This window comes from Puma concolor, chromosome B3 (genome assembly GCF_028749965.1).
Source record: "Puma concolor isolate L17-30 chromosome B3, mPumCon1.1.hap2, whole genome shotgun sequence".
Taxonomy (NCBI): Eukaryota; Metazoa; Chordata; class Mammalia; order Carnivora; family Felidae; genus Puma; species Puma concolor.
In genome coordinates this window covers 28,925,770-28,994,298 of record NC_141672.1, presented here as the reverse complement: position 1 = coordinate 28,994,298, position 68,529 = coordinate 28,925,770, and the positions used below count along the sequence as shown (strand labels likewise).

General features: G+C 48.4%; 1 protein-coding gene and 1 long non-coding RNA gene across 4 annotated transcripts in view; both read right to left on the bottom strand.

Annotated features, from left to right (window-relative positions):
* Positions 1-16,103: 16,103 nt before the first annotated feature.
* SYNDIG1L (synapse differentiation inducing 1 like) lies at positions 16,104-35,284 on the bottom strand. 3 transcript variants are annotated; one of them, XM_086709274.1, is made up of 6 exons: positions 34,593-35,284; positions 29,764-29,861; positions 20,051-20,224; positions 19,384-19,862; positions 18,050-18,190; positions 16,104-17,891 (listed from the first exon to the last, which is right to left on the bottom strand). In XM_086709274.1, the coding sequence occupies exons 4-6, from the start codon at positions 19,801-19,803 to the stop codon at positions 17,733-17,735; spliced, it is 720 nt and encodes a 239-aa protein (XP_086565400.1). In that variant the 5' UTR covers positions 19,804-19,862; positions 20,051-20,224; positions 29,764-29,861; positions 34,593-35,284; the 3' UTR covers positions 16,104-17,732. The 3 variants fall into 3 exon arrangements, with proteins under 3 accessions (XP_086565400.1, XP_086565401.1, XP_086565402.1); XM_086709275.1 differs by lacking the exon at positions 34,593-35,284 and adding an exon at positions 31,113-31,628; XM_086709276.1 differs by lacking the exon at positions 29,764-29,861.
* An 11,797-nt stretch (positions 35,285-47,081) lies between these two features.
* Positions 47,082-68,529, bottom strand: part of LOC147579837 (uncharacterized) — a 24,361-nt gene continuing 2,913 nt past the window's right edge. Inside the window, exons 2-3 of the long non-coding RNA XR_015252195.1 lie at positions 68,494-68,529; positions 47,082-48,655 (exon numbers count right to left, since the gene is read on the bottom strand). The exon at positions 68,494-68,529 is cut by the window's right edge and continues 117 nt beyond it. This is a non-coding gene — a long non-coding RNA (uncharacterized LOC147579837). The remainder of the gene's footprint in view (positions 48,656-68,493) is intronic.

The window sequence follows — 68,529 nt, the reverse complement described above, 5'->3', positions numbered from 1 at the left end:
TCCTCAATGCCCATCACCCACTTTCCCCTCTCCCTCACCCCGCCCCCCCCCCCATAAGCATCCGATTCTTGATCTCGGCTCAGGTTATGATCTCACAATTGGTGGGTTTGAGCTCTGTGCCATGGGGGCTCTTGGCTGACAGCATGGAGCCTGCTTGTGATTCTGTCTCTCCCTCTCTCTCCTGGCCCCTCCTCTGCTCGCATGTGCTCACGTGCATGCACACTTGCTCTCTCTCTCTCTCTAAATAAAAAAAAATGAGCATTTGAATAGACACTTCTCCGAAGAAGAGCTAAAAATGGCCAATAAGCACATGAAGACATGCTCACCCTCATTGGTCATTAAGGAAATGCAGATCAGAGTCACAATGAGATATCATTTACATTCACTAGGATGCCTATCATAAAAAGAAAACGCACAGAAAATAATGTGTTTTTGAGGATGCGAAGAAATCGGAACCCTTGTACGTTGCTGGTAGGAATGTAAAGTGGTGCAGCCACTGTGGAAAACAGTTTGGTGCTTCCTCAAAAAGTGAACATAGAATCGCCATATCTTAGTTTAAGCTGCTGTCACAATTTACTATAGATTGGCTGGCTTAACAAACACTTATGTCTCATAGTTCTGGGGGCTGGGAATTCTGAGATCAGGGTGCCAAAATGGTTGGGTTCTGGTGAGAACCGTTTTTTCCGGTTTGTAGACGGCTGCCTTTGTGCTGTTTGCTGATGTGGCAGAGAGAGGAGAGGGCACCCTTGTGTTCTTATGGGGCCACTAATCCCATCATGAGGGCTCTGCTCCCAAGACCTACTATTCCCAAATGTCCCACGTCCAAACACCATCACAGTGGGGGTAAGGACTTGAACATAAGAATTTTGGGAGACGCAATTCGGTCCATAGCACCATAAGACTCAGAAAATCCACTCCTAGGTATATATTTCCAAACACTTGGAAAACACACTCAAACAGATACTTGTATTCAAGTGTTCAGAGCAGTATTATTCCCAGTAGCCAAAAGGTGGAAAAGACCCAAATGTGTACCAACAACAGATGGATGGATAAACAAAATGTATATTCCACACAGTGGAATATTTCTCACCCATAAAAAAGAATGAAGTTCTGATACTTGCTACAGCATGGATAAACCTTGAAAACATATGGCTCTAGATCTAACTACAGCCTCTAAAACCCCTTCCCTTGATCCTCAGGGGCTCAGAGGGGCTCTTCCTTAATTCAGTGATATTTGAGTTCATTCATTTATCAGGTACCTGCTATGGATCAGATTGGGTCCTGGCCCTCAGGTTGCACAAAACCCACATGGGTGAGGAGATGGGAACAGATCTGATACACAAACAATAATGATATGCAACACTTGCCCGGGATGTCTGTGCAAAGTGAAAGATATAATTAAGTGTGCCTGGGGAGAGAGGCAGCCTCTGAATGGCGAGGAGGAGGAGGAAGACTTCCTGAGAAGGAGAGGGTATCCTGGGGTCAGGAACTCCTGGAGCAAAGGGCTGCTGCCTGTGGCTCTGGGAAATGGGGGTGAGGTGGGCAGAGGTTAAGGCCAGAGCAGTTGGTGGAGACAGATTGTGCGTGGCAGGTGAGGAATCTGGGCCACACCTTGGAGGCCACAGTGGGTTATGTTGCAGCAGGTTTTGTGATCTGGGGTAGCTTTCAGGGGCCCTGGGCGTGTCTTGAAGCTGTGTGTAAAATTGTGTGTGCACATGTGCGTTTTTCTGGGCAGGGTCCTCAGCCGTCATCACATTCTCAAAGGGGACTGTCCCCAAAGAGGCTAAGAAGTTGATTGTTAGCCAGGCTGATTATTGTTGCTCTTCCCTAGCACCCTTGGTTCCAGCCAGGCTGGGCTCCTCTCCACTCCCCAGCAAGGTGCTGGTGCCAGGCCCAGGTTTACTGCCTGAACCACCTGTCTCTGCTAGCCTCTTGTCACGCCCTCCCCACTCACAGAACAGTCCCCAGCAGCCCTTACCCCCTGAGCCACCTCTGAGTCACCACCGTTTGGCTCCCCTGTTCGAGTCTGTCTGTCTTCTCTGCCTAGAGGGCCACACCTACTTGCCTCCCCCCAAACCTGCTACAGTCTGGTTCCAGCCCTGTCCTCTCCTGACACAGCTCTCAAATGTCACGGATGAGTGATGAGCCATGTCCCAGCTGCCAAATCTGAAGTCACCTCAGGGTACTGCCTCTTCTTCCACCTCCTCCTCCTCCTCTTCTGGAAAGCTCCCCTCTTTTGACCTTCTCGACATTGCACCTGCATGTTTGGAATCTCTTCCTGCCCCTGAGATCGTTGCTTTTCTGTTTTTCTTTCCGACTTTTCTGTGTTTTTCTTTACCTTTAAAATTGTGCGTTAAAAAAAGAAAGAAAGGGGGCGCCTGGGTGGCGCAGTCGGTTAAGCGTCCGACTTCAGCCAGGTCACGATCTCGCGGTCCGTGAGTTCGAGCCCCACATCGGGCTCTGGGCTGATGGCTCAGAGCCTGGAGCCTGTTTCCGATTCTGTGTCTCCCTCTCTCTCTGCCCCTCCCCCGTTCATGCTCTGTCTCTCTCTGTCCCAAAAATAAATAAACGTTGAAAAAAAAATTAAAAAAAAAAAAAAAAAGAAAGAAAGGTAATGCATGCATATGGGGAAAAAGTCAAACAGAACAAAAGAACATATAGTGAAAGTTACTTCCTCCTTCCGTGATCTTAAATTCCTCAAAATCTCTTCCTGGGGGCAACTGTTATTACAACCCTTTGATGTCCCATATGATAGCCACTAGCTATTTGTGATTATTGAGCACTTAAAATGTGGCTAATTTGAATTGAAATATATTTTAAATGTAAGACACAGGCCAGATTTCAGGATTTAGTATAAAAAGAAAGGAAAATATAATACCTCATTAATGATTTTAAAATACACAATTGTAACTCAATAAAGCTGGGGAAAATAATTTAAAAATATTGACTGAATGTTAAAATGGTACCATTTTGAATACATACTGGGTTGACTAAAATAGGTTAAAATGAATTTCACCTGTTTCTTTGTATCTTTGAACGGGATGTTGAGAACATTTAAAGTACCTACGTTGCTTACATTTGTGGCTGACGTAATTTATCAGGCTGTAATGTTCTAGAGCTAGGCTTTGCACTTGTAAGCATGTGTGCATTTCTTTAAAGACACAATACACAAATAGCAGAGCACATAGACTGCTGTAAATTTCTTTTTGCACTCAACCACCTTTCTCAGAGACTATATATTAGTTTGTCTCAGCCTGCAACATTTTTATAATGTCTGCATAGCATTCCATTAGATGACTGTACCAGTGTTTATGTCGTCAGCTCTCTATTAATGGGCATTCAGGCTGTTATCTTTGAATGCTACCATAGCATAGTGAGTCTGTGAGTATCTGTGAACTTACATCTTTGGGCATGTGGGCAAGGATACCCGTAGCATGAATTGTTAAAAATCGATTCGCCGGAAGTGGGTATTCTTGGAGTACTGTGGATGGCTAATCTCTTTGAGTCCTGCAGGCCCCAGGCCAGTCCACTGTGGATTATTTGTTGAACAGAAATCTCAGACGTGGAGTTCTGAGCTGGAAGAGGCCTCAGAGTTCCCTATTTATTCGTTAATTTTTTTTTTAATTTTTTTTTTCAACGTTTTTTATTTATTTTTGGGACAGAGAGAGACAGAGCATGAACGGGGGAGGGGCAGAGAGAGAGGGAGACACAGAATCGGAAACAGGCTCCAGGCTCCGAGCCATCAGCCCAGAGCCCAACGCGGGGCTCGAACTCACAGACCGCGAGATGGTGACCTGGCTGAAGTCGGACGCTTAACCGACTGCGCCACCCAGGCGCCCCTATTCGTTAATTTTACCAACACTTTCTGAGTTCCTTTGGGGGCAATGGTGAGCCCACAGACAAGCAGATGGGGTCTCTACCTTGAGGAGCTCATAGTAGAATAAGGAGACGGATGCGTGCAAACACGTGATTAAAGTCAGGTGCTTTAATGAGGGTGCGTGTGAAATGCAGTGGGAGTATTTGATAGATGGTGAAACTGAAGCCCATATACCAAAGTGAATTTGCCAGGGTCACTGGAATGGATGTCTTCTTTTCCCCTTTAGAGTATAAGCTTTTGGGAATCAAGATCTGAGGTGTTTTGCATCTGTTGTGAGCATGAGCTCTCCTTCCTCTGAGTCAATATATGTTAGTCATTATGAATCTAATCGGCACCAAGATGTGCATTTTCATACCTGATCTCATCTAAATATCCCAACAGCCCATGAGGTAGGCTGTTGCTACCTGACATCAGCGTCCCCTCCACCTCTCCACACACACACTGAGGCCTCCTGCCTCCCCTCAGAGCCCATGTCCGCTCCACTCGTCTAGCCCCTGGCTGGAGGTACCTCTTGGTGAGGTGTGGCTGAGAAGCCAGTCTGAGTGCCCCAGGCAGCCAGCATGCCAGGTGCTTAAGGTTCATCCTTTGGATCCAGAATCCAGGCGCAGATGCCAACTCCACCGCTCTTGCCTGCATGCCCTTGAGCAGCATATTTTGTGTCCGTTGCCTCTCCCGAATGCATCATTGCATTCGGATGATAGTCTGCTTCAGAAAGCTTGAGGGTGGGGAGTGAAAAGTTAAAGTGCACACCTTGCCTAGACTAGGGGCTGGCCTGCTGTAAGCGCCCAGAGATGGCGGCTGTGTCTGTGGGGCTGGCTACAAAATCGCAGAACCAGGCCCTGGAAACCGCATTTTTGTTATAGTGTCCGTGTTTTATAAGCTTTCGTCTACCGAACATATTTCAGTCAGTTGGCATGGTCTTACCACAGATTTGGAAAAGTTTTTTTTTTTTTTTTAAGTGTATTTATTTATTTTGAGAGAGAGGGAGAGAGGGAGGGAGAGAATGAGTGGGGCAGGGGGAGAGAGACAGAGACAGAGAGAGAGAATCCCAAACAGGCTCCACACTCAGCGCAGAGCCTGATGCAGGGCTCGAACTCACAAGCCATGAGAGCGTGACATGAGCCAACATCAAGAATCAGAGGCTTAACCAACTGAACCACCCAGGTGCCCTGCAAATTGTTGACTTTAAAACAGTTAATTTCATGTTATGAGAATTTCATCTCAATGAAAAGAAAAGAAAAGAGAAAAGAAAAGAAAAGAAAAGAAAAGAAAAAAGAAAAGAAAAGAAAAAAAAAAGCTTATGGGCCTATGGGCCGTCCTTCCCCATTCTCTCTTTGATGACCCTTAGGGATTCCAGTTAAGACTCGATTGGAAACCACAAATCCTTTAACATTATTAAGGGGAGCCTTGGGAAATGGAGGGGAGAGGCTCTCTTGGGGACAGAGAGCGGTCCCAGCGAGAATACTGAGAACCAGTCCCTGTGCTAAGCACTGAGGATTCAGCCAGCCATGAGTAAGACCCATGAGTCCTTTCTCATGGAGTTTGCATGCCGGTAGAAGGCTGACAAACACAGGGAATCAAATGTCACGCAGGGATAGAGCTGTGAAGAACAACAAAGCAGGTAAATGGTTAGGGATGAGGTGGCTGGGGAGGGCCTCCAAGAGGAGGTGACATTTGAGCAAGCAATGCAGAGCAGATATCAGGAGAAGGGTGTTTCTGGTGGAAGGACCAGGACCAGCAAGTGCAAAGGCAAAGCGAGGCAGGAACACACTTGGTGTGTTAAAGGACCGGTAGGAAGGCCATCTCAATCTGCCATTTCTGAAGAAAAGGGACTCATTCTGTCCCGGAGAACATAGTAGGCTGCTCCGCGCTTAATATATGCTGAGTCAATATTTAACCGGAAGGAGGTTGGGAGGCTGAACAGCGTCTGGGGTGGGGGTTGGAGCTACCCGGGCTTCCTGGCGCAGCTCCCAGCTCCCCAGCCTGCTCCCTGGCCCCTGAGTGGGGAGCTTCTGGCAAGCAGCCCCCTGAGGCTTCCTGGGCAGACTGCTAGGGTGGGGGGTGCTTTAAGCAGTACTGAGTCCAGCAGCGCCACCCCGATGCTTGTCTTTAATTGGCTTCTCTGAGTATGGAATCCTCCATATGCCACCCCAGGGAGACGGTGCAGCTGGAAAAAGCCGCTCATCACTTCTCCACCTGTATGCTGGGGGTGGGCGGGGGGAGGACGGTGGGGAAAGAGGAGGTCTGGAGCTGGTAGGGGGTGCTGGGCAGAGGCGGTGAGATCTGAGATGTTTCTCTGCTCAAATAACCAGATGCAGTTCCTGCCCCGATTTGGGTAAAGAAGAAAATGGAGAATTGTTTCAGGCAAGGGTGGAAGCTGATTTCTGCTCCTGAATATTTATTTCACTTTCCTACTCACCCTTGCTGGGTTGATGGGATTTTAGGCACAGAGGGTTAAAGACTGAAGACTCAGCGATTAATTGTAAGGCTCCCCAACTTCCCGGCTGGTTGTGTGATTTGCCTTATCTCTCCGAGACTTACTTTTCCTGTCTATAAAATATGGATTAATACAAAAGGGAATGAGCCCAGTAGTTGGCATATGGTGGCACTCAATAATCCAAATCTAAAACCCGAGGTTGCCTTTGCTTTCTTGTCCATGGTTGAGAAGATTCCCTACTTCCTCCTTCCTGAGCAGACAGCTCTTCATGGGGACCTCTGAGTCAAGCACCATTTCTCCCAGCTTTCCTTGGTAGCACACAGGACTGCTGCATGGGCAGGGTAGCAGCTGACCTGTCTGTCCCCTGGGCATGGGACAGCATTTTGGGAAATGGAATGGAAACAAGGATCTGCCACTACCACCCCTGTCCATGACCCCCACCCCACCCCCACGTCCTGGTGGTTTTGTTGCCCAAGATTCCTGATCCCTTTCTAGAAATCTCTTCCGGATCCTACCTAAATGGGCTGCAGGCTCCTATGGCTCTGTCTTCCTTGCCTCTCATTGACCATTCAGAAAGGGCCAGAGGCTGTTCTTGGTTTTCACCATCCACCAGGCGGCTTGACAGGTGCTGGGCAGGCTTATTGGCCTTCTGGAGTTACAGAGAGTAAATATTCCTTAAAATGCATTGTGGGTAAAACATGTGGTTCTCTCTCTGCTACCCTAAGCCCTGCCTAGCATCATTTAGGGAGAGGAAAAAGGAAAGAAGCAATGGGAGAATGGAGGGGGGCAGAAAAGTGCTTAAGATAAGGCTTGGCACAGAGTAAGTACTTAATATCTTTTTTTTTTTTTTTTAAGTAGGCTTCATGCCCAGCGTGGAGCCCACATGGAGCTTGAACTCAAGACCCTGAGATCAAGACCTGAGCCGAGATCAAGAGTCAGACGCTTAACGGACAGAGCCACTCAGGCACCCCCTTAATATCTTTTTATTATTATGTTTTAATTTTTGTAGTTAATTTTATATATCTTTGACCAGGAATTTGTTTTTGTTTGCTTAAATTGTTATCTATCTGGGCACTGGAATTACAATGAGGGGAGACAGACATTAATCCCATACTCAGAGAATTAAATGGAAAGTTGCAACTGGGATCTGGGCTTTGGAAAGGGGCACACGGGGCTCTCAGAGAATGCTCAATGGTGACAATGGATCCAGCCAGGCTGGTGACGGAGGGCTTCCCGGAGGAAGTAACTTTAGGACAAAGATATGAAGGGTGACAAGGAATTAATTAGTCCAAGAAAGGAAGGAAAAGTATTTCAGGCAGAGGGAATAGCATATGCAAAGACCTTACAAGTGTGAAGGGCAGGCCCACATGATGGGGTGCATAGAGTGTGAGGGAGTGTGTTGTGAGATGTAGCTGGAGGCAGGCAGGGCATGTAAGCAGGTGTAGGAGTTTGGTTGTTATCTAAGAGATAGATCCTTTGAAGGCTTTAATCAGGGAAGTTTATTTGACTAGATTTGCTCTTAGAAAAGTTCACTTTAATTGAGGGGAGGTCAGGGAGGAGGCAGAACGGCCATTTTGGGGGCCTACATTTTTTTTGTTTTGATCATTAATCTTTGGGCATTAAAGAGGGCACTTGTTGGGATGAACACTGGATGTTGTATGTACGTGATGAATCACTAAATTCTACTCCTGAAACCAATATTATACTATACGTTAACTAACCTGAATCTAAATGTAAAAAAAAAAAAGAATTTTTTTTTCCAGTTTTGGTAGGAATTTACCTATTTCTATGAAGACTTCAAATTTGTTGGCATAAAGTATGCCCTTTTTTAATTTTAGTAATAATCTTATTTGTGAATATAGCTACATGAAAAGACAAAATCTTCAGATATTTGGCTGTCTTTATCTTTTAAATTTTTTTTTAGTGTTTATTTATTTTTGAGAGACAAAGACAGAGCATGAGTGGGGAAGGGGCAGAGAGAGAGAGGGAGGCACCGACTCTAAACCGGACCCAGGCTCTGAGCTGTCAGCAGAGAGCCCGATGCGGGCCTGGAACTCAGAAACGGTGAGATCATGACCTGAGGTGAAGTCGGTGATTTAACCGACTGAGCCGCCCAGATGCCCTGGCTATCTTTATCTTTTAAACCTCTGTTTTAACTATAGTCACATTATCCTTTTCATTTACGATGTTACATATTGTTTCTTTTCCTTGGCCAGTCTTTTCTAAGATGCATCTAATTTGTCTATTCAGAGAATCAACTCTTGGCTTTGTTGGTCTCCATTGCATTTTTTTTTTTTTTTTTTATTTTGTTGATTCCATTTGGTTTCTTATCATCTCCTTCCTTGGATTGTTTTGGGGTTTATTGTATTTTTAAAAAATATTTGTTTTGGGAGAAAGAGAGAGTGCGTGCACGCACATGTGAGTAGGGGAAGGGTAGAGAGAGAGGGAGAGAAGAATCCCAAGCAGGTTCCACGCTGTCAGCACAGAGCCCCATGCAAGGCTCGATCTCGCAACTGTGAGATCATGACCTGAGCCGAAATCAAGATGCTCAACCGACTGAGCCAGCCAGGCGCCCCAGGGTTTACTGTACTTTCAAAAAATTTCTTAGATTGGATGCTTAGGTCATCAATCTGTTCTTGAGGGTATTTGCCTCGTAGCTGAACTCAGCTGAACCACAACTGGTTTTGAGGGAACTGTGGGATGGGGACCCTCCACATGAAGCAGGACTCTAAAGGCCTAACCTTGGTGCAATTTTGCTTTCTCCCCAAACTATAGTAGAATGATTAGAAAAGAAAAAAGAAAAAAACCATAAAGAGAAGAACCATATAGAAGAATCATTAGCCACAGCGTTTTGAAAGTTGGAAAGTAGATGGATTTAACAGGCCCGAGAAAAACCAAATCGCAAACTTGAAAAAGAAGCTGACTTACGCCACAAAACCATTAAGAGGCCCTGGAACCAGGCATGCCAGTTATATTGGAGCTGGGCACTTGGGTTAGTGGGGGTGGGGGGGGAGACAAAGGAAAGCTCCTACAAGTTTGCAGAGAAAAAGTAGATTTTATGCAAAGGATTATGGCTCAAAATGGCTTTGGATTTTTCAAATAGCCTCAGCGGAAACCACAACACGATGGAGTAGTGATATGTTCGACATTTTGAAAGAAAGAGTTTGTGGTTAAATTGGTGATAAATATTAGCAAACTAAATCAATGAGAAGAACACGTTAATTATTAATTCCAGGGAAAACAAAATGTTATACGGGAAAAAAAGAATAAAAAAGATAGTATCCTATATAGCTCGTTTGACAATAGATTCGTAGTCATAATGAGGCAAATAATGAATATTGATCGAATCAGAATTATAAATAACTGTATTGGGAGGCTGATGATGGAGGCAGGGAGAGGTATGTACACATTTTGTGGGATGTGTGTGTAAGGGCAGGGGGTTGGAGAGCGACCAAATCGTCCCTTTCCATGATGAGAAATCTTTACATAATGCCAACACCTGAAAACTCAAGAAGTAGCAAATAAACTTGTTCTTTAAAAAAAATATAGTAAATACCAAAAGGACTGAAAACAGCATCTCTGGGACTGAGAAAGGGAGGGGGCAGGTCGGCAGGGGGGCAGGTAGGGTCGGGGAGGGGCTTCAGGGAATTGCTAATTTTCATAATAAACCCTGTAGAATTTTTCAACTTAAATAATAATCTTCGGGGCGCCTGGGTGGCTCAGTCGGTTAAGGGTCCTACTTCGGCTCGCCATTCCTGAGTTCGAGCCCCACATCAGGCTCTGCGCTGACAGCTCAGAGCCTGGAGTCTGCTTCAGATTCTGTGTCTCCCTCTCTCTCTCTGCCCTTCCCCTGCGCATGCGCTGGCTCTCACTCTCTCTCAAAAATAAATAAACATTAAAAAATTAAAAAAAGCAATAATAATCTTTGAAAAGAGACAGAACAGGTTTATAATAGTATTCAAGTATTCCTTTACAATAGTAATTATTACTTGCCCCAGTCTTTTAAAAAACTATGGTACAAAACACGTAATTTAAATCTATCATTTTGTCCATTTTCAAGCATACAGTTCGTTAGCGTTCAGTCTGTTCACAACGTTGTGCAACTGATCTCCAGAACTTTTTCATCTTGCGCAACCGAAACTCCCTACCCATTCGAGGACAACTCCCCATTTCCCTCTCCCTGCAGCCCTTGGCAAACAAATTCTACTTTCTGTCTCTGTGAATTTGACTACACTAGGTGCCTCGTACAAGTGGTATCCTACAGTGTTTGTCTTTTTTGTGACTGGCTGATCGCACTGAGCACAAGGCCCTCAGGTTTCATTCCTGTTGTAGCACGTGTCACAACATCCAGGAGGCTTTTGTAGGAGCCTGAGTGGGAGCCGATGGGGGCTTGGACTGGGGCTTGGCAACACAGATGGGGAGAAGTAGACAAATCAGGGAGGTTTGGGGGAGGTGGTGAGACGGGGTGAAGCAGTGCTCCTGTTTTCAGCCTTGACCTTCAGAGGGGGCAGTGGACAGGTCAGTGGCACTCTGACTTGTGGGCTCCTTTGGAGGATGTGGGTGGAGGCGAGCCAGGGGCTGAGTTAGGAGCAAAGGAAGTTGAGAAAGAACCTCTTCTTTTGAGGAGACCAGAAGGCACAAAGGGCAAGCAGCCACTCTGGCATCCTTACCCCTTTGGTTATGTCTTCCTACAGAGTACGGACCTCACTTCCGTATTTCCGGGCATCCCAGACCAAAGGCAGGGGGAGGTGTGTGAGAGTCCTGTCCTCTGTCCCTATTCACATACCACCAGACTGGACACCCCAGGGGTCTCCTCTGTTGCCTCGGGTCTGTTTTATCTCCCCACCCCCCCACACACCCCCACTCCTATCTCCTCCAAGAAGTTGTGGGTTCTCCCCTCTGAGAGAGAAATTGCAGAGGAGAGAGTCCTGACCCAGACCCCCTCCAGCTGTGTGGCATCTGCTGGGAGCAGGCCCCGCAGCACACCTAGGGATGCTGGGATCAGACGCGAGCCCACCCTTGGAGGAGCAAACAGCACCTCGATGTGGCGATTTGAATGGATGCAATGGTGGCTCATGAAAGGGGCCGTTAGCTCTATTTGGTTTGTGGGTGGGGGTGTGTCTGTGGGAGGGAGTTGTCAAAAAAAAAGGGCTACAGAGAAGGTGGGATTTTCTGGACCTGCGTCTGGGAGGATTTTTATCAGTTTGGAGGAAAAGGTCAGGGAGTCGAGGCCAATAAGGGAATTACAGGCAGAGGGAACACAAGAAACAGGTCCCGGTCTTCAGCTTGCTACCAGCTGGGATCTGCTGAGAGGTCCACAAGGTCGAGGTATACCAGGACTTTGGCATTAATCTCTCTGGCTGGGTAGGGGTGGGGGCGGGGTGGGTGGGTGAGGAACTTACCGCAGGGAAGCCGTTTAGGGTGGTGATAACTAAACGCATTTCCCGCTTTTGGACACTTACTAGGACGCTTACTTGGACACTTAGTAGGTGTCCAAGGCCGTTGTGGGAGCCATACAAGTATTCATGTGTGTAAGAGTCCCAGCAGCCTTAGGCACTATTCGCCTTGAGGGTTCCCAGTTTTCCAAATGGGAGGACACCCAAGGTTGCACAGAAAAGCAAGGTAGGATTTGACCTGGGCAGTCTGGCTCCAGATCAACCACCGTCACCTGCTGTTTCCCAGGGCTGGAGGGGATTAGGAAGGAAACCCATCCAGGAGTCGGCCTCAGGAGTTGGGATGTGGAAGAAGGGGAGGGGCTGGGGGTTGACGAGGGTGAGGGTGGAGACACAAGTCTCCCAGAGGTCCTGGTACCATTCACTGAGCTGTGGAACCAGGACAAAAGAGGGCTTTCCTGGCCTCAGTTCCTCTGTATGTAAAATGGGAACAGAAACACTATGGCCGCGAGCATTGAGGGTGCTCTGCCAACGTAGCCTGCCCGTTGCCACTTCATCTGGGCCCTGCCCGCCGTTACACACATGTCTGCTGTCCCCTCTGTCCCCTTCCTGGCCGCCTCTCTGGCACCTTGTGCACTGGGAATTTCTTTCTTGTTTCCTCACGGAGCTAGAAGTGGCTTTGAAGCCTGGCTCTTTAGAGGGAGAGAGGTTCAAGGGATGTAGGTTGGAAATGCAGATGGGTGGCAGGAGCACCTTTTATTTTGGTTCAGAACATCTGAGTGTCTCTGTGGGGCACTCCCCACCCCTGAGAGTGCGGCCTCCCCTTGTTGCAGAGAGGATGTGAAAGCACGGGGTGGGGGGGTGGGGTGTCTGCTGTGAGCCTGGGGCAGGCAGGGCTGGACAAGACTGTCATCTTCCCGCCCTACCCCTGCCATTCCACCAAAATAGAAGGACCGAGGTGTCAGCCCTAGGGAGGGAAGCCTTTGAAGCAGGAAACAGCCTGGGAGGGAAGGCTGAAGGAAGCAAGTGTGTTAATATTCACAGGGCAGCAGCGGTCATCCCTGGGTTTTCTGTGTTTCCACGGCAAGCAGACAATCACCGGCCTCGCTCAGCGATCTCAGGGCCTGGGAGGCAAGGCCTGGGCTCGGCTTACAAATTGCTGGGTGACTGGGCAACTCACCTCCCTCTCTAGGCCTCAGTTGTCTCATTGGTAGCCTGAGGGACTGTGACTAGGTCCTTTCCTGTTGTGACATTTGTATCCTTGACAACTTGGTGGCCCATCCCTGCCTCAGCATACCCCCTCCTATCACCTGGGTGGCCCGGAGACTCTGGAAAGCAGCAGGGACATAAGTGTTAACGCTGAGGGTTGGTGGGTTTGCCTAGAGCCCCCTCCCTGGGAGCTGGGCAGGGGCAAGAGGGGCGCAGGGGCACATTGAGAGACATTTAACAGTCAGGGGAGCCCAGGCATGGACCAATGCATTTGGGGGAGGGGGCTGCTGTGTCAGCTGTTAACCCTTTATTCCTGGGGAACCAGCTGCGGGGTCCTGGGGGAGGGCTCAGGGAGTCAGAAAAGGGAACCATGTGGGGGGCTTGGGGCAGGGCATATGTATCAACCGGCATGGAAACGGTTCAGCATTTTCCATGGGTTCACATTTTCAGCCACCGTGTGACTGCACGAGAGACCTGCTCTCTGTCAGCCCTGTGTGTGGAGGGAGGGACGGGAAAGGCTGCTGGGGCCCAGGAGCGGCTTTCTGGCCATTTCCGCCGTCAGAAAAATTCCTTTCACTCAGAGTGGGTGGCAGGTCACTGTTTCCACTTGGCCCAGCCTCCCAAGGCCCGTGGTCACAAGGAAGGGAGGCTTCCTCTCCTCCGCGCCACCCCCCACCCCTCCCCGCTCTTTCCACACAGCACTGTGGCTCCATAGCCAGGCAGCGCTGGGTCCTCTGTGGCTGCCTTCCTCAGCCCTCTTCGCTCCCCCCGTGGCCCCCATCCTCACCCATACCCCCCCATCCCCCAGACAGGGACCTTTCCCCTTGGTTTTGCCTGTCTGGCAGAGGAGAAAGTTGAGGTGGAGTTGCAGGGTGGGGGCGGCAGGAGCAGGTGCAGCTGAAGGGCAGCTGGTGGGGAGGGAGACCCCGGATTCTTGGTGCAGGGCCCCTTCTCTGCCGGCTGCCCCGACTTCCCCGTGCGGCAATTTCGCTTTCTATTTTGAACAGTTTGGGTTGGCTGCTTCCCTGCCTTCCTGCTGGGTGTTTATAGTGAGGAAAGTAATTGGTAATATTTGCACAGATGTGCTAGCGCGGCAGCTCATCACGGGCACCTTTACCCGGGGGACCCTCCCTGCCCCCAGCCTCTCTCTGCCAGCCTGAGGAGCCAGCCTGCAGGGGGTAACGGCAACAGCAAGCTCCCCCCCTCTCCCAGGAGCCTCAGGCGCTGAGGCTCAGGCCGAGAAAGCGCCCTAGGCGCACCCAGAGGCAGGCCTCAGCTTGACCTGGGAGGAGTTCCTGCCCCTGCTGCAGGGACTGATCAGAAAGAGCCCAGGCTCCACAGGATGTGCCCTTTCTAAGGGACTGTGTGGGAGGGGAGCCCCTGGGGGCTCCGTTTCTGATTCCATTTTCTCCTGCAGAGTCTGAATTTGCTTCTGGGGTAAGGGAGGGGGTAAAAAGGAGGAGGAGCAGGTGATCATAAGATATCTGGCTTCTTCTCCCCTGTCTCAAGGCCTGAAGGCAGCATTCTGGGGGTCTAGGAAGGAGGTGGGGATCATCTGGGCTGTGAGACAGGGGCCTGGACTGCCCGTGTGTGCTGCCCACTGCCCATTCTGGGGCCTGGCCAGGCTGGCGACGGGGTGAGACTGCACAGCGGGCAGGGCCAGATGAGACTCCTTGGCCGCCACGTCTCCTTTACCCCTTACCTGTGTGTGTGCACCTGTGAGTGTGGGCCTGCATATTTGTGCACGTGTGGGCTGTACCTGTGTGTGTGTGTGTGTGTGTGTGTGTGCATGGTTGCACGCCTGTGCCTACCTGTATGTGTGTGCACATACGTGCATGTGCCTGCCTGTGCACAGGTGTGCTACATGTATGTCCCACACACACGCATACATGTGCTTTGGTTTGTGTCCCCCCCCATAAGCCGACCCAGACACAAGGATTCAATTGCACGTAGATGGCCGCAGATAGCAAAGCAGGGGAGTGAGGAAGAAGGTGGGGGGAGGAAGGCGGCCAGTGAGGGCTGTGGTCTCCAGCGAAATGCTGCCGTGGGCAAGTGTAGGACATGGCTTGGTTTCTCCCAGCCAGAGGGCAGAGAGTCGGGGTTATCTGTCCACCAGCTCCCATCATCACTGATTGAAGCCTCCTGACAGGGCTGTTGGCTCTGGCACTTTGGCCCGTCCTTGGCCTGGAGCTGCAGAGTTCTCAGGGAGCAGCCTTCAATGTGTGGAGGTAAATGCTGAGTGGTGCTAGGTGACACCGCCGGGTCTGTTGCCGTGTGGTGGGTGTGGCCGGTGTGGCGGGGGCCGCTGCAGAGGTGGGGGGAGCTGCAGGAAGGACAGGCTTGGTCCTCTAGCCATTGGAGGTGCGTGGCAAACAGCCTCAGGCCAAGCCGCCGTGGGGGGCTTCCCCAGCTGGAGAAAGCCTCCTCACCCTAGGCCTCTCTCCTTTTTTGGATGGCCCACACCCAATGACTGTTTGCTGTGGGGGGGGGGGGGGGGGGGTATAAAAGCCTGGCCCTTTGTCCCAACTTGGGTCAACTCTGAAGGGTATCCTGGCTCCAGACCCCACCGCGTTCAGGCCTGCCTCACAGTCTCACCTCCCCCTGCCCAGATCTGCTTCCTCCTCCCTTCCTCAAATGATATCCCAAGAGCAGCCCCTAATATACATCTGGTGCTAATCTCTGTCTCCGGGGCATCCAGCCCACGCAGCATGTGTGTGTGCAAGAGAGCAGAGCTGTGTCTTGCCGGGAGGGCATACAGGTGTGGGTGCGCCTGTCCCACCTCCCCCAGGGCCCTCCATGCAAGGTGATCTAGACGCCAGGCTGGTCCCTTTGCTGGCCCAGGCAGGCTCCTGGGGGTCTCGGGCGGGGGCAATAACTACAGGCAGCTCAGTGGAGCCTCAGTCACCTGCAAGCTCTTGACCTAGAAGGGATTTTTCTTCAGGCACGGACCTTGTCTTGTCCTGCTTGGAGTCAAGTGCACGCCATCACCCTACATCCAGGCTACCCTGAGCAGAGCAGTGGTGGGGTGGGTGGGTACTCTGGCCACCCCTCCTCCCGAGACCTTCTTGAGAAGACTGCTGAGAGCCCAGGGCAGCACACACGCAGCTGGAGGTCAGTCTTGGAGGACGGTGGGCTGCAGGCAAAGATGGAGGCAGGCAAGGACACGAAGAGGCCCAGAGGGCACCAGTGTTACAGAAATGTTTATTACAAGGATAAATATATACAATAGGGGGATATTAAAACCACTGATCCTGGGCCTGTGGGACTTCAGGGGATGCGGGGAGTGGAGGGTGAGGCAATGCCTGGTTGGGGAGGGTGATGGGACAAGGTGGGTCAGTGGTCGATCCACAGCCCTGGGCTCTGGATGCAGCCTGGGAATGACCAAGTCCCCAGATCCTGCACAGTTGGGTCCTTTGCTTGAGCCTGGACAGGCCTGCCCTCCCAATATACTGCCCCCCCCCCAGCTGCCTGGCTGCCTCTAAAATTCTGGATGTTCCCTAGTGGCTGGAGGTGTTGAGAGCAGCCCTGGTTAGGGACGTCAGTGAAGACGGCTGACCCCCTGCATTCAGAGGTGGGAAAACATCACTGGTCTTTGAGAGACATGTTGCCTAACCTTCTTCTCCGAGGTGGTGGGGTCCTCAAAAATGGCTGTAGTTTGGCTCCAGCCCAGATGCTCTAGGCATAATCCAAATAGTTTGGGAGACTCCTGCCATGTCCCTGTTCATGAATACGAAGGGTTATGGGGAAACAAATCTAGATAAATTCTCCTCATCCCTCTAGACCTTGCTCAAGGAACACCTCCTCCAGGAAGCCTTCTGAACACTGCTGGGCTGCCCAGCAGCCATGCCAGTCCTCTATCCTGCCCCTCATTTACACTCATGACTCCCCAGGGTCTCTCCTTGCTGCTTTCCCACAGGGCTGGATCTAGGGCCCTGTGCTCAGTGACTGGTGTGCTAAGGACACTCTCTGGGATAGTATTAGCTCAAGACCTCCCAGGAGGAGCCCAGAAAAGGGTGATGGAGGTGAGGACCTGGCGTGGAGCAGGGAGGCCTAAGTAGTCTGGCAATATTGCAGGACCTCTGTCATTACATCTGTCTTTTGTTCCTGCGCAAGGAAGCTCTAAGACCCTGCCTTGGGTGCAGAGCTTACGTGCCTGAGACTCTTCTTCTCTATCTAGACTCTATGGTGTCTTACAAGCCCGCAGGAGAGAGCCGGAAAGAGCAAGGGGTCCCTGTGTCTCTATGTATTTCGCTCCGGGTTGGCTGGGGGTCTTGGCCTCGTGGGGCCAGAGAGTGGAGCTGGGGAAGCTCAGGTTGTCCCCAGTGTGGAGACTCCAATTAGCCAAAAGAACTGGGTCAGGTCCCCTATCCCCAGGTGTCCTTTTATCACCCAGTAACCTCCTGCTTTTTCTCTGTGGAGAGGCTGGCAGAGTTGGGGAGTGGGATTCTGGCAGGGCAGGTAACCCTTTGTCTCGGGGGTGGGGGGCGGGGGGCAGAATAGGCTGAGCTCCCAGCCGGCCTCAAGCCAGAGGTAGGTCCTGCCTAGATGGCTTGACGGGCAGCCCTATTCTCTCTTGCTTCCTGACATAGCCTGGGCTAGAGGGTGGTGTCCCAGACTCTGCTCTGGGGCTGGGGGCTGTGGACAAGAAGAAGTGACAGTGAAGCCCTGCAGGCTGCAGCCTGGGAGGCCTCCCCACAACAAGCCAGGATCGTGGGTTGTCTTCAGGGGCCGGGGCTCTCCAGAGAGTCTGCAACCCCAAGCCTCACTGCCTCCTCAGGCGGAGCAGGGGAGCCAGGATGCCAGGCCCTGCTGGCTACTAGCCATGGCCATTCTGGGACATGTAAGCTGCCAGAGCCACCACCACGGCCACATAGAGACCGGCGCCCACGGCGATGGAGAGTGTGGCCAAGAAGAGGGCCCTGCGGGAGGTGGTGCTGGCCAGGCGGAAGTCTCCCTTGGAGATGGCCTTGCTGGTCTAGGGAGAGAGAGGTGCTGGTGAAAGGGGGTGTCCCCACGGTTGGGAACCCAGCCCCAGCCTGCGGGGGCTCTGACCCGGTCCTGCGCACGGAGGGTCAAGCCCTCCAGTGGAGGGAGGGAGCAGGAGCAGAAGCCCTGGGCCCCTCGTGCTCTTACCCCCTGGGAGAAGTAGAAGGCAGCGATGCCCAGGGGCCAGAAACAGCAGAGCATGGAGAAGATAGTAAGGCCCAGGTGATCCCTGGGCGGCAGCGCCACGAAGTTGTCTTCACTTTCACTGTCTGTCGACGTCACATCACTCTGCAAAACATGGGTGGGCTTTTGCCACCGGGCCCAGGATCACCAGTGGCAACGATGGGGGGCCACAGGTAGTGTCATCTGCTGCGGGGGGGAGTGTAGGTTGGGCTCGGCCCGCTCTACCCAAAGCCTGAACTGTGGCCCACTGATTCCCTCCTTTGGAATTAGCACAAGCATACAAAGAAAGAATACAAGTGTCAGTGTGCAGGCTTGTGTATCATCGGACAGTAATTGGGAAAGAGGAGAAAGTCTCAACGCCCAGTGGCCAGGAGATTGAGTTAATAAGTGGAGGAAGAACATACAATGGGATACCAGGAAACCCTTAAAAATCACCTCGTAGACAAATATTAAATTACGTGCAGCTATACTGAGATATGGTGCTTGGAGGGGAAAATCTGGTTATAAAACCATGTGCAGCAAGATCTTTCTGGGGGGAGTAGGGTGGGAGAAAAAGATTGAACAAAAAAAGACTAGAACATCATCGACTAAAATAATGTTCTCTTCCAGCGGTTTTCTGTATTTTTAAATTACTTATGTAATTAAGAAAACAAGAATGATAGGGGCGCCTGGGTGGCTCAGTCGGTTAAGCGGCCGACTTCGGCTCAGGTCATGATCTCACGGTCCGTGAGTTCGAGCCCCGCGTCGGGCTCTGTGCTGACAGCTCAGAGCCTGGAGCCTGTTTCAGATTCTTTGTCTCCCTCTCTCTGACCCTCCCCCGTTCATGCTTTGTCTCTCTCTGTCTCAAAAATAAATAAACATTAAATTAAAAAAAAGAAAAAAATTAAAAAAAAAAAAAGAAAACAAGAATGATAAATGCTATTACAAAATTAAGCCATTGGAGCACCTGGGTAGCTTGGTTGGTTGTGTCTGACTTTAGCTCAGGTCAACATCTTGCAGTTTGTGAGTTTGGGCCCCACCCTGGGCTCTGCACTGACAGTATGGAGCCTGCTTGGGGTTCGTTCTCTCTCTTTCTCTCTCTCTCTCTCCCCTCTGCCCCACCCCCACTCACGCTGTCTCTGTCTCACAATAAATAAATAAACGTAAAAAAATTAAGTCATCAACCCAAGTTTGTGTTTCTCAAAGTATGGACAGAATCTGTGCCAGAAACATAGATTCCTGGGCCCCAGGCCAGGCCCACTGAATCTCAACACCGAGAGGCTGGCCTGGGAATCTGCATTTCAAACACAGCCACTCACCTCCTCCTCCTCCTCCTGGTCATTCTCCTGGCCCTGCTGCTCCTCTTGAACCCCGTAGGACACAGTCTGGATGGTGACATCCTCTTCTGCTTGGCCAGGTTCTGTGGACCGCAGCGTAGGCCCCGCCTGGGGCTCCCTGTTCTCTGTGAAGCTGGTCTCACAGCTGTTTGCCCTGGCTTCCTTGACCTTGTCCCTCCCCAGGAGGCAGGTGGGCCTGTACCAGGCCTCCACGGCCAGCTGCAGGGATCCTGGGTCCAGGAGCTGATGGGTGCGAGCAGAGCCAGCACCACCCAGGAGGTAGGAGTAGAGCTTCTCCTCGCATGACCAGCTGGGCGAAGCCTCGGGGTAGGGGTAAGGGCCATGGAGGGGGGCGGGGCTCCGAGGCAGCAAAGGGTTCTGCAGTTCACTCAGACTCTCCATGGTTCTGGGGGCAGCTCCAGGGAGGGGAGCCTGGGCCAGCTGAGCTGTCCTCAGAGGGCCTGATGGGCGAGCAAGACAGATAGATGCTGAGTCCGGGGCGCTGGATGCAGGACGGGAAACGTTTAAGAACTCGGGCCCTCGGACCCTGCCTTTACCACTGGCCAGCTGTGGGACCTTGAGATGGCCACTGAGCTTCTCAGAGTTTCCTTTTCGTAGTCTACAAATCGGGTGTAGCCACAGTACTCACCTCATAGAGTTGGTTCATTCATTTATCCTGTCCACACTTATCGGTTGAGCATCAGCTCCCCACCAGGCACTGTACAGATACTGGGGACACGAAGGTGAGAAAGGCAGGGAGCAGAGAGAGGGAGGAGGATGCACTGTCTTCACGGAGCTCACGGTGGCGGAGAAGGCACCTGCCCTGAAGGGGAAGGACAGCAAGGGGCGTAAGAACGTGCAAGGCACGGAACGGACACAAAGGTGCAGGGAAGGCTTGGGAGCTGAGATAGAAGGAAGAGGACCAGTTGGCAAGGCAAGGGGAGGGGAACACATTTCATGCAGAGGCCTCGATAAGGGATGTTCGCTCTGAGAGCCTGGGAGAAGGCTGGTGCCTCTCAGGGTAGAGAGGGAGGGGTGAGATGGGGTGTGTGGCCAGACCACGCAGCCCTGTTTAGGTCTAAGGGGGCTTCAGGGGTCTTGGCAGGAGCGATAGGATAGGGTTTGGGTCCAGAAGCTTCCCATGGCTGTGTGGGGAGAGTGTCTTGGAGAGGGCTGAGCTCATTGTGACACCGATAGGAGGCTTTGCCATGGCTTCAGGTAAGCTGAGGACAGCTGGGACTCAATGGGAGGAGATGCAGAGAAGGGGAGGGGCCTTGGGAGATAATGGCAGGACTTGGTGGCCGGTGGGATACTGGATTGAGGAAGATTTGTTGTAGGGTTGGATGGGACCACGCTTCGCTCAGAGCTCAGCATAGGCCACGTGCTAATTGCTGTCGATTCTTCGCAGAGGAGGATGCTTCTCTCCAGTTATGGTCTTAAGGGGACGCTCCTTAGACTAATCTCCCCTCTAAGGTTAGTTGTGGCTTTGGGAAGTCCTGTGGGATCTAAGGCAGGGCCTCTGGAGCACTAAAGTCTGGACTTGCACATCCCAGCTTGAAGCGTAGACACACTCATGGGCTAGAGTGTAGATGCCCACCTGGGAAGGACACACAGTAGGTGCTCAGGGTTGATTGAAGGAGGGAAAGGCAGCCTATAAATGTGTTTACATCAAAGCCTACACACATGCCGGGGTGTGGCATGTAGAAGTGGGGTATGGAGAAAGGGGGGGGGCCCCCCCAGGGACCCTACTCTCTCCCTCCCAGCCCCATCATGATGCTGAAGGGTGAGAGGGTCATGTCTTGCCCTGGATTTATAATCTGAAGATCGGAGAGTCAGTCTTGGCCTTGATACTTTGGGCAAATAATCATGCCCTTCTGGGTTTCTTCATCTGTAAAGTGCAGATGATAATTCCTCCCCAACCCACAAGGTTGTTCTGAGGATCCAAAGAGATGGCTGATGCGTCATTGTGCATTATAAGTAGGAGGGGCTTCTGTGCCACCCTAGGTCATTTCTGGCCTGATGGTAAAGGGACAAGTGTGGAGAGGGAATTCTGCCCCCAGGGAAGGTTTGTCTAGGCCCCTTCTCCACTCCCACCTCCTATCAAGAATTCACCGCCAGAGGGGTGCCTGGGTGGCTCGGTCGGTTGGGTGTCTGACTTTGGCTCAGGTCATGCGTGATCTCACGGTCTGTGAGTTCAAGCCCCGCGTCGGGCTCTGTGCTGTCAGTTCGGATTCTGTGTCTCCCTCTCTCTCTGCCCCTTGCCCACTCACACTCTGTCTCTCTCTATCAAAAAATGGATAAACGTTAAAAAAATAAAAATAAAAAAGAATTCACAGCCAGAGCCTGGCCATTTCTCTTTCTTCCCCCAGAGAAGTGGTTCGATTCTAGAAAGTTGGTTTTCAGGAAACCTGAAGACAGAGCATGGCCCCAGGAATAATGGGGAATGGGACAGAGTGAGGGGCAGGGGAGGCCCAGGCAAGACCAGGGGGAGGCATTGAGGGTGGGTCCATGGGGGGCCAGGGTCCCTTGGCTGGCCTGCTATGAGGGAGGAGTGAGGGCTGTTGCCTGCCTGGAGGCAAAGGAGCAAGAGAAGGCTATCCTGGCCATGTCTCAGAGGCTCTGAGCCCGGAGAAGTGTGACCTCTGGGGCTGGGGCTCCCAGAATGTCTAACAGAATCCTGGAAGGACCCAAAGAACGGCGTGTGGCCTGAGTGCCCAACTCTTCACCCAGGGAGGGCACGGATGGTGCTGGGCTGCCCTACACCTGGGGGCTCTGTTGGCACACTAAGCAGTTACAAGTTCCATTTGGGCTGTCACCCAGCTGTGGAAGGAGTTTCTCCGCAAGCAGAGATGGGACAGCAGTTCTTGGGAGGGGCGGAGCTCATAAATGCCAGGGTCTCACTACTTCTCCCTCTTCTTTCCTCTCTATGGATCAAAATGCAGGGAGCCCCTGGGACTATAATGTGTGGACGGGTTCCTTCCTGCAGGTGGGGAGCTTGGAGTACCCAAGCTCGCTGGACTAGGCTTGTGCCTGGGCTCCTCTGGGCAGATTCCCAGCGGGACTGGTCTCTTCTGACCCCTGAGGGCAGTTTTTGAGTCCTTGTCGGAGCCTCCCCCACACCAGCAGATGTGACGTGCAGATGTACAATTGAAGGGCACGGGAGCATAAGGCTCATGGGTTTGGGAGTCAGGTACACTGGGATTCCATTCTGATTCGCCCCCATTAGCTTCCTGATCTGGCACCTCGGTTTCCCTATCTGCAATAAGAGGGGCTGGATTAAATGATCGCTGATGGTGGCACTAGCTCTCCATGAGCCCATAGCCTCAAGGAGCCCTGCAGAAGTCAGCTCCCCCACTCCCTGTCCTCCGTCAAGACTCAGGGATAGATGAGCACGCTCAGAATCCAGTGACGCACCACCTTCCCTATCATGGCGCCTCGAGCACATTGAAGGAAGCAAAGGGAAGGCAAGGCATCTCCTTGTCAGATGCACAGTGGAGCCGTAGCACCATCCCGTGGCTTCCCAACTCCCCCTGGGCCGCCACAGCCCTGGTCCTGCCCTCCATCTTGCCCACCCTATGGGATTCTAGGACATGGCTCCCAAAAGTCCCCGGCCTCTCCTCTAGCTGGTCTTAATTAACGCCCCCTCTGCTTACAGCCTCAAGGGTCCCTGTTGTCATCTGCGTAGGCAGAGGTATGTGGGCGCCTTTTGGCAGGGTGTGGTGGGGAGGACCGGCCCCAGGGCCCTCACAGCAGACTAATGCATCAAAGTCACCCTGCCCTATGTCCTGAAGGAGGCATAGGAGGCCTTGGCAATCACCTGTCCGCTCCCCCCCAGAAGAAAAGGAAGGATCCTTGTGGCCAGGAATCAGGCCCCAGAGCTCTGGAGACTGTAGGGGCACTTGCAGGGCACGTGTCCAGGACAGGAAGGGGCAGCTGGGTCCCAGCTCATTCCCCTGTTCTTGCCAGCCATCCTCTCTTGGTCAAAGTGCACCCAGCTGAGCTACTGAAACCCAAGCCACGAAGCCTTTCCTGGATTACACCCTCCTCCACCACACTGTGCCTCTGGGCAGGGGCTTCTCGGCTTCATGTACAAAGATGTATGATCCTGGGTTTGCACAACAGGGACAAACTGAAAGCCACCCGAGTGTCCAACAATCGGGCACAAGTTAAATAAATTGTGGTACAACAATCCAGTGGTACAAGGCCTTCGAACAGGTTTACAAAGAGGAATGACATGAGAAAATGCTCATTGCGGACTCAGTGAGAGGGAAGAAAAGAAAATGCTATGTGCCTGCAATCTTAACTCTGCCAAAACGTCAACAGTGATTATCGCCAGGGGTGGGCGCACAGGTGCTTTTCATTTGCCTTTTTACACCATTTTTTTCTGTTTCCCATATTTATTTTTTACATTGAGCATGTACTTCTTTTAAATCAGAAAAAAATTGAGTGTGCAGATTTCTTCCGGGCCGAATTATCTAAAAGTCGTTTTAAGCCTTGCCAGGTTTGGGGGTTCCTTCTGGGTGTAAAGGCTGAGCACAGTGTCAAAGCCTGCCCTGACACAGATAGACACACACACACACACACACACACACACACCCTCCGCCTCCATAAAGCAACCAGGTTATGGGCTACAGCACCTACTGACAGTCCAGCCAAGGGTCACAGTTCTTTAGCAGGTCACGTTCACCCCCGAAACCTGCTCGGGCCACACGGGAGTCCGCTAAACTGATCCTGGGGACCCAGCACTGAGCCCTGGCCAGAAGGAGGAGGTGGCAGGTCTCCAGGCCCAGGCTTCTCTATCCTTAGCCTTGCCTGACATTTTGGCCTGTTGCTGAGGGCTACCTCTTCCTGTTCTTTGGAGTAAAGGACCAGTATTCAGAGGATAATTTTCATCTCCACTTCTGCCTGGGGCTCATGTGGGCTGTGTGTGCCTGCTGTATAGACAGTACTGTATGTCAGCTTACTTGCTGGTGAGCGTGCCTCTGCGTGTGTGTGTGACATGTGCACACATGTGCACACGTGTGTGCATTCTGCTCCAGAGGGAAGACATGAGATGTCTGCAATTCTTTTCTTTTTTTTTTTAAATGATTTTTAATGGTTTTTTTGAGAGAGAGCAAGAGCGAGAGAGACAGATCATGAGCAAGGAAGGGGCAGAGAGAGAGAGGGAGACACAGCATCCGAAGCGGGCTCTAGGCTCTGAGCTGTCAGCACAGAGACCGACGCGACGCTCGAACCCATGGACTGTGAGATCATGACCTGAGCTGAAGTTGGACGCTTAACTGAGCCACCCGCGCGCCTCGAGATGTCTGCAATTCTGAAGCTAAGGAGATTGCTCTAGATTGTACAGTTGGGCAAGAGGTCCAGGCCCCACAAAAGGAGGACCTGGGAGGCCACAGCCCCTGGCTTGTTTCCTTTGGAGCTGAGAACTGAGCTGGGCCCTAATGTTTTCCACTTCCTGATTTAGAGACCGAGAGCACAACGCCACCTCCAGACTGGGGACAGGACACCATACGGGAATCCACTGGGATCCAATTACAGCCTCCACTAGAGTCTGATTGTTCTGGAGTCCAGTTACATGGTGTAACATCAGTTTGCTTATCTATAAAATGTGTGGAAGGGTACAAGGGGTTCATTTTTAATAGCTCAGCTCAATACGACCCTGAGATTCTATTGGGAGAGGAAGAACAATAACTTAACATTTATTGAGCTTTTCATCACGTGCCAGGAACCGAACTGCTCTAAGAGCTCATCTGACCCTATCATTTCTAGTGGGAGAGTCACAGCTGGACAGGGGGCTTCCTCTTCTAGGAAAGAAGTGGCAGTGTAACCTATGTCACACCCAATTGCCAAGAACAGTTAGAAAAACTAGGGAAAGATACGAAGGCGTCAAAGAATCACCAAGGGAGCAAGAACTTGAGGGGTCAAGTTGCCAAGATCCTAGAGGAAAAAGAAACACGGGGAGGTGAGTGTGACCCTTGGTGCCACTTTCCCCCTCCAGCAGTATCAGAGGCCGAGGCGGGGAGGGGATGGGAGTTCAGGGCCTGTTAAGGAGGGGCCCCAGGAAACACCCCTGGTTTTCAACTGGGACTTCTTATGGGGTAACCCCAAGGAGCAGGAGCAAACCAAAAACAGAGCAGCCTTTACAGGCACAGAAACCAGGCTTTGAATCTGCTCCCGCCTAACTGGATTAAGGTGACCTACATGCAGCCTCTGAAGCAGAAGTTGCCCGGGGCAGCGGTTCCGGTCATCGGTGTGCACTAACATCACCTGCACGACTTGGCCCAGGCTGCTGGGCTCCACCCTCACCGTTTATGATTCCGAAATAGGCCTGAGAATTTGCATCTCTAACAAGTTCCCAGGTGGTGTCGATGCTGCTGGTCCAGGGATCACACTTAGAGAACCGCTGCTCTAGGGGCGCCTGGGTGGCGCAGTCGGTTAAGCGTCCGACTTCAGCCAGGTCACGATCTCGCGGTCCGTGAGTTCGAGCCCCGCATCAGGCTCTGGGCTGATGGCTCAGAGCCTGGAGCCTGTTTCCGATTCTGTGTCTCCCTCTCTCTCTGCTCCTCCCCTGTTCATGCTCTGTCTCTCTCTGTCCCAAAAATAAATAAACGTTGAGAACCGCTGCTCTAATAGTCACTATAAGAATAGTAGGGGCGCCTGGGTGGCTCATTTGGTTAAGCGCCCGACTCTTGGTTTCGGCTCAGGGCGTGATCTCACGGTTCGTGAGTTCGAGCCCCGCATCAGGCTCTGCGCTGATAGCACGGGGCCTGCTTGGGATTCTCTCTCTCTCTCAAGATAAATAAATACACAAAAAAATAACAGCTATGATATACTGCAACCCCACATGAGCTAAGTGTTTCCTATGCTTCATCTCAAAACCATACAACCACCAGTGGGGCTGGTTGTGATTATTTCCCATTTTTCAGATAAACTGAGGCTCAGACAGGTCACGTAACTTGTCCAAGATTAAACAGTGATGGAGACTGGAATTGAACCCAAGTTTCATTGAATCCAAAGCCTGGGCTCTCACTTAACTGTGCCTTTCAGAGCCTACTTGTGTGCCGAGGGCCGTGATAAATAGTGTGGGTGTGACAGTGTCAAAGACTTGGTCTCCAATAGGTTAAAACCGAGGGCCTCAGTGAAGGGAATGGGAAATGGGAACTTCGTGAAAAGATTAGGAGATGGGGGGTGAGTTAGCAGCCCAGGGGTGGTTCCCCAGATAACCTTAAGGTCTGGGTTCATATAGATACAGACTCATTGTAAGGACGTTCAGCTGTTGGCCACTATCTCTTGGCACAGCAAGAGTGATTGCTCCTAAACCGAAAGATAAAAGCAAGATCTTCTTGGCAAGGCAGAGGATTAAATATAAATGATTAAAATCCAGGGAAAAGGTGAAATTTTTACGATTGGGTGCTAGATCATCCCCTTGTCAGATAATGTGTAAACCATACTGCAAATTGTGAAGTGCTGTGGCTACGGGGTTGTTTGCAGATGGCTTGAGGCTGGATTTGATGATCTCTGGTCTAGAGTCTTGGCTGCAGCTTGCTGCACCTGACAGTGGAGAGAGAAAGCCAGGGGTCTGGGTGGGGAGGAGGGCGAGGCCAGCGGAATCAGAATCGAGGGAAAATGAGAACTTGGCTTTCTTTGCTTCAGTTTGCCTCTTCAGGGAGCTAACACAATTGATTATCCTTTTTTCCCCGTTTTCAGCTGCTCCTCACTCCTGATCCTTCCTAATGGCACTTAAACATATTGTAGTCTCTCTCGCTTAAAAAAGAAATCAATTGTGATGATTGCAAAACCCAGCTGTAAATACTTTGATACTCCTCCCTTCGAGAGGAGGGATACAGACCCCCTCTCTAATCTGAGTGGGCTTGTGACTGCTTCAACCACAGAGCACAGCAAAGGTGATGCTGTGTGACTTCAGAGGCCAGGTTATAAAAGGCCATGCATCCTTTGCTCACTGAAAGACTCACTCCCCCAACCCTGAGCCACCCTGTCTGAAGCTGGACTACTCTGAGGTTGCCCTGCTGGAAGGTCATGTGTGTAGAAGCTCTGGTGGATGGAACCTGCTGAGCCAAGCCTTCCAGTCTTGCCAAGATGTTAGACATGTGAGTGAAGCCATCTTGGACGCTTCAAACCAGCCCATCTGTCAGCCAAATACCACGGCGTGACCTCTGTCCCTGCCATGTGGAGTGGAGTAATCACACAGCTCAACCCTGCATGGATTTCTGACCCTCAAGGTCATGAGGTAGAGTAAAATGTCTTTAGTTGTAGCCACTAAGTTTTGGGGGTGCTTAGGCAGTGACAGATAACTGGAAAGCCTTTCCTCAGTGCCATTTCCCTCCGACAGCCCCTGTCCTCTCTCTCTTTCACTTCACAGTCGCGTTTCTCAGGAGCATTGTCTCTACTCACATCAGAATCCTTCAGCTCTCAGCTCAAAAGTCCCTTCCTCAGGGAGATGTCCCTACATCCTCAGTCTAGATTTAGGCTCCTTGTTTATCTGCTCTCCAGGCTCCAATTCCTCCTCTCAAAGAGCTTAGCACAGTCTTTTTCTATATGTGTGATTTGTTGATTAGCGTCTTTCTCTCTCACCAGATTGTGAACTTCAAGAGGGTGGGGACTGTATCTTCCTCATCCGTGCAGCACCTTGCCTGGCGTATACTAGGCACTCAGTAAACAGTTGATCTCATGAATAAATGAGTGAATCAGTGAATGAGTGAGCTAGGTGTGCTAAGGCTCCCCCATAAGAAAGGACTTTCTAGGATCTGGGGTGGGTGGAGCATATCTGCATAATTTCTTGAGCAGTTAATTCAGACCAGTTCTTGGGATGCAAGAATAAACAAGAAATGGTACCGCCTTTGAGGGGGAATACAACTAGCAAATACGAAATTTCAATACAATGGAGTGAGTTGTGCTAAATACGACCAAGTGCTAGACGTACACTGATAAGGGACTCCTATCCTGGGATGGGAGAGGAGGCAATGTCAGAAATTAAGAAGAGGCTTTCAAAGCATGTGACATATGAATTGAATCTTTTTTTTTTTTTTTTAGTTTATTTATTTTTTGAGAGAGAGAGAAAGAAAGTGAGCGAGCAGGGGAGGGGCAGAGAGAGGGAGATAGAGAATCCCAAGCAGGCTCTGTACCGTCCGCACAGAGCTCGATGCGGGGCTCAAACCCACGAACCGTGAGATCATGACCTGAACCAAAATCAAGAGACAGACGCTTAACAGACTAAGCCTCCCAGGTACCCCTGAGTTGAAACTTCAAGGAAGAATCTGAGTCATCCAGGTGAGACAATGAGAGAAGGGCATTTCCAGCTGAGGAACCAGCACAAAAGCATGAGGTAGTGGAAAGGAGGGGAAGCCAGGGAGGTTTGGTGTTGGTGGAATAAGACAGGAGAGGTGGGAAGGCCTTGAATTCCATGCAGAAAAGCTCTCTTCTGTGGGAAGTGGGGAGCCAATGAAAGTGGTAGCAAGAAAGTGACATGGTCATACCCAATTTTAAAGCTCTCTGGTTGGCTGCAGTGGATACAAAGCACGGGAGGTGAATGAGAATGGCGGCTAAGAGTCCCATGAAGAGATGAGTACAAAAATGCAGGCAGGAGAGGATGGGGACCTAACCCTGATCTGTGGCAAAATGGATGGAAATGAAGAGCCATAACCAAGAAGGAGTCAGGAGGCTGAATGAACGGAACTTTGTGGCTAAGTCAGGAGGCTGAATGAACGGAACTTTGTGGCTAACTAGAAGTGAGGGAGAGGGAGGAGCCTAGAATGACTCCCAGCCTTCTGGTTTTGTCAATTAAGTAGAAGGTGAGGCCACCAACTGAGACAGAAAATCCAGGGGAAAGATCGCTGGTTCAAGAAGGCAGCCTGAGGGGTGTCTGGGTGGCTTAGTCAGTTAAGCGTCCGACTGCAGCTCAGGTTGTGATCTCATGGCTGGTGAATTTGAGCCCCACATCCAGCTCTGTGCTAACAGCTTGGAGCCTGCTTTGGATTCTGTCTGTCTGTCTCTCTCTCTCTGCCTCTCCTCTGCTCGAGCTCTGTCTCTGTCTCAAAAATAAATAGACATTAAAAATTTTTAAAAAAAGAAGTCAGCCTGAGCACTAGTGATGACCTCTTCTCCTTCAGATTCTATTAAAGTGATAAAGCATATATTTCTAAAAGAATGAAATCATAACAAAATTGGAAAACAACAAAAAATGCTATCAGTGGAACAGAAACACTGAGGAATTTCTGGAAGATAAAGAGCAAATGAAATTCTTTGGTGAGGAAATCAGTGTTGAGAAACCTGCAGCCCCAAACAGAATAAGAAGTAAGAATAAGTCTCATTCAAGGGGGACGTCTGTTAGGGAAACAAACTTACCCAACTTCAGAGGAAATCCGTACCAGTTGCCTATGCTAGTCAATACCTTCCTTTATTCGTAAGTCTGAGTGGACACCAAAGGATAATGAAGAACAACTCTATGAAAATAAAAGAGAAGGATTAAATACACAAATAGAACAATTGACCCAGTAAGATTGAAATCATTCAACTTATAGAAGAGATCTCTAAATTTTTTTCAATTCATATCCCCTGGGAGAAAAAAAAAGAGGACATTGTATCCATAAAATGAGAGCAGCCTGCTATGAAAAAAGAGCAAAGAACATGAAAGTGTTTTGGAAAATGAAAATAACTGTCTAAATTTTCAAAAAATTTAATAAAGTGGGGTGTTTGGCTGGCTCAGTCAGAAGAGCATGTGACTCTTGATATTGGGGTTGTGAGTTCGACCCCCATGTTAGGTGTAGAGATTACTTAAATAAACACAACTTTAAAAAATTTAATGGAGAGACTGGATAACAGAATGGACACAGTTAAAGATTAACTTTTTAATGTGAAAGAATAAGTTAATGAAATATCCCAAGACATAGAGCAAAAAGACAAGAAGATGGAACATATGAAAGAAAGGTAAGAGACATGGAGGAGAGTCCCAGAGGTTCAACATCCATCTAGTAGAAATTTCAGAAAGAAACAGCAGAGACTGAATGGGAATGACAATGAAAGGAACAGAAACAGGAAGTGGTTCCTGAGCTGAAAAAACAAAAAAGAATATTTATATTAAAAAGGCCCACCAAGTACCAATCCAGTAAAATGAAACACACACACACACACACACACACACACACACACACACACACTAACACAACAAGGAAGAGCAGGATAGGAAGGAGAAGTGGATGAGTTGGGTCTTGGGATGCTAGGGCAGAAAATCCACCTGACAGTTAGATGTATGCAGTTGAATCCCTGGGTCATGGTCAGGGCTAGAGAGAGACTTGAGAATTATCAATGGAGCTATGAAGAAGAGCAGGGCAGAGGAGAGGAGAGGGTGAAGGAGGGAACCCAGGAAAGAGAGATAGGATGGCTGGAACACTTCTCAGTTCCCAGGGGAGGCTTCCTAGGCACTTCCAGAGACATCGGTCTACCTTATTTTCTATCTGCTGCCAACCTGGGCTTCCCCTCAGAGCATAATTCATTGGCTTGGGGATGGATTTGTGGCTAACAAAGATGAAAATTACCGGGAGGATTGGGACAGCGGCACCACTACTCAAATTAGTCCATTTTCAAGCAGGAATCAAATCTTTATTCTTGCTGAAACAACCTGTCTCCTCACTGAAGCAGCTTGTTCCCAACCACTTAGAAGCAAATAGTACATCTAATGGCAGAAGATAACACACCTAACAGAGAGGAGAGGTAGAGCATCAGGTCCTCACTCCCTGCTTGGTTTGCTTGAGGGAAGGGGGTGGTGGGTGCTGGTGGCAGCTGCAGGAAGGAGGGAGAAGAGAGAATAAAGGAGGAGCAAAGAGAAGAGAGAAACTGAATACGAAGAGCAGGGTTGAGATTAGGGATGAGATTAGTCTTTATTGTCCCCCCACCTTGCAGCAGGGGGGACCTTATTCCAGCAGGATGCCCACCAAGCCCCTGAGAAGAAAAGGGGGTTAGAAAATGGCAAAGGTTTAAAGAAATCGGATGCTTCTTCTACTTTCTCCGTGGAGTGGTGTACTTTGGGACTGGAAGTCCCTCTAGGATTCATGGATGAATTGGCCTTTGAACTTGACGATAATTAATAAGGTGCAGATGTCTCTAGATATTTTATTCTCTGCTTCTGTCATATGTGTGCCGCCCAGCAGAAGGGACCTGCATGGGTGTATTTCAATGTTTCAATCTCTCTTCTTTCTTTCTTTCTTTCTTTCTTTCTTTCTTTCTTTCTTTCTTTCTTTCTTTCTTTCTCTTTCTTTCTTTCTTTCTTTCTTCCTTTCTTTCTTTCTTTCTTTCTTTCTTTCTTTCTTTCTTTCTTTCTTTCTTTCTCACACACACACACATACACACTTCATTTCTTAATGACCATGTTACATTTATCTATTCCTCTTCTTTAGATTCTCCCCACCCCACCCTGACCCCAGATAACCAGGATCACCTAATCTCTTCTTCCTTTTGAGGTGTTGCAGAAGGGGTCAAGTAGGACCCCCAGCAGGAAGTTGGCAGGTGGGGAACACAAGGAGTAGCCAGTGGGTAGTTCTCCCTGGTTGAGAGAGGAGCCAGATGTGTCTACCTTGGTGACCAGAGATGCCCTGCACTCTGACAACTCTGGGGGTGGGGTATCCACCCAAACAGCTGCAGACAGTGGGGGTGGTGGTGGTGAGTTGCTCTAGCCCCAGCAGGAGGCCAGCACCCCCACAGACTAGTCTTCTGGATAATAAAGCCCCTCTCTATGCTTGCTGTGCTGCGCGGTTGCCATTACTTTGTCATGAGGGTTAGTGACTGGCCGTTAATTCTGGAGAGCTGATTTTTGCCAGTGCTGCACCAACATTTGGGAGCCAGAAAGTGCTGACATGGGGTGGGGGGTGGTGGTTGATTCCCCCACCCTGGCGGGGCGCTTAAAGGGTAAGTCAGGGGGGTCACTGGCATGGCTTACTCAGCTCTAAAGAAGTGCCAATTAGCTGAGGTTTTTCTGGATATTGGCTGGGCCTGCCACAGTTGAGGAAAATTGTCAGAGGAGCTCATTTCGTTTTTATATAAAAAAAGCTCTCCCCAGGGATGGATCTCTCCCGACTGTCCCCTCTTCCAGTCTTCTTAGGAGAGGGGATCCAGCCAGGCAAGGTCCCTAGGAGGACATGGCTAAGAACTGGGTTCCTGGCTCTTGGCTACTCACAAGGAATGTTGTGAGGGGGTTGCTTTCCTAGAATCTTGTCCTGGAGGCAGGGGCCCTCCCAGCTCTGCAACCCTGTACACACTCATGGCCTTCCCGGGAAAATAAAGAAGAGAGGGGGAGCTTAAGGAAACATCAGAAACATAAATGGCTTTTTCAGGTTCTTATTGCTCCCTTCCACTCCATTCATAAAATCCAGTTCTTTGCTGAAAGGATATTAACTTAGTCTTAAAACCAGGTTAATGAAGCTGGTATGCTGTGTTCAAGAACTGAGGGATTTGCGGTCTCAAGATGGCCATCAGAGAGCCTCCCAGAACATCAGGAATGTTAGAACTTATCTAGTCCAACCCTCTTTTACAGAAAAGAAAAATGAAGCCTACAGAGGGAAAAGAACTTGCTTGAGTCAGTGGCAGATCTGGGACCAAACATGGGGCTCCCAGACGTCCAATCAAATGCTTTTATTCTGAGATATTTTAACACTCCATTCTCTTATTTTACACCCAATTACCGAGTCCTTACTATCTTCCAGGTGCTATGGGGGAGGGGAAGTGTGCAGGGAGGCAAAGAGATGAAAACAACACAGTCCTTGCCTTCAAGGAGCTGTTTCCTTAGATCTGTGATTCTTGGGGGAAAAAACAACGAAAACTGTGAGTCAGACTCTCACCCTATATTATCTTCTATAGGTGATGATGAAAGAGAAGGGGGGGAGGGAACCCTTTTGGCTCCTCAAGATTTATAAGTTGGGTTTCACGGACCCCAGGGAGGCCAAAGACAAAGGAAACCATGGCCAGGCTGGGAGAAAGGGGGTAGGGGTAACAACGATCAGATTACTTCCAGCCAGACTGGCTAGTGGATGGAAACGGTGACAGCAACTCATCCTGGTATGATGACCCACAGATGACAAGCCTTCAATCAGGCACATTGTTTCACTGAGTCCAAGGCAGTTCCCTGAGGTGGGCACAACAGCTACCTTATCCCCACTTTAGGGATGAGGAAACTGAGGTTCAGAGAGTTCAAGTAACTGGCCTCAAGCTGATAAATGCCAGCGCTCAGCCAAGAACTCCTAGTCTAGTGCTCTTTCTCTTGGTGGGGGTGGAGAATTTGTGCTGGGTTGAAATGATAGGGACAAAGCAGTGGTCAGCCACAGTGATAGGCCAATCTTCCTCTACGCAGTTTTATTTTGATCACTACATTCTGCCACTCAGAGAACTCTGCTCTGAAGAATTGGAAGCACTTTGCAGGCCTGAATGAGCTCATTCGGCACACTCTTGCCAGAAAGAGGGCAGACTCCAAATGGAGGCTCTGTCTAGGGTGACCAGCATTTGGGCACATAATAGAAAACAAGGCTCAGGTACCTCCACTCTCTGCCCTTATGCACCAAGCAGTATGAGGCAAAACCAGCCTTCTTCCATTAGAGTCAAGGGGGCCACAGGACAAAATGAAGGTATATTCTGGTACCTCCTTCCTTCCTTCCCTGGAGAAATGGGTTAATCAGTCCTAAGGGGCCTGGCCCATCCTCGGCCCAAGGGCCATTACTGGGCAAAGAAATCTTGAAGCGTGGGGTGAGGGGAAGACCACAGCCACTCCAGTCACCCTGATGAGCAGGCTTGGGGAGGAGAGGGATGCTTAGTGAAGCTGGCTCAGATTTCCCTCATGAGCAAAACCATGGTGGGCACTGGGGTACAGGAGTACGGGATACTCTCCTTACCGTTCTTTGTGGGCAGGGTGTCTAAGAGCTGTCTCAGGTTGGGGTTAAGGCCTGGTGGTGTGGGGTCAGAGTGTCCAGGTGACTACCTGGGCCCCAGTCCCACAGGCTCCTCCCAGCATCCCCAGTCTGTAGGGTGAGGGGTAGGGATAGACTTGGCAGTGATCTCTTGCGGAGCGCAAGGTGCAGTCAGTAGGGAGGAAGATCCCCCATCCCTGAGAGGGGTCCCACTGCACTCCCCAGCTCGATCGGGCCTCGGTGTCTCGCTCTGGGTTCCCGCTGTGCCCCCAGACGGCCCCTTACCTGTCCCGCCGAGGACGGTCCCGCCTCCTCCGCGGGGCTCGGGGGCCCAGCATGGGCCGGTGAACGACGGCGCCCCCGCCTTGCGGCCGCGGTGGAGCTCCCAGGAGGGCGCCTCTGCTCCCGGCCCCGGGTCCCTGCCTCCGCCGCCGCCGCAGCCGCCGCCGCCGCCGCCGCCGCTTCAGCACCGCGGACAGCTCCCGCCCGCCGCCCGGCGCCGCCGCCCGCCCCGCCCGGCGCGGTCCCGGGAGCCCCGCATCCTGGTCCGGCCCCGCCGCCGCCACGCAGCCCTTAGCCCGGCCCGAGGCGGCTCCGCGCCGACTTGGGAGAGCAGAGAGGAGGATTCCCCTCCTCCCTGCCTCCCGCCGCCGCTGCCGCCGCCGCCGCCGCCTCTTTCTCCCCTCCGTCTCCCTTCCACGCTCGGGAATCAGCCCACCAGGCACTCCGGACCCAGCTCCGGGGCGGGGCGGGGCGGGGCGGGAAGTCAGGGGAGCCCAAAGGAGGCGGCGGAGCGAGGGGCGCACAGCTGGAAAGGTCTCTCTGATTCCAGGAGCCGAGCTCCCTTTCTCAGTCCTTCTCCTTACCCTACTTCCCCATTCCCCCAGGAGCGATGGGCGGCCCTCGGGTTTCTTGAAGTATTTTGGAGGTCCTAGGTTCCCAAGCTCTGAGTTTTAAAATTAACCTAAAGAGAAGAAAAGCAAGCAAGCAGAAAGCATTTATTGAGCGCCTACTATATACCAGACACCATGCCAGGTTTTTATGTTTGTAACCAATATAATCTCATTTAATTTTCTTAACAACTCTATGAGGCAATGTAATCCTCCCCTCCCCCTGCCCTTCCCCTCCATTTTACACAGGAAGACGCTGTGCTCAGAGATTAAATCTCTTGATTGGGAGACAACAGTGCTATGCTGGCAAGGGCACAGGCTTTAAAGACCATGGGCCTAAGGTTTGGTCTTAGTGTCTCATTAACTGTATAACCTTGAGCGAGTTAACCTCTCAAAGACTTGGGTTTCTCATCTGCAAAATGGGGGAGCTGTATCCACTTCATAGGGGTCATATGAGGACAAAGTGAGATGACAGATGTGACATATTGGTCTCAAATAGGCCCTCAGTGGGTACACATTCTCTTCAGTTCTCCCAGAGGGAGATCTGAGATCTGAGCCCAGGGCTTCGGTCTGCTTTGTCTCCCCTACTGTGCTGCTCTTTATCTGTCCCCCTGCATCCTGCCTCCTGGTTTCCTTTTTTTTTTTTTTTTTTTTTTAAATCATGGGGGATACCCTCACCTTCAGGATTACAAGTAGATGGGGCTATTTTTCAAGTTCCATACCAGGTCTTGAGTCTCACCACAGTACCAGGGGCTTGGGAGGGGAGAGTGTTCCCATTTTCTGAAGGCAAATAGGGGCAAAGTAAACCCCAGAGCAGAATGAAGCAGGGGCTGGGGGTGGAAGGAGGCCCTGGGGACCAGGCTCTGGCAGTGGGAATCCTCTCTCCTCCCATCCAAGGGTGTCATAGCACACTGAATAGTGAGCTCCAGGAACCCCTTACTCCCACATAACATGAAGCATCTGGGGAAGTTCACTTTAGTTCCCAGCATGCACTGTAGGAGCCAGGAGCTCTTGTCATGGAGTTTGGGTCTCCTCCTCTCCACTGGACAGAAAACTCCCCAGGCCTTGTGCGGTGTCTGGGCTGGGCTGATGATATTGGTGTTTAACCTATTGGGTGCTAAATATATTCTTGTTCTTCTTGCCCCTGCCCCATTAGAGTGGAGGCCCTGAGGCTAGGAAGGTTCTTGGACCACTCATCTGGAGCCTATAGAGCATCTGCAGAGGCATTTCTCCCTTCCTTACCACCCCCCCACACACACACCCAAGACCCTGTCCCTTGAGTCTATGTACCCTCTTGCACCTTTGCTCCCCCGTGGCCTTCCTCTCACAGGGTCTCATGGCCTTCTACTTGGCCTTGGCTCCCCTCTGCTCCTTCCCTCCCTACCCTGGCTTTGCTCCATGCCTGGGCTGCATACCGAATTACTAATCAAAAGGATAATAAAAAAGCCAGTGAAGCAAAAGCTGCATATAAATTGCAAATACTAATGTTGATAATTATATGCTGTTGCCTGGAGGGAAAACTTGTGGAGCGGCCCCTGATGTTGTGTCAAGGACCCTGGCCTAGGCACCGAAAGACCTGGGTTTCAGACTGGTTTTCGTCCTGAATTGGCACAGCCTAATCTCCATGGACTTTTGCTTCCTCAGGATTCTGAGCCTCCTCAGCAGCTTTGAAGACACTGTAGGGGCAATCAGCACCATGCGAAATTGTGACAGAGAACACGGGCTGATGCAGTGGTAAGTGTTTCTTTGAGGGAATTTCCCTCACAAGATCTAGGGGGTGGTTCAGGAACTGTAGACTCTACAACTATGCAAAATTTGCATTCCATGTTCCTCTCCCTTTTCTTCCCCCCCTCTTTTCTCCATCAGGCATGTCCTGCTATGTAATGAAGGTCTGCTTCCCTGCTAGACCCTGAGAATAGAGGTATAAGCCATAGTCTGGGTCCTTGAAGGAGCTGCCACGAAGGGTGATGAGGTAGATAAACACGTTAACCAGCCATTCCAAAACATTGAAATAAATGTTATCATAGGGTAATCGAAAAGGACACAGAGAAGGAAACAACTAGCCTTGCCTGAAGAAGTACCGGCAGGCTTCCTGGAGGAGGTGACATTTGAGCTGAGTTTCATTAAACAATGAGACATTCACCAGGAAGGCCAGGAGAGGAGGACATTTTGGAAAGAAAGGCTGGAGAGAAGAGACGAGGCTGGAGGACTGGTGAGGAAACTACAGCAGAGTCCAGGAAAGAGACAGTGAGAACTTGAATAAGGCAGAGTCAGAGGGATGGGGAACACAGGATGGGTTTGAGACACTTCTGGGGAGAACAGAGAGGAGAGATTGGTTGTGAGGAAAGGGAAGAGACATCAAGGGTAAAACTGGGGCCTCCTGTTTCTGGGTATCTGATGCTATCTAAGTTGGGCGTTGGGAGGGGAGCGCACTTTGATTACCCGGGTAATGCTGCTGACTGCCATAAACTCCTCAGTTTCTAGGCCTTTACACTTTCAATTTTATTCTCCCTTTAGTTCCTAGACATTTTTCTTTTTTTAGTTTTTATTTTTCTTTTTTAAAAAATGTTTATTTTTGAGAGAGAGAGAGAGAGTGTGCATTTCCATGAGGGAGGGGCAGAGAGAGAGGGAGACTGAAGATCCAAAGTGGTCTCTGTGCTGACAGTAGACAGCCCCGTGTGGGGCTCGAACTCATGAACTGTGAGATCATGACCTGAGCTAAAGTTGGACGCTTAACCAATTGAGCCACCCAGGCGCCCCTCTAGGAAATTTTCTTAAGCCAAAAAAATCTCCCATTTTACCTTGATTGTCTTAGTAGAAAAGGGAACGGCCCAGGCTTGGGCTGGGAGAGCTTAGTGGACAGAGAAACCCTGGAGGTCTTCCTGGAGGAGGCAGCAGGTATCCTAGCTGGAACTAAAGCAAGGTCTATAGAGAAGGGAAGGAGTAAGGCACTGGGTGAAAGCTTGGGAGGAAATGCCTTCATGTCCTGTTCTGCACCCACCTCTGATATCCTCCAAGCAGAATCCAACACAGTGGACTCTGTTTATGTTGGTATTAGCTCTGGTTGCTAATTTCTTTCCACCTGGGGATTTCTCTTCATAAGCTCTTTTATGCACAAACTCTTAGCTCTTTATACAAGAGCTTGATTTGCTCGCAGAATTCCCTAGGGAATGTAAATCAGCACCAAGTGTGGGGAGATCTTCTTTACTCGCTACATCAATAGACCACACAGTAGAAGGGACTCTCCCCATAAAAGAGAAGGCGGGTCTCACTCCCAGCCCAGTGGGCTCAGTACCTCTGAGTCAAACTCGTGGTCAAGGCCACACAGCTGGGACCTACAAAGCCCTAGGTAATGGGGTGGGAGGGAAGCAGACTGGTATAGAATGCAAGGTCAAGTGGGCCTTTGGGCTGTCCATCAGCCAAATCCTACCCCCGTGGACATGGCTCCAGAATGACATGGCTCCAAGAAGGGGTTCATTTCTGGGTATAAGTAGGTAATGGGAATAAATTCTTGACTCTGTACTGGAGAGAACCCTGGAGATCCTCACTGCTTCTGAGTCAGGCTCTTTGGTTAGAGGCAGACCCCCACCCCTCCAACAATGAGGTCTGTAGTAGTCTGTCTCTTAAACTTTGGGCGGCTTTGGCAGTACCACAACTACCCACTTCTCTCCATAGGGGATTGCAAAACTTCAGATGAGGCAATTTCTTTAGCAGCACACCGATTCATGCAGGGAAAGAAGCCAGGAGAGTTCTCAGCACCAGTCCTGCCCAGCTTCTTGCTCTCCTACGGAGCACAGGTTCACTCAAGCCTGGGAACGTGCATGGCCGTTCCTGCCGTTTTGAGACCCAAAGCCAGAGCATGAGGAGGCGGAATAAGGCAACCACAGACTGCACAGCTCAGAACTCCATCCACGTTAACTCTGGCATCCACAGGCTGCCTTGGGGGCATGTGAGCGCTTGCTCACTGGCAGAGGAACCTGCGCTGCTGGCACTTTCCCACTTTCCCAGAGCAGGATGTGTGACTGCATATGTGTGAGGGGTGGGGGAGGGGCGGGGGGGGGTGAGATTTATCAGCAGGTGGCAACTCCACCAGGTCTTTCCTCCGATGCAATAATGAAAATGAAAACGAATGGAAGACCAAGAATGCTTTATATCTGCCTTCCTCTACACTTTTTGAAGCATTTGTTCAGCTCTTATCTCACTTGACTCTCATAAATGTGTCTCTTTCCCAGGCAACAGATGAGGAAAAGGAGTCCCAGAGAAGTTAAGTAACTTCCAACTCGGGAAAAAAAGTCAGAGATCAGCCAAATGAAAAAGAAAGGAAACTGATGCATGATTCTGCCTTTTTTCTGCGCTTGAAGCTACAGCCAGCCAGGTGAGGTCTGCAAGGGGAGGCCTTCTTTGCCTTCACCTTGAACTGAGACCGCGAGGAGTGGGTCCCAAATTCTCGTGAGGCCCTGCCCTGGAGCCCTCTGAAAAGCTATGGTCCAAGACCTAGGGCAGGTCCCATTTTTGAGAGAGGGTGGTGGTGGTGGTGTGTGTGTAGGTTGGTATATACTTGCTCTAGGGGTAACTTTCTTTCTCTTTAAGTTTATTCACTTATTTGTGTTAAATAAGCCCCACCCAATGTGGGGTTTGAACTCATGACCTCGAGATCATGGAGAGTTGCATTCTCCTCCAACTGAGCTAGCCAGGCGCCTCGACCCCAGGGGTAACTTTCTGAGCCAGGAAAGGAAAGACTTTTCTCCCTCTGTGTGTAGGAAGGCACTTTCCTACAGAAGCTGGAGTACTTTTTATATTCTTCAGCTCAGGATAAGTAGGAGAGAGAGAGACCCATTCTGGATGCCTACTCTGTGTCAAACATGTACCTTTTAATCCTCAAAACAATTCAATTAGGCTGTTTTTAATCGAGGCCCGTGGAAGTGAAGTTAATGTGCCAGATGCATACATCCAGCAGATACAGGCAAGATTTGAAGCCAGGTCTGTCTGATGCCAAACTGAGCACTCTCTACTCTCTTCCCCAGCAACCCTGCTCACTTCCATCATTGTCCAAGGGATTGGGACATTTCATGAGGGAGCAGAAAAAGAAACCTGAGGAAATAACCTCAAAGTGTAAAAAGAGCCTCTCTGAATGTCCCTTTCCCCTCCAGTGGAATGGGAATGGCGCAGGGCCCTGAATTCTCTGCTGGGTCAGGAGCCTATACTATACTTGCCAAACTCTAAGGCTGAGAATTGTCCTGTGCTTTCTTTGTTTATTTCCCTTTTGTTCTCCCTTAATTTTTCTGATGTTCCTTTTGAAAGTCATGGCCTGACTCAGCTGGTTAAGGGGACCCAAGAGTGAATGGGTGGGGGAGGAAGCAGCAGTGGCAATGTAGCCTTAGGGGCCGGCAGGGTGTGCCAGCAGAAAGGAAAATGACAAATTGGGGGGAGGGGACGTGAAACACTCAGCTTGCTGTTTTTCTCTTCCAGGACACCCCTCCCAAGATCTCTTCTTTTCTCCTGCCCTGGAAGGTGTGTGTGTGCGTGCGTGTGTGTGTGTGTGTGTGTGTGTGTGTGTGTGTGAAAGGGACAAGAGATAGGTCCTCAAAGGCCAAGTTATTTGCAGTTACCAGCTTCTTGATCCCTGGTCCCCCACAGTCTCAGTACGCTTGGGGCATCCACATAAGGCCCTGCCTCACAGTGAGCCCACATTTGGTTTCACTGCAGCCTGTGCCCCATCTGTCATGCACATCTCGATATTCAATCCTCTCCCTTTGGCTCCCAAGCCTGTTATTCCAGCACAGACCTTGGGTACTGACTCCATCAAACTGGCAGGGCTCCGCTGTGTCAATGAGAATGCTAAGAGTGATGATGGTGAAGGCACACTGCGCCAGGTTGGGCACTGGAGAGCTAGCAAGAGGGTAGTACGATAGATGACAGAAAGAGAGCTGGACGGGCAGATGGATGGATACACCGATAATAGATTATCTAAGTGCCTACCATGTGCCAGGAACTGGGCTAAGAGCTTTATGTGCATTATCTCAATGACCATCTATTAAATATGTGAAAGAGGCATTCACTCCATAATATAATTCAGATTTATTCTCAAATAATTTAATAAGTGCCAGGCATCATGCAAGGTGCTTTCTACAGTCGTAATGCTAATCCATTTCTTCGGCATTAAGAGAACGATTACTGCAGGGATTCCTAGCACTCGCCTGAAGAGGTATTGTAGAGGGGCTAGTAGAAAGACTGTGAGCCTTGGCATCGGTCAGGCTGGAGTTCAAATCAGGATAGGTTTGTCAATACAGGTTTGTTCTTGTTTTGGAAAGCAATTTGGCACTATGTATCAAGGACCAAAGTAAATCCACTACTGGTAATCTGTCTTAAGGCATACTAACAGGTAAATATTTACTGAGTAATTACTATATGCCAAGAACTGTTCTAACTGCTTTAGATGAATCATCTTATTTAATTCTAACAGCAAACCCAGGAGGAAGGTACTATTGTCATCCCTACTGTACAGAAGCGAAAACCAAGGCACATAACTTACCCAACCCTTGTAAGGGTAAAGCCCAGATTTCAATCAAGACAACCACTCATCAACCCTACACCATGCTGACTGTATAAGCTTTGCACATAAAACTGCCCCTTACGGTATAATTATCATTATAGGAAATTTGGAACTCCTGTAAATGTCCAAAAAAACTGGGCAAACAGAAAGCAAATTTAACTAATGTCTTTAAAGAATTTATAATACCATGAGGGAAATGCTTATGTTATAATACGAAGTAGAAAAAAGCAGGCTACAAAATTATACATGCAATATAACCACAAGTATGCAGAAAAGCCCAGAAAAACATCCTAGCATGGATTAAAGTAAGATCTGCTAAGGGTTATCTCTGGAGAGAGGCAACCATGGTTCCTTTAAATATTTCTCTTTTTTTCCTGTACTTTCTAAATTCTCTGCAATATACATGCATTACCTTAAAATTATTTTAAAACTTACATAAAAACAAGTATTTGCTGAATAAATGATTGGTCTGTTGGGTGCCTTTCGAGGACTCGTCTCTTTTAATCTCAGCACTGGCAGCAGGAACAATGGTGGGGTTGGGGGGTGACCTCTACCCCTGGCCTGCACAGTGTGAGAATTATAGTAAATGAGGTCACATTTCTAAAGGGTTATGTTCCCCTTACAGCTGGGTGGACTGAAGCCCTAGTGATCCTCATCAAAAAAGGAAGGCAAAGAAGAGAACAGCAGGAAGAATGCACGGAGTGTGAGACACAATGGCAGCGGAGAAGGAGGACGTGGGGGAGACAGCTTGGGGGCAAAAGGGGAAGAGATAAAAGAAAGCAGGAGCCCAGAGAAGGGTTGGGGAGCCGTGAGGGCTGAAAAAGCCTAGGGGGGGCAGGCTGACAGACAGACAGACAGACAGACACAGACACACATATACACACACAACACAGCAACCTGGTAAGAGATATAAATTCTCTTGACCCACCAATATTCCTGCTGAACTGCAATGGATTGCCCCAGTGTTACAGAAACCATTTTCTACAGTGAAATGATGCTTCCATTTAGGGGAAGCCTTTTCCCGGGCTTGCAACTTGAATCTCTTCTAGCTGCCTGGCTACTCCCCAGTCCTCAAGGCCCTCGCCAAGAAGGACCTATATGCACTGTAGCCATTGCAATTTGCCAGGGACAATTAGACCTATCCCTGCTGCAACCATTCAATCAATGTTGGGAGCTTTGGTACCGGTGGATAGGAATCATGACATAAACACAGGATTAGCACCCAGAACACAGTTTGCAAAGGCTGCCTAAGGCTTCTAGTTTGTAAATTAAGGTACTAAAGAACAGAACAAAAACCATGGGGCAATGTGAGATCTGTGATGGTCACCTGAGGAATCTGCCAGAGGGAAAGAAGTAAGGCCCAGAGAGAGAAAATTGCTGACCAAGGCCAAAAGCTGGCTGGCGGGGGAGACTGGGCTTTCTGATTCTTACCCAGTAGACCAGTCCTTTATGAGTTATAGTTTTTGTGTTTTCAAAGGGCTTGTTGTGACCCTACCCTTCATTTACCTTTATAATATGTCCCTGAGGTAGGTAGGGAGCCAGCTCTTGTTTTGTGGGTAGAAAATGTACAGCTCAGAGAGGCCATGGAATTATCCCAGTATCAGTGGGCTGATGGATGATGTGCTGGGGCTCAGACTAAATCTCAAGAACATGAGTGCTGGGCCACACACTTTCCTGAGGAACTTTCAGCCATGGGAAGTCAGGAGCAACTTTAGTTTCTGCAGTTTTCTGGCGTCCTCAGGCCAAAATTCCTCCTTGGGGTGGCCTCGGAAGTATTAGAGGTGGAGTGAGTGTGTCCCAGTTTCCGCTGTGATATTCCATTTCTACCATGAAATCATCTGCATGGCTATAGTTCTGATGTGAGGCCTTAAGCCCATTATCGCTGACAACCACTGGTCAAGCACTAACTATATACAGGGAACAGAGTAGGTTCTGGGGATACACAGAAATATAAGACATGGCCCTGGTTATCAGAGACAAGATTATTTTAGTTTTGGAATAAGGCCAAATACGTACAAATGCAACAAGATGACAAGTCTGAGGTCTCTCACAGTGGCCTGTCTTCACACGTACTGTTTTGCTTCTTTGAAATCCCCTACCGCACCCACCCGCACAACTCAGGTGTTTTCCTCCTTGGGCATCTTTTCCTCTACTCCTCAGCCTGGATTGGATTCCCCTCTACTGGCTTCCTATAATATCCTGTATGTCCCTCTACTGCAGCACCTAACATACCAACCATACTTTTAAATCTTACCTGTCTCGGGGCGCCTGGGTGGCTCGGTCGGTTAAGCAGCCGACTTTGGCTCAGGTCATGATCTCGTGGTCCGTGAGTTCGAGCCCCGCATCGGGCTCTGTGCTGACAGCTCAGAGCCTGGAGCCTCTTTCAGATTCTGTGTCTCCCTCTCTCTGACCCTCCCCCGTTCATGCTCTGTCTCTCTGTCTCAAAAATAAATACACGTTAAAAAAAAAATTAAAAAAAAATAAATCTTACCTGCCTCTCACTCCCATCTCTAACTCTAAGCTTTGGGGAAGAGGATGGGGTGTATTTCCATCCCTGTTCCTAGTTTGTGTCTGACACAAGCCAACACTTAATAGATATGTGCTGAATAAAGAAAAGCGACCATTCTGCTTCTGCTGCCTCCAGCAGATAAGCTCTAAGGTCCCTTGCAGCTCTACCATAGTGTGACTTTATGTCACCATTTGAGGCATTGTTTTTTAGTCACAGTGGTCTCAATTTCATTGAGGCTAGATATGACCTCATTTAGCAGTAATGGAAGCCACCTCACTGTTCCCCTCCTTTTCTCCTAAAGGACCTAACGATAATCTGAGCATGAGTAACAATGGGAACATGTGGCTTATTCACTTCCTTTTTATTAGAATTACGGGACCTGGCAAAGTCCACTGGGAACTTTCTGTCCACTCCTAGCAAAGTCTCTGCCTAGTTACCTAGTTGCTGGGCAGGTAAGGTTGGGAAAATCCGGTGGCTAGGCAACACAGAACACTCAGGAAAGGAAAACAGCCAGAAATATTTGCAGACTAGAAAGGCAAGGAAAACTTGATGGAAACAAACATTCAAAGTACCTGCCAGGCTTTTAATAATGTCAAAGGAAAAGAGCCTGGAACCAGCTGGAGGAAAAAGATAAGAAACACATTTATTTTCTCTGCCCAGACCATATCAACTGTCCCCCAACCCCATACCTTCTGTTTACTGTTAGAAAAAAATGGCCACATTTCTCAGGCGAGCTGCATTGTGCCAATCTCTCTCTATACGTAGGAAAACTGAGTCTAAGAGGTTAGCAAATTTATTTGGCAGCAACATTGGAATGTGCCGCTGTCCATGGTTCTGAGTGCCCCCTGGGGCCCTGAGGCATCTGAGTCTTAGCCAGGTTCTTCTGCCCCCACAGATGACCCAGCTAATGAATGACAGGAAGAAGCTGGGCTGTGGACAAAGAAGACTTGAGAGCTTGTTTGGAAATGCAGATCTACAATGTATTATCTGAAATCCCTGGGGTCAGATGTTTTTCAGAATTCTGAATTTTTCATGTTTTTAACAAGGTAATATAATGTGTCTATTGAATATTATGTAAAATCCTTAGTGAAGTCCAGGGCAGCACCACGTAATCAAACGCATCGATATTTCCTCAGAAAAATGTGTGACTAGTCATCCCAAATATGATCAATAAAGACATTAAGTAGCCTCATGGCAGTTCAGGGTCTTCCTCCAAATGAGTTCATTTGCATTAGTCTTGTGAGAAAACTTCTGGTCCTAAAGTGTTTTGGATCCAAAATTTTGGCTAAGGGATTGCAGTCCCACAGTAGTACCAGCCCGTGGATTCTAACCTCGGGTCAAATAGACCTGCCAAAATTACTATGGTTGATCAAACTTTCTAAGCTTGTAAATTTCCTGACTGGGGGTTGCAGGCAGGGGATGGATGAAGAATGAAACTAAACCAAAGAAAATCAGCTTGACCCATCTAGTCCTCAGACCTCCCCACCCCCAAAGATGCACAAGTATAATTTTCTCTTTAGGACAAATAGCTGATAACTCTGAAAGTATATAGCTGGATATCCTGGAAACCCCATAGATGGCACACAGATTGAGGGGTGGGGGAAGAGGCCATTAGCCTTTTTTTTTCTACCCACAAGCCTGACTACCCCTTGATTCTGGGCAAGCTCACATCTCCTATCACGTAAGCATGAGCATAGTTGGCATGACTGTGACGAGGGAAGAATATTTTGTCGTCTGTACATAATGATGATTATTAGTCTTGTGGACTGTCTACTAGCTGCTAAGCTCTGTACTAACTGCTTGATATGCATTATCTCTCCTCTCCTTACCCTGTCCTGTGGAGACAGGATTTTCTCCATTTCACAGATGAGGAAACTGGGGCTCATAAAGGTTAAATAGCCCCCCCTGAAATCATTAGCTGGTAAATGGTGGAATCAAGGATTTTAACCCTGACTAAATTCTACTATGACTGCATTACTTTACCTCTTTTCCTTTGTCTTCATTGTCATAGGCGTTGGTTTGAGTGTGAACAAGGGGATTAAATTGCTGCTAGTATTGAATCAGTTCAGCTTGTGGTAGGGGTTTTTTTTTTTTTTTTTTAAGTTTGGTTATTTATTTTTGAGAGAGGGAGAGCACGAGCTGGGTAGGGACAGAGAGAGAAAGAGGGAGAGAGAGAGAATCCCAAGCAGGCTCTGCACCATCAGCACAGCGGCCGATGGGGGATCAAACCCATGAACCTTGAAATCATAATCTGAGCCAAAATCAGGAGTCAGACACTTAACAGACTGAGCCAGCCAGGCACCCCAGTTTGTGGTAGGATTTTAGTTAACTGTCCTGTGAAATGACTTATATTTACATTAATAGTATGCTTCAAGTTTTAAATAATTTTACAAATAATAATTGTTCTTGGAGTGGGGGGGGTGAAGTATAAAAGGCTGCTTTTGGCTATGTTCTCCCCAGACCCACTCCCAAGAAATTATGGCTTGCTGTGTATCCTTCCAGAAGTATATATGTACTTTTTAGTACATAGGAGATCATACATAGGCCACCATGGCTTTTTTTTTTTCCTGCCTTAATAATATATCTTTCCAGGGGTGCCTGCTGGTTCAGTCAGTAGAGTGTGCAAGTCTTAATCTCCAGGTTGTGAGTTTGAGCCCTATGTTGGGCGTGGAGGTTACTTAAAAAAATAAATTAAAAAAATATATCTTTCTATATCTGAACATACAGAATATCTCATGTTTATTGTTATTAAACTAGTCCCCCCTCCTCCAGAGTGCCCTCCTCATACATGCTGTTTCTTTTTTTAAAAAAATATTTTATTTTTTAAAGTCATCTTTCCACCCAACATGGGGCTTGAATTCACAACCTCAAGATCAAGAGTTACACGCTCTACTGACTGAGCCAGCCAGGTGCCCCTTATTAAACTAGTTTTATTTTTTTTAATTTTTAAAAATGTTTTTATTTATTTTTAGAGAGAGACAGAGTATGAGCAGGGGAGGGGCACAGATAGAGGGAGACACAGAATCTGAAGCAGGCTCCAGGCTCTGAGCTGTCAGCCCAGAGCCCGACGTGGGACTCGAACTCACGAACTGTGAGATCATGACCTGAGCTGAGGTCGGACGCTTAACTGACTGAGCCACCCAGGCACTCCATTAAACTAGTTTTAGAAATGAAATGATAAATATACTAGGCAAATAGTAGTGAAAGGAATGGATTTCCAATTACTAGACTAATACAAGTATGCATGACTGCTTGTTTTTGAGGGAGCTTAGTATAGTGGTTAAGAGCCTAGACCTAGAGCATTTTGGATTCAAGTTCCCACTCTGTCCTCATAAACTCTGCAACTCGATAAATTACTCAATCTCAATTACTCAAGCCTCAATTTTTTAAATCTGTAGAGTGGGTTTAATCATGGCACCTCTCTTGTGGATTTGTATATACTAGAAGAGAAATGCAGTTAATGAGTTTAGTGGTTTAGTACAGTCCCTGGGACAGAACAAGTTATGTACATCGTTCAAATCTGAAGCAGCCACATTTTGGGCTCCTGGCTGGCCTGGTCAGCAGAGACTCTTGATCTCAGGGTCATGAGTTCAAGCCCCACATTGGATATAGAGCCTACTTAAAAAAACAACAACAAGAACAAGGTGTAGCCCCATTCCTAAGGCTAGAACAGATGTATAGGGATCTCCCTATATGTGCTTATAGGATAGCCCTTAACTGATAGCACTGAATTCTTTTATCCTGGAAAGTGAGAATAGATAGGTCCAGGGATCTCTTGCTCTCCATTCCCCTTTCTCCTATCACAAATTGACCACAGTAAAAAATTTGAAGGTCATTGCTTATGGCAGATTGAACCTTGGACCTTGGACACTAAGCTGCTGCCCAGGGTGTCTATATGGAATTCAGCATATAAAGCACTGAGTTTGGAGTTTGAACTTCTTACCCTAAATCTGCCATCATCTTGCTGTGTGACTTTGAACAGATTGATTCTTCTCACCCGAGAATTTCTAAGTCCCATCCGGCTTTAGGATTCCAGGATCCTTTTCTGATATCTAGGATTCTGGTTTTGATTTCCAGGATTAAACAGATGTGGCTACGGGGAACTTATGTCCTTAGAAAGCTGCTGGTTAGTCTGGTTTTGGTGTTTGGTCTGCTTGGGAAAGCAGAGTGCTGTTTAAGCATTGCAGGTTCTGGATCAGAAAGGCAGGTTCAAACTTTGACTCAGCCACTTCTTACTTAGGCATATTACTTAACTTATCTGAGCCTCAATTTCCTTATTATGTAAATATGGGGTTAATAATAGTACTTACCTTAAAAGTAATACTTACGCTTTTTGATCCTTCATTTTGCAAATATTTGTTGAGCATTCACTGTGAGCCAGACGCTGTGCTAGGTACTGGAATACAATTATGAGAAATAACAGATGGACTTATAGTCTAGCATGGAACACAGACAATGACACAATCTAAGCTAGAAAATATAAAATCGCAACTGTGATAAGTGTGGCTAAGATTTGCAAAATGGTGTTATAAGACTCTATAACACAGGGATCTTTTGTGATAATGAATTTCAGGTAAGGTTTTCTTGGGAAGGGGATGTTTGCATTGAGCACTTAAGAGTGAAGAGAAAAAGATATGACTTCTTTGAAAGACCGAGGTATTTGATTTTAGAGCTTCCACATGACATTAGTGAAGCTTACATTCTAGAACTACAAAGTGGACTCAACCCTCTTGAAAGGGAGACCTGGAGGAGAGCTGGGAAGGGAAGAGATTAAAGCTACTTTCTTTAGGAGTCACATGCTCCCAGAGTCAGGGTCAGACAAAGTTAGTAACTGTGGTTAGGGGAGAGGGGTAGGGAGAGATGATTTCCCTGTGAAGGTCCCAACCTCTAGGGCATCTCTCCTTCAGCATATCTCGGTCAAAACTCATGAAGTTTTCATGAACTGTTTCAATTCACTGACTTCTCTCAACTCCTATACCATTTAGGGCCCTATATAATTTATCAATTGCTGATTAAGGTTCCAATAAAACAAACAGATAAAATAGAATTTATTAGAAGGAATTTATAAGTTCAATTTTTACTTATTTTAAGATCAGTAAATGAGAAAAATGAGGCTGTTCTAATAATGTGAAAGGAGGAAAGAAAGAAAGAAAGAAAGAGGAAGGAAGGAAAGAAGGAAGGAAGGAAGAGAGGGAGGGAGGGAGGAAATCAGGAGTTCTGTTGGCCTCGGAAACCAACTTGTTTCTTTATTTTGTTTTGACTATAAAAGAACTCCAAAATACTAACTGATTCAGTAGTTGCAAATAATAACAGTTTTAGCTTGCAATGATGGGATATTCTTTAATTAATCAAAGAGGAAAGAAGAAAGAACATTTATTCTAAGACCTGCACAAAAATGAGCTAGTCCAGAGAACAAGCTGGCTTCCTGTGTGTGTGTGTGTGTGTGTGTGTGTGTGCGCGCGCGCACATGTGTGCGTGCAAATATATACACCAGCTCAAATATTTTATGAATACTATATTATCTGCTTGATTATATATTTTTATTCCTTAAAACAACCCTATAAAGTAATTATTATTATCATCCCCATTGACTGTACAAGAAAATTAAGGCTCAGAGAGATTTCATTTCTGGAGACATGAAAGTCTAGATACACTAAAAAACCCATTTACTGAAAACAACTAAAACTTTGGGGTAAAATAATTGTAAGCCATCAATGATCTGGCAAGAAAGTAAAGAATCTACAGAGTAAAAGAAGGAACTAAGTAATTAAGCAGACTATTGAAGCTCACTGTCACCCTGAGGATGTCTTCTCATCTTAGTAAACTTAAGTTTGAGATTTTACAGACTTCCGGGGCTCAGGAGACAAAGCCTAAGTGTTCCAAGGTTCTTGTATGATTTGAGAAGAGGGTAAAAATATTGATTTATCATAGATTTCAATCATTTAAGCATGTGGACGTTTTTGAAGATAATCATTAAAAGAATAATGATAGAGAACATATCTTCCAAACCAGTACCAGAAACAAATGGAATGAAAAAAATTTCAAATAATGCAAAAGAAGTCAAGAAAGGGGGGGGGGGGAAGGAGAGATAGAAAGGATGAGACAAATGTAGTGTACAAATTACAATGTAGAAATTAATCCAAATATTGTTTACTGCAATTACAATAAATATAAATGGATTAAGTACTACAGTAAAGGATTCATATATATATATATATATATATATATATATATATATATATATATATAATTTATTATCAAATTAGTTTCCATATAACACCCAGTGCTCATCCCAACAGGTGTCCTCCTCAATGCCCATCACCCACTTTACCCTTTCCCCCACCCCCATCCACACTCAGTTTGTTCTCAGTATTGAACAGTCTCTTATCGTTTGCCTTCTTCCCTCTCTGTAACTTTTTGTCCTCCCTTCCCTTCCCCCCTGGTCTTCTGTTAAGTTTCTCAGGATCCACATATGAGTAAATACATATGGTATCTGTTAGGATTATCAAACTAGATTAAAAAAACAACCCAGTTATATGTCATTTATTATTTATTTATTTATTTATTTATATATAAAGATTTTATTTTTTTAAAAAAAGGGGGTTACACCTGGGTGACTCAGTCAGTTGAACAACTGACTCTTTGATTTTGGCCCAGGTTAAGATCTCACAGTTTGTGGGACAGATTCCTACATTGGGCTCTGCGCTAACAGTGCAGAGCCTCCTTGGGATTCTCTCTCTCTCACTCTCTCTGTCCCTCCCCCCCCCCCAAAATAAATAAATAAACTTAAAAAAAATAAAAGAGACACACCCAAAACATAAAAATACAAACCAAGTGGAAAATAATATGCTAGATAAGCACTAAATAAAAAACTCTGTTGTAGCTATAGTAATAGTCAAAATGAAATCTAAGGCAAAAAAAACCCCCAAACCCACAGTATGATTATAGATAAATGGAGTCACTGCATAATGACTCAAATACAGGAAACAAAGTGAGGGTTGCTGGAGGGGAGGTGGGTGGGGGGATGGGATAAATGGGTGATGGGCATCAAGGAGGACATTTGTTGGGATAAACACTACGTATTATATGTAAGCGATGAATCACTGGGTTCTACACTGTATGTTAACTAACTTGAATTTAAATAAATAAATTTTTTTTTTTAATTTTTTTTTTCAACGTTTATTTATTTTTGGGACAGAGAGAGACAGAGCATGAACGGGGGAGGGGCAGAGAGAGAGGGAGACACAGAATCGGAAACAGGCTCCAGGCTCCGAGCCATCAGCCCAGAGCCCGACGCGGGGCTCGAACTCCCGGACCGCGAGATCGTGACCTGGCTGAAGTCGGACGCTTAACCGACTGCGCCACCCAGGCGCCCCTAAATAAATAAATTAAAAAGAAAGTTTAATCCATTAGTCAAACAATAATAGCAAAGAGAAAATATTCCTAATGACATAGCCCTCAAAAAAGTTACAAAGTTATAAGGAAAAACCAGAAAATCCACTATCATAGTGGGAAGTTTTAGCACAACAATTAATAAATTAAGCAGATGAAAGATTAGGAGAGTATAAGAAATTTGAAAAACACAAGTAATGAGCTTGGTCTAATGGTAAAATATAGACAATTGTACCTAAAAGTACAGAATACAACCATAATAAAAATATATTGTGTGATTTATAACATATATATAAGTAAAATGTATGACACTAATAATATAAAGGCCAACAGTTGGGAAATGCAAGTATACTATTGTAAGGTTCTTATACTCTATGTGAAGTGGTATAATATCAGTTGGAAATAGATTGTTATAAGTTAAAGATGTAAACTATACACCTTAAAGCAAGCACTAAAGTAACAAAGAAGAGTTACTGCCAACAGAGACAAAATAGAAGCAGAAAAATATTCCAATAATCCAAAACAAGACAGGAATGAGGAAAAAGGAAACACAGAAGAGATGGGGCAAATAGGAAATAAACACTAAAATAATAGTTTAAGCCCAATTATATTAATAACCATATTAAATGTAAATGATGTAAATACTCCAATTAAAAGGCAGAGAACATCATATTGGATTAAAAAAAAAACACGACTCAACTAAATGATGCTTAAAGAAATACACTTAACAGATAAATGCACATATGAGGTAAGAGCAAAAGGATGGAAAAAGACATACTGTGCTACCATTAATCAAGAGAATGCTGGAGTGGCCATATTGAGCAGATTTCAGAGCAAAGAATATTAACAGAGATGAAGGTTATTTCATAATAAGAAAGGGGTTAATTCATCAGGAGGACATAAAAGTCTTAGACATTTATATACCTTAATTATAGAGCTTCAAAACACCTGAAGCAAAAACTGATGGAATTGCAAGGAGAAATAGAAAAACCCATAATCATAGTTGGAAACTTTAATACCCTTTTCTATATCCATTCCTTTTACGTGCACACAGACCATTTACCATGAAAGACCAAATTCTGGATCATAAAGTGACTTCAATAAATTTAAAAGGATTCAAATCATATAAAGTATGTTTTGGGGGACACCTGTGTGGCTCAGTTGGTTAAGCTTCGAACTCTATCTTGGCTCAGGTCATGATCTCATGGTTGGTGGGATTGAGCCATGCATTGGGCTCTGTACCGACAGTGTGAAGCCTGCTTGGGATTCTCTCTCTCTCTCTCTCTCTCTTTGCCCTTCCCCTCTCTCAAAATGATAAAATATTTAAAAAATAAAGTATGCTTTCTGGCCATAATAGATTTAGTATGGAGTGCAATATTGGAAATCAGCAACAGAAATATATCTGGAAAATCATCAAATATTTGAAAACTAAACAACACACTTATAAATAATCCATGAGTCAAAAATAATACATGTATTAATAATTCAAAATTAGAAAGTATTTTGAACTGAATAAAAATGACAACACAACATATCAAAACCTGTGGAAGGCCACTAAAGCAATACTTAGAAGAAAATTTATAGCACTAACCACCTATATTAGAAATGAACAAAGGTCTCAAAATGATGACCTCAGATTCCACCTAGAAAAAGAAGACAAATTAAATCCAAAATAAGCAGAAGAAAGGAAATAATAAAGATTAGAACAAAAACCACTAAAATAGACAACAATAAAAGAGAAAACCAGTGAAACCAAATGCTGGTTCTTTGAGAACGCCAATAAAATTGATAAACCTCTGGCCAGACTGGGAAAAAAGAGTAAAGACACAAGTTACCAACATTAGGAATGCAAAAGATAACATCACTACAAATTCTACAGATATCAAAAGGATAAAAAGGAAATATTATGAATAATTATGCTGATAAATTTGACAACTTACATGAAATGGGGAATTTCCTTAAAAGACACAAGTACCAAAACTAACATGAGAAAAGCATATAACATGAATATCCTTGTATCTATTAGAGAAGTTGAATTTGTAGTTAAAAACATTCCCACACAGTGTGGAGTTTCCTCAAAAAATTAAAAATAGAACTACCCTATGACCCAGTAATAGCACTGCTAGGAATTTACCCAAGGGATACAGGAGTGCTGACGCATAGGGGCACAGGTACCCCTATGTTTATAGCAGCACTTTCAACAATAGTCAAATTATGGAAAGAGCCTAAATGTCCATCAACTGATGAATAGATAAAGAAGATGTGGTTTATATATACGATGGAATACTACTTGGCAAAGAGAAAGAATGAAATTCTGCCATTTGCAACAACATGGATGGAACTGGAGGGTATTAAGCTAAGTGAAATAAGTTGGGCAGAGAAAGACAGATATCATATGTTTTCACTCATATGTGGATCTTGAGAAACTTAACAGAAGATCATGGGGGAAGGGAAGGGAAAAAAATAATTACAAACAGAGAGAGAGGGAGGCCAACCATAAGAGACTCTTAAATACAGAGAACAAACTGAGGGTTGATGGAGGGGTGGGGGAGAGGGGAAAGTGGGTGATGGGCATTGAGGAGGGCTGTTGTTGGGATGAGCACTGGATGTTGTATGTAAGCCAACTGACAATAAATTATATTTAAAAACAAAAACAAAAACCTTTCCATAAAGGAAACTCCAGGCCCAGACAGCTTCACTGGTAAATTTTATCAAACATTTAATGAAGAAACACTACTTATTCTACATGGGCTCTCAGAACATGGAAGAGAAAGAAACATTTACCTATTCATTTTATAGGACCAGCATTATCCTGATAACAAAACCAGACAAAGACATTACAAGAAAACCAAAGACCAATATCCCCCATGAATACAGATGCAAAAATTCTAAATAAAATTTTAGCAAATCAAATCCAACAGTACATTAGTAGGATGATACATGATGGCCAAGTGGAGTTTATCCTAGGAATGCAAAGTTGATTTCACTCATATCCATCAGTAATTCATTTGAGAGAGAGACAGACTGAGCATGAGCAGGGGAGGGGCAGAGACAGAGAGAGAGAGAGAGAGAGAGATACAGAATCCAAAGCAGGCTCCAGGCTCTGAGTTGTCAGGCCAGAGCCTGATGTGGGGCTCAAACTCACGAACTGTGAGATCATGACCTGAGCTGAGGTCGGGTGCTTAACCAACTGAGCCACCCAGGATCCCCTATTTAGTTTATAAGTTTACTTATTTATTTTGAAAGAGAGAGAGAGCAGCGGAGGGGCAGAGAGAGAGAGAGAATCCCAAGAAGGCTTTGCCCTGTCAGCAGTCAGCATAGAGCCCAACGCAGGGCTTGACCTCACGAACATAAGTTAACATCAAGAGCTGGACGCTTAAATGACAGAACCACCCAGTTGCCCCATGAGCCAATTTTTAAAAAATGTTTATTTATTTATTTTTGAGAGAGAGAGAAAGAGAGCATGACAGGCTCTGAGCTGTCAGCACAGAGCCTGACGTGGGGCTCAAACTCACAAACCATGAGATCATGACCTGAGCCAAAGCTGGACGCTTCACCAACTGAGCCACCCAGACGCACCCACCATGAGCCAATTTTAAAAAATAAGTGTTAATATATACACATCCCCCTTTTCTTTTTCCCTGGAGGACTCTGGCCTCTACACTCACCTATTACTCATTTCTTCCGCTCTTCAAGTAGGGCAAGAAGGAAACAAGTGTTTGGAGAGGAGGGGAATGAGAGGTGGTGGGTCAAGTGGGGCCAAATGAAGAATCCTCCCTCTGTGGTGTGAGGAATGGAAAGGCAGGAAGCAGAGTGAGCAAGCCTCTCCATCTCTCTGAGCCTCAGCTATTAACTTGGAGGGATGCGGACAAGAAAGGGAAGCATATCAGTCCCCATGAGGTAGATCATTCTTAGAATCAGAGCCCGAGAGTGGTCCAAGGCATTTAGAGATCATCCCCCCTAGTTCACTCTCTCTTTAAAGAGATGACACCTCACACCGTGGTGGCTGCCAGAGGGGAGGGAGGTGGGGGGATGGATGAAATAGGTGAAGGGGAGTAAGAGGCACAATCATCTTCCAGTTATAAAATAAATAAGACATGGGGACGTAATGTACAGAATAGGGAATACGGTCAATAATATTGCAACAACTAACACAGATAGTAACTCGACTTGTCTGCGGTGACAGTTTTGTAATGTATGTAGATATCACATCACTATGTTGTACATCTGAAACTAATACAATTTTGTATGTCAATTATTCTTCAATAAAAATAAGTGGACAATGCCTGAGCAACGAAGTCACCTGCCCAAGGGCCCACAGCAAGCAAGGGGCTGAGCCACGTGACTCCCAGCCTAGCTGTGACTCAATCTCCTCTGTTCTCTAATTAGGAATCTTGGAGCTGCCCACGGTGACACACTCCCACCCGTTCTTGTGGTCTCTAGGGATGGCCATACCAGGGAATGAGAGACACAAAGGACCGGCTGGCTGCATCTTAGAATCCCCCAGGGAGCTTTTTCAAAATTCCAATATCTGAAGCCTACCCCAGACCAATTCTATCAGGATCTCTGGGGGACGGGGCCTGAGTGTCAGTACTGGCTGAAAGGTCCCCTCGGTGATTCTAATGTGCAGCTGGGCTGTGAGCTACTGGCTAGGCAGCCCAGGGATTGCCCAGCTGCAGCTTCACGTCACATTTTCCCGTCACATTTTACTCCCCACCCCCATCCTGACTCAGGGCTGTCCTTTCTTGTCATTCTTTGTGCTCTGCCTAGGATGAAAGAGCCAGGGAGGAGGCTAGCCTGGCCAAGAACACCTGCTCTGTCCCTGCACTTGCCCTGGAGTCGGGCACAACTTACCCTTCTCGACGCCTTCCCATGTGGAGCTGGTGCCCCATTGAAGCAGAAAATGCTGGTGCCCTCCCTTTCCCCCAGTCTGACCTGTCTTCTAAGACTTCCTGCCTCTTTAGCCTCTCATCCCTTCTCTATACCTCCAACCCCCGACGCCCTTCCTTTCTCAGTCTTTCTTTATCAGAAGTTCCAAGCTCTTTTCTTGGTTCCCTTCCCTGCGTGCAGTTCTCCCTCCTGCATCAGTGGCTGAATTGAGTTGCTCTCTGGTGCTTTTCTTCAGGAAGGGGACGTGATTCTTTTCAGTAGATGACCTGGCTGCCCCAACCCCATGCCAGCAGGGAGCAGCTCCCCAGATGTCGGTCACTGCCAGTATCACTGACTTCAGATGTCAAGAGAGGAGGCGTGGCCACCTCTCACCCTATAATACAGCCCATGTCCCCTTTTCTCTTCCTTCTCTACCCTGCCTGAGAACATTCCTGATGAGAAAACTGCAGTGATAGCCCCACAAAGGACAGAATCTTCTCTTGAGGCCCTACTATGTGCCAGCCATTAAGACTACAGAGATGAATAAAGCTGTCCTTTCCCTCAAGGAATTTATAGTCAAGTAAAAGGTAGAATTTTTTTTTGCTCAGGGGAGAAAGGAGGGTGAAAGTGTGGTGTGGGAAAAGAAAATTTTAGTACCTATCACGTGCCAGGAAAATACGATCTTCTTATATGATCACAAAATTCCATGTAGAAGATGCCATTCCCCGCCCCCCCCTCCCCCCCATTATATAGATGAGGCAATTGTGGCAAACAAGGTTAAACAACTTGCCAAGCTTACACAGCTATTAAGGGCCAAGATCAGGGTTTGGACCCACATCATTAGACTTCAGTTCCACTGTTTTCTAGAAGTCTGATGGTTATACCATACCCGATCCCAGCACCCTTCACCAGACTGAACCCTGGGGACAGCAGAAACCTCAGAGTTAGAGGCCTGGCTTCTTGTCCTGGCTCTGCTGCTAACTAGCTGTGTGACATTGGACAGTCACATCTCCTCTCTGGGCCTTGGGTTTCTTACACATAAAGTGAGGGAGGTAGACTAGGTAATTTAGAGGATCTTTTTCAACTCTATGCTTTTCTTGATTCCATTTCCTTTCCCCAATCAGTTATGTATTCATTTTGCTTCCATCTTATAAGAAGGGTCACTGGAGCTCGGGGGTGGGGGTTGGGGGTCATGCCATCAATTTCTTGCTGGGTTGGAGCTGGGACCCACAGTCCAGCAGCTGGTACACTGCAGTGTTCATCAGTCAGGGCTGGGTGACTGCAATTAGACTCCCCCAGGAGGCACTGAGAGTCCTGGCTGCAGGATTCCAGGAGCCAAGGCTATGCCCCTGCGTGAGCCACCAACAGCCACCACTTAGTCCATGAAATCAGGCTGAGGGGAGGAGAGGATGGCCCAGAACTAGTCACTGTGAAGCCTCCCCAGGCGTTTCACGCTTTTGAAAATGGCCCTGAGAGAGATGCTATCAGGAGGCGTATTTAATGGGTTTTGGAAATTGGCTAATTTTGTTGCAATCGTCTGGATGTTGCCCGATGCATGCTAAGTATCTAGGGCCAGTGTGGGCTTGTGAGTAGGGCCAAGGTGTCCAAGGCCTTCAGAGATATGTGGCACAGGGAGGGCAGTGTGGAATGGCTGGTCATTCCTAGTTGCCTGAAAGATCCCAGGTGACCTCAGGTCATCAGGCTTGGTGTTGGGTCAGTGCCCTCTGCTGCTCCACAAGGTGTCATCCCTGCCTCCCTCCTCCCTGCCTCCCCATTTCACATTGGCTCTCCCTCACCTTTCTCTGCAGGGCCTCCCTTCTCACCTTTGCCCATAGCCCCTGCCTCCCCCCTGCCCCCAGCCACCCCCAAGTGGAGTTCTCCCTAGCCACCTTCTCCCATGCCTTGGGTCAATAAACCACCAATACCCTGTACTGAGAAGGAACACAGAGCTCTTTGCACGCCTGATTCACCAAGAACTGCTCTTCCAGCCCCTCCCTGGGCCTCTGGCACGTTCTCTCCATCCTTTGGGCCCTGCCTTTCCTCCTCCAGAGACATTGTCATCCATCAGCTCTCTGCCTCACTGGTCACAGTTCCTTCTCTGGCTGTCTTCAGCTGGGTTGTTTATTTTCTTCCTTTCTCATCTTCCTACACCCTCTTCCTCCCCTCGTTCCTGGATTTGGGTTTTCTGTAGGTTCCTTATCAGGGTTGTCCTGCAGAATGGGGCAGAAGAGAGGTCCAAAGCAATGCACTCTTTGATCTTTGAGGAAACAGGGCTACAGCCTCCTGCAGTGATGCTGCTTAAAGGGTCCAAGATTTGGAACCAGAAGACTCAGTGTCAGAACTAATTCCGGGAGTTTTGGACAGGTTCATTACCCTCTCTAAGCCTCAGTCCTCTCATTTATGACATGGAGCTGTGGTGGCCAAGCGAGAAAGTAACAGCTATCATTTGCTGAGTGTATTTTGTATGTTTGGCTCCACGTTAGGCACTTGCGAATATGCTTGCATTTCAGTATGTTTCTGGAAGTGCTTTGTGCATTAGAAAGTGCTATGTGAATGCCAGTTACTATCAGGAAACCAGAAAGCCATAATGCTGGCTCTCCTTTGTACCCAGAAAGTGATTACATGGGCACTTTCGAACAGTTCTGTTAACAAAAATTTTATACATACATCATCTCATTGACGTTCACGTGACTACTCTGAAGTAGGTAAGCAGATATGATTAGCCCCGGTCTATGGATAAGGAGTCCCAGACTCAGAAATCGGAGCCCAGACAGCTCTGCCTGTTTTCTCCACTTGCCTCAGTGCTGGGAAGTACACCTGTTCCACCTCACCTGATGGTCGGACGGGTGGGCAGTGTGGGAGTGTGCGTGCGGCATAGGCAGCATCTTGAAAGACGGAATGGAAGGCCAGGTGGGGAAGTTATCTGAAACAGTCCCAGTGGAGCTCTGAGAGCAGAAGAGTTTTCCCAGCTGGCTGGGGGGGTCTCCACAGGGAAAGGGGCTTGGTGGGGAGAGGCCTCAGGATCAGAGTGTTGGCAAGCAGGCTGATAATGGACATAAGCCAGCAGGAAATGGGGCCACCTAAGAAAAGGATGGTGTGTCACATGAACCAACTTTCGAACACGGGGTCTAAGCCTGAGAGCCTAGCAAGGATTTGTTCTCTCTGCTAACCCCAGGCCAGATCACCTTCCAAACCAAACCACACCTGGTATCCTCAGGCCACAGGGCCAGACTCTGTCCGGGAGCCTGTGTGTGACCCTGTAGCCCCTTCCAGGGAGCTAGCGTAATTATCCAAGCCTCAGCTAACTCTTTGCCTCCAGCCACCAAAGGCCACTGCTCATTCCTAAACGGGCTGAGTCATGGTGCCAGCCTGTGCACATGGACCAGGGCTCCCTCAGAAGTACGAAGAGCGATCAGGGTTGTTGCTGACCCCTTCAGAAAGGCTCCAGTCCCCCCATCCCCAATAGCTCACTGCATGGGCAGATTCCTTTGAAAACTACAGCCAGGGAAATCTACCAGGCCCCAGGATATATAGCTCCTTCTGCCAGCTAGACTCTTCATTACTCTTAGACCCACTGCACTCTGAGCTTCCCCTTCTGACCTCCCATAGCCCCTCTCCCTCCAAAATTTCCCCTGGGCCCCTGGGTTCTCCCTCCCCTTCACCTCCATGGCCTGATGCACTATGACTCTTCCCTAAGGGGCACAGCTTCCCTTTGGGCCATCCTAGGTGGAAACTACCGTTCTCTCTCAGCGCTTGGGCTCAGGAGATGGGATGGTGACCTGAGTTCAACAAACCACTGAACACCACCCTCTCTCCTGAAAACCAGCTCCGGTGGGTTCCTGCCACCTGCTTTCCTCGGCTTTGATGCTATCATGGCTCCACCTCATTCATGGAATGACATCACATTTACATGGACTACCTCCTCAAGACCTTGGTTTTTCCATTGTAGTCCCCCCTCCCCCAACTCCAGAGCCACCTCCTGAACCTAGTCATCTTGGAACTGCCCCTACCTCTGTAATGTTAAATATCAATGTCCTACGGGCTGGCCATGATCCCATTCCCTTTGTGCTCTCCACAGCCTTTCCTGCAACTGTCTTGTGATATCATTGCTCCTCTGATTCCTTAGCCTTTAATTTTCTCCCTGTATCAACCCCTTGCATTTATCCCTCCAGCCTGGAATCCCTATTCTATTTCTTCTAACAGCCTCACGTCCATTGCCCCCTTATCTTTTCATGACACTCTTTTGGCAAAGCCCCAGCCCAAAGTTAATTCAATTATTTGCCTTCTCTGCACTTTCTCTGCACTATCTAGAGTACTGGGTGTTGTGGGGAAAAAAAAAAAATCACACAGCTGCAGACTGAGGGGACTATACAATTATAGCCTCCATCACAAGTGTGCCTTCAAAGTGGCCCAGAATTTTCTTCCCTGCCTTTGTCTGCTCTCTCCCTAGAGCCCAACATCAGCTATTTCAGACCTTCTCATTCTCAAGATACCACCTTTCCCAACATGTTCCCCCCCACCTCCCCAAACACACACATTCTCCATAGATAACTTTAGGAGGAAGTAAGAGTCATTTGGCAGAAATCCTGTCAACATCCTGCCTTCAAACAGATTTTATCCTTTCCTTTTTCGCTCTCTGGTCACAAGAGGAGAGACAGGGGTCCAGATATCTCTCCTAAGAATTTAGGCTAATCCCTTCAAGTGCTTTGGACCCTCTCCCTGACCACCTTCTAGAAAATCTCATTTAATTGATTTTCCATGCATTTCTCCCTAAGTTTACAGTTCCTCCTCTCTACTTGCTTCTCATTAGCATTTAAACATGTTTGGGATCCACTCTTTAAAAACAAAACAAAACAAAACAAATCCTCTCCCTTAACCCCATATCCTTATTTCAATCCCTGTATTCATTATCTATTGCTCATGCAACAAATATCCCCCAACATTTGGAAGCTTAGAATAACAAACATAAAGTAATAAACATTTATCATTTCTGATACACAGTTTCTGAGGGTCAGGAATGGGATCAGCTAAGCAAGATGGCTCACGTCTCTCATGAGGCCGTAGTCAAGATGGGGCAGCAATTATCTGAAGGTCTGACCTGGGCTAGAGGATCTGCTTCCACCATGCTTCAGTCATATGGCTCTTGGCAGGTGGCTTCCACTCCTCATGACAAGGCAGCTAGCTTCCCCAAAGCGAGTGCTCTGAGAGGAAGCAGCTGAACAGGAAGCTACAAAGTATTTTGTACTCTACTCTTGGAAGTGACATTCTATCACTTCTGCTGTATTCTATTGGTCCCACAGACCACCCTGGTATCATGTGGGAGGGGACTGACAAGGGTGAAACTACTAGGAGGTGGGGTCACTGGAGGCCATCCTGGAGGCTGGCTACCACACCCCACTTCACAGCAGACCAATTCAAAGAGTTGTGCCTATTGGTTGTGTCCACCCTGTGCTCTCACCTCTTCACTTAGACTGTTCTTACTGAGTCCCCAGTGACTTCCTTAGTCTGAAATCTAATGGCTTCTTCTCAGCCCTTATCTTAGGAAGGCTCTGGAACATTGCACCATGTTGAGCCCTCCTTCCTTCACACTTTCTTTTTTGGCTCCTGTGATATCATAAGGTCCTGATTCCCTTTACCTTTTGGCTTCTCCTTGGTTGTATTCACATACTTCTCTTCACCTATCCACCCATCCCTTAGGGTTGCTTCACCTCAGGGCTCTGCCGGGGATCCCTGCTTTGAATAGCATCTGGCCTCTGTCAACCTCATCTCCCACACTCCCTGTGCCCCTGCGCTCTCCTTGTCAACCCTACAGAAAGTCCCATGGTCCCTGCCCTCTTCCCACTCCCATCGATTTAGATCAGCACATCTGGGCTACTCTTTGCCCAGTTTTGGATCCCTCAACCCAAGGAGGTGGGGAGAGACCTGAAGGGTAAAGGGTAAAGCCATAAATTAACATGGGGAGCAAGTGAAATTCATCAACCACAGATGGAGAAGCGTGAGGGGTGATTCGATTACTGTTTTTAAGTCTGCCGAGGCCTCTTGTCTTGAGAAATATGACCAATAGCTCTGTCTTCCCCATGGACCAAATAAGAACAGGCTCAGTTTTCATAATGACAGAAATGACAGATCCAGGTTGGAGACAGAGAAACGTTAAATGCCAGGAATTAGCTAGAGCAATGTGGAGTCTGATCAGCAGATTTTTTTTTTTTTTAAGTAGGTTAGGATTTTGCACATCCAGGATGATTCCTGCATAGACCAGGCTGAGGGTGGGCAGGTGGTGGATTGGGTAGCCTGCCACACCCCAGGATCTCTACTTTCCGTGGCTGAATGAGAGGCAAGTCCAGGTGGAGCTGAGCGCAGAACCCATATCCTGTCCATTTCCAGCAGTGGAGTATGATCGCGGCAGCCCCTGGGCTACAGGACAGGTTCGTTCTGGCCTGCAGACTAGATACTGCCACTTGGTTGTAGCAGTCCTTGAAAGAGGCCAGAGGCTGGCGTTCTAGGCAGGCAGGAGTGGAGTAAGGATGGGTGTGGCTTGGTATTTAGGAGAGGAGCACCACCAGGGAGAGTAACCTCGGCTAAGGGGCTGGTTGGAGCATCACCTCCTTCAGGAAGCCCTCTCTGCTACCCCCAGGCTGGCTTAGGGTTCCTCTTCTGTGCTCCACAATGCCCTGTGCTGCCTTGGTCCTTAAATGAACCCTGTGGTACTGAGATGGCCTAAGCATTTGTCTCTCTTTTTTCATCAAACTGTGAGCTCCTTGATGGCAAGAATTGTTTCGTTGCTGTCTGTCTCTGGGACCTGGCACAGAGAATAGATAGAGAAGCGCTGGGTAGATCAGTCTTGACTTATTGATGTAGGGGACAAAGGCCTTGGGGGACTTTGAACTACATCCAAATGTGCTCCCCCCAAAGGTGACTTCAATGTAGCTCAGGAGAAAACCCTGTCTTTTTGGAACCCTATTCCAATGGGCCAATTGAAGAGATGACCCAGAGAGATCTGGGTTCTTGTCCTGTTCAGTCACATGTATGACTGATTATCACATGACTATCCTTTCCCCATGCCTCAGTTTCCTTATCTGTCAGATGGGGGTGATGCCCCCACAGTTTCACAGAGGTGACTTGAAAATCAAATGAGATCATGGGTGTGCAGGCGGTAAAAACATCTAGAGAAAGGTCTTTAAGACTTATACAGAGGTAAGAAGTTATTAATAGCCTCATTATTATTCTTACCCAGAATGCCCATGGAAAAGCAGCATGTGGCAGTCCCAGCCCCCGCACCCCACCCTCCCAGACTATTTCTGTCCCTGGAAAGCAGGTTCTTGGAGTGGTAGTCCCCGCTTTGCCACTGTGGGCGGAAGGAGGTCAATGTCAGGCAGGGCTGTCCCCCTTCCGCCCCAGTTCTCCAGCCTGACCCTCCTTGGGCATTGCCAAACCCTTTGATTTAGAGAGTATGGCTGACACTGGCACACCAGCCATCTGGAGGGTTGTGGGTGGCATCTCTGTCACTTCATCTGATGCTGTGGTGGTGTTGGTGAGGTGCCGAGGTAACACCCCATTCAGGCTCAGGTGCAAGGGGAGGCAGTTTCATTCTCCTTCTGCACTTCCGGGGAAGGGTGAGTGACTCAAGGTGGCTCATCCTATCTGTCTTCCTGCTTTTCTCCCCATGGGTCCTCCACCGCCTACAGCGCACCGTGCCTGGAGAGTGGAGAGCTTCAGCTGGGAGTGGGGACAAATCCAGGTTTCTCTCCTCCCCCACACCACTCCCTTCCCTGCCCTGCAAGCATGATGCTTGTGCACATCAGCTGGCCTATTACTACGGAGCAGCAGAGAAGCAGGCGGCCTGAAGACAGGCAGAAGAAATCCAGATGGGTGGGGTCTGCTGGTGACCTCACCCTCCACAAAGTTCTGGAGGCCATATCCAGGTTCTACCGGCCAGCAGAATCCCTCAGGACGGAAGCCCTGTGGGCTCTCAGCAGAGGGCCTGACCTCCCCAACCTTGGGCCTCATCTCTCCATTTCCCCTGACCCCAATGCTAACCTGTGAACACGGCACGAGGACAGAACAGAGCTGTGGAAGTGGGGGCTTCACTGGCTGTGGCAATAACCAAAGCCCCAGGGTCAGCAAAGCAGTGGGGCCCGAGGAGAGAAAGCCAGGAGAATATACGTGAGGCCCAGGGAAGGCTGGCATCTGGAGCGAGATGTGAGGCTCAGGCTCCACCTGCCCTGTCCAGGGTTCAGTCCGCAGGAGGAGGAAGGCCAGCAACACTCATTGCCAGTCTCATGGGAATGGGCCACTGTCAGAGAAAACACACTCGGCTGCTGCTCGAGGAGGTCTCCTAACTCTGCTTGGCTACCCCTCCCCACTCGGCCAGCCAGGTCTGCTCACTGCTGACTTAAAACGCTGCCCTCAATTCTATCTTTAGCTCTGGCTGCTGGGAGCCTGAGTGACAGGCAGGGTGGGGGCTTGTGCTGGGGTGGGAAAAATTTGCTCAGGTTTGCTGAGAAGGTGGCACTGACGGTAAGGAGCAGGGCCCACGGCGGGCTGCGTCTGTGGCCAGCGCGGCGGTGGGCACGGAGCTCCACCGATAGTGGCACAATGGGGGGGTGGTGGCGAATGCATCCAAGCGCGAATGAAGCAGAGGCCCCCAGAGGAGAGGATGCGAGCGGGTCCACTCGGTCCATAGATCAAGGCACGGGCCCCGCAGGAACTCTGCATGATCTTGGAAAAGGCACTTCCCTTCCTAGTCTCAGTTTCTTCATTTGGAAAAAGGGACCAGATAAGCAGTTTTCAGCCACCTTCATGGACCCCCACTACTACGTCGACCACCGCTTCGCACCCCTCCATCCCGCCCCCATAAAGAAGGTGCTGCCACCGGGCTTGATTTGGAAGGAAGGGAAGTGACGGATTGACAGAGCTCTCCTACCCCTTCTATCAGGGTTGAGTCGTTTTTATCAATTCTGGATATTGAACTTCCTGAAAGGACGCCTCTCAGACAAAGGGCAGCTCAGTTCCCCAAGCGCATGCAGACTTGAGGAGGCGGAATGAAATTGCTTCTTGCAGCAGGTGGCAAGAATAGCCCCTCAACAGTCTCTTATCAGGACTGATATAAAAATCCCCTATCTGAGCAATAAAACACTGGGCAAGCGCCCATCCAGCCAGTTGTCTTTTCCAATAGGAGAAAGTGAAGTGCCCAACAAAGGACGGGGAGGGGTCGAGGGGAGGCCCTTGCAGGGCTGTAGGAGGTAGATCGGGAGGGGCTGACCAGAAGATGATCCAACCCCCAGGTGGGCCTAGCGGAGAAGCAAGGTGATGTGCAGCTGGTAAGGAGCCTTGAGGCAGGGAGAGCTCAGAGACCAAGTGGAGTCAGGATCCCTCTGTCCTGTCTGTCCTCAGGTAGGAGGGCACGGCAGGCCTTTGTTGGAGGTCCTAAGGGAGATCTAGGAGCCTAGCGTCCTGGGACCTGGATGCCAGCGTGGGGTGCTCACCCAGTGGAGCCCAGGGAACAAGGTCATTGGCAAGTCAGGAAGGCCCTCCGTGGAGAGGGAAGTCCGGCCCACCAAACTTCTCATTCTTCCTCTTGGCCTGTCTTATGAGAGGAAGAGGGTATGACTGGGACCTTGGACAAGTTACTTTAACCATTATGGACCTCCATTCCCTTTCTTATTATATGGAGATAACCTTTGACCCTGCCTACACCACAGAGGTGTTGTGATCAAACCAGATTACAGATGTGAAAGTCTTCCTTTTTAATTATGAAAACCGCTTTAGAGGTATTCTTCCACGGCCAGAGGGCTGGGGTCTAGCTAACAGGTCCCTGCTTCTTCTGGGTTCTTCTTCCTCCTGCTCTTGCCAGTGAAGCCTCCTTCGAGCTTCCTTCCTTCCCAAAGGCAACCTCCTCCCACACCCTATCTTTCCCAGCCTTTACCCCGGTCCAGCTTCTGGTGCTGAGCTCCCAATAAGGAGAAATTCCTGATTGAATTCCCTGCTCCAGTCTCCCAGCTCCAGCTCATCCCACACACTTCGGCTGGAATCTTCATCCCTCTCTGCTTGGAGGCCTGCTGTGTGTTGAGGTGTGCGTCCCACATCAAGCCCAAGTTACTCATCAAGGACTGGCACAGGCCCGCCTGCTTCTCACTGACCCGGCCACCCCAGGCGCCAACCCTGCCGGGGCCCCTCTGTAAGCAATCGGCTTTCTACTTCCTCTGGCCTCCACGGCCTCCAAGCTACCCCTCCCCTCCACCCGAAATGCACTCTCCTTTCTCTCTTCTAAATCAAGAAAATATCCTCTGAATACTTGGCCGGATATCCCCCTGCCAGGGAACCTTCTCCAAATAGCTTCACTGAAATCTTGACCTCCCTTCTATTTCTAGACTAAAACAGGATTGGAATCCCTGTAGCATGTGTACATGTGAGGTGTGTGTCTGTGGGTTCCGGTAAGTCCCGTGAGAGCCATCCTTCCCAGAGGGACTGTAGCCATTGGTTCCCCGTGGTGGGATGGGTACAGGTCACTGGCTGACTGGCAGACTCATTATGTAGGAACACGATCAGGTCAGGTTTGGTGTTGGGGAAGATGGCAGGACAGCATCAGGTGCAGAGGCCAAGGTTAGTTTTATGACAGTGAGACTTCTCAGAGCCTTTTCACTGAAATGTGGCCACAGGGCATCCTTTTCCTATTCTTGTTCTTGTTCTTGTTCTTCTTCTTCTTTTTTAAGTTTATTTATTTTGAGAAAGAGAGAGAGAGAGAATGAGCAGAGAGAGAGAATGAGCAGGGGAAGGGCAGAAAGAGGGAGAGAGAGAGAATCCCAAGCACACCCCACACTCAGTGTGGAACCTGACGCGGGGCTCAATCTTATGACTGTGAGATCACCACCTGAGTTGATATCAAGAGTCAGCCACTTCACCGACTGAGCCACCCAGGCGTCCCTAGATCTGGCAATTTAACCCAGGGGAACCTTTAGGTGCTTTCCAACCCTGTAATTTCTTTCCAAGCCTGCAATTGTTCTGGTTGGAAAATTAAAATCCCTCTCTGCCAGCAATTAATTTACCAAAATAAACAAGAATTCTGTTTTTCGTGACAAAGACAGTCCCTGAATGGCAATCTTAGGGCCTCCGGATTGCAATTTCAAGTGGGTACAGCCAGAGCGGTTACAGTTTGCAGTGATTTATCATGGAGGTTATGAGAAAAGGAGAAAATGCAGTCAAGAGGGAGTGGAGAAGAGTGTTGCCCAGTTCTTGTCCTCATCTCTAACTTCTCTGGCAACAAGTCTCATGCCCTTGACTCTCCCCCCACCCTACTTTTTTTTTTTTTTTTTAAACCACAGATGATTCTTGTTTTTCCATTCTGTCCTATTTGGCTTATTTCCAGCCCTTTCCTGACAAGGTTGCAGCCTGGCCTGCTCCTTCCAAACCGCATCACTGCCTGCTGGCACCTCCAAGCATTCCTCAATCAGGACTCTTGTCTTGCTACCTTTTGCCAGTGGGTCTGGTCCTTTCATTAGACTGCTGGTTCTGGGCTAGTTGATCTGATACGTTCTAGAAACAGTATCCAGACTGCAGAGATGCAACCTCGCTCTTTCCCCTTCCCTGAAAACCAAATGAACAGGCTCAGATGCATTAGAAAGCGTGGGGGCAGCCACGGATCCGAGAGAGTCAGAGCTCCTGAGCAGCTGGGAAGAATTTGCTCAGGTAGGCAGAGTCAGGGGTTTGGGGGTGGAGGCTCTGAGTGGCACCAGCCAGGGACCATTAGAAATGATGTCGGGGGAGTTAAAAAGCAGCGATTAAGTCTGAGAACACTGTCTCCTTCATCTCAGCCCCTGCTGAGAACCAATCCCAATAATTGCCCGCTAGGATCACCAGTGGTTGTTCCCCAGGCTCAGCGCACTCCTTTGTTAGGTAGATTACGAGGGAAGAGAAAGGACCCACCAGCCTTCTTCAGACACGGGCTCTTCCCACTTCCTGCTTCCTACCGCCTACCTTTGAGAATTTTGTTCTTCAGGGTTTTCCATCTAC

What these genes read in the sequence shown, in the direction of transcription:
- SYNDIG1L (XM_086709274.1), bottom strand. Translation starts at nt 19,803, where the DNA reads ATGGAGAGTCTGAGTGAACTGCAGAACCCTTTGCTGCCTCGGAGCCCC. An exon ending in ACCAGGAGGAGGAGGAGGAG is followed by an intron (nt 18,191 to 19,383) that starts GTGAGTGGCTGT and finishes CATGTTTTGCAG; the next exon opens with AGTGATGTGACGTCGACAGA. An exon ending in CCTTCTACTTCTCCCAGGGG is followed by an intron (nt 17,892 to 18,049) that starts GTAAGAGCACGA and finishes CTCTCTCCCTAG; the next exon opens with ACCAGCAAGGCCATCTCCAA.